Source organism: Scyliorhinus torazame, unplaced genomic scaffold (genome assembly GCF_047496885.1).
Source record: "Scyliorhinus torazame isolate Kashiwa2021f unplaced genomic scaffold, sScyTor2.1 scaffold_743, whole genome shotgun sequence".
Taxonomy (NCBI): Eukaryota; Metazoa; Chordata; class Chondrichthyes; order Carcharhiniformes; family Scyliorhinidae; genus Scyliorhinus; species Scyliorhinus torazame.
This window is the reverse complement of record NW_027308470.1, coordinates 27,087-99,175: the sequence shown is the minus strand read 5'-3', so window position 1 is coordinate 99,175 and position 72,089 is coordinate 27,087. Positions and strand designations below refer to the sequence as shown.

The 72,089-nt window shown below is 49.7% G+C and overlaps 1 long non-coding RNA gene across 1 annotated transcript; it reads left to right on the top strand.

Moving 5' to 3' along the window:
- Positions 1–14,904: 14,904 nt before the first annotated feature.
- On the top strand, positions 14,905–42,337 carry LOC140406640 (uncharacterized). Its single transcript, XR_011939213.1, has 3 exons — positions 14,905–15,020; positions 29,906–30,089; positions 42,284–42,337. It is a non-coding gene; the product is annotated as an uncharacterized lncRNA (long non-coding RNA).
- The last annotated feature ends 29,752 nt before the right edge of the window (positions 42,338–72,089 follow it).

The window sequence follows — 72,089 nt, the reverse complement described above, 5'->3', positions numbered from 1 at the left end:
GTATAGGCTAAACATGGGGAAGAGTGAATTATTTGTGATACATCCAGGGGACCAGAGTAGAGAGATAGAAGGCTTGCCTCTAAGGAAAGTGGAAAGAAACTTCCGATACCTGGGGATTCAGATCGCTAGGAGCTGGGGAACCTTGCACAGACTTAATCTGACACGGTTGGTAGAACAAATGGAGGAGGACTTCAAGAGGTGGGACATGCAGCCTCTATCGCTGGCGGGCAGGGTGCAAGCAATTAAGATGATGGTCCTCCCGAGGTTCTTATTTGTATTTCAATGTCTCCCTATACTAATCACTAAGACCTTTTTTAATAAAATAGACAGGAGCATCATGAGCTTTGTGTGGGCAGGGAAAGTTCCGAGAGTAAGGAGGGGGTTCCTTCAGCGTAGTAGGGACAGAGGAGGATTGGCACTACCGAACTTGGGCGATTACTATTGGGCCGCCAATGTGGCAATGATACGTAAATGGATGATGGAGGGTGAGGGAGCGGCGTGGAAAGACTGGAGAGAAAGTCCTGTAAAGGGACGAGTTTAGAGGCGCTGGTGACGGCGCCGCTACCGATCTCACCTAAAAAGTTTACCACGAACCCGGTGGTGGCGGGCAACATTGAATATCTGGGGACAGTGGAGGCGACAGAGAGGGGTGCGGGGAGCCCTGGTGGGGTCCCCAATCAGGAACAACCATAGGTTCGCCCCAGGAAGAATGGATGGAGGATTTCAGAGCTGGTTCCAGTTGGGAATTAGGAGGGTGGGAGATTTATTTATAGATGGGACTTTTGCGAGCTTGGGAGCATTGGAGGAAAAGTATAAGTTGCCCCGGGGAAATTTCTTGAGATATATGCAGGTGAGGGCATTTACTAGACAACAGGTGAGGGAATTTCCGTTGCTCCCGACACAGGGGATACAGGACAGGGTGCTTTCAGGGGTGTGGGTCGGAGAGGGCAAGGTGTCAGAGATTTACCGAGAGATGAGGGAAGAGGGGGAGGAGTCGGTGGGCGAACTAAAAGGAAAGTGGGAAGAAGAACTAGGGGAGGAGATAGAGGAGGGTATGTGGGCTGATGCCCTAAGCAGGGTAAATTCCTCTTCCTCATGCGCCAGGCTTAGCCTGATTCAATTTAAGGTGCTACATAGAGCACACATAACGGGAGCAAGATTGAGCAGGTTCTTTGGAGTGGAGGACAAATGTGGGAGGTGTGGCGGGAGCCCGGCAAACCACGCACACATGTTTTGGGCATGCCCGGCACTGGAAGGGTATTGGAAGGGAGTGACGGGAGTGATTTCGCGGGTGGTGAAGGGCCCGGGTCAAACCAGGCTGGGGGTTAGCTCTATTTGGAGTTGCGGAAGAGCCGGGAGTGCAGGAGGCGAAAGAGGCCGACGTTGTGGCCTTTGCGTCCCTAGTAGCCTGGCGCAGGATCCTACTCATGTGGAAGGAGGCGAAACCCCCCGGACTGGAGGCCTGGGTAAATGATATGGCGGGGTTCATTAAACTGGAGCAGATAAAGTTTGCCCTGAGAGGATCGGCTCAAGGGTTCACCAGGCGGTGGCAGCCATTTCTCGACTACCTAGGGGAACGTTAGAGGGAAGACAGATGACCAGCAGCAGCAACCCAGGGGGAGGGGGGGGGGGGGGGAGGGGGGGTGGTTTTAGTTTAGGTCAAAGATAAAGGGGTTTTGTTACTTGTGTATTGTTTAAAATTTCTGTATTGTTATTGTTGTGTTTGCTTTGTAAGAGGGGAAAAATTGTTGTTTGGGAAAAAATTTTCAATAAAACATTTATAAAAAAAAAAAGATAATGGCGGGAAGACAGGCGCAAGGCAGATGGGAGTTCCCCACACGGGGGGGGTCAAGGAGGGAGCAGGAGTAGCCGGGGTCAGTTGAAGTCAGCTGACTTGCGGAAGTAATATGGGGGGAGCAATCACGCTAGAAGGGAATCTAGCGGGGGGGAGGGGGGGATAATTGGGTTGCTGCTGCGGAAATCAAAGAGGAAATGGCTAAAGAGTGGGTGGACGGGGATGGAATGCGACGCCTGGGGAGCGAGTGGGAGCGCGGAGGCGAGATACGGGACTGGCCTAGAGAAGGTGATGGCTAGTCGACACGGGAAGGGGGCAGGTAGCCCCCTAGTGAGGCTGATCATGTGGAACGTGAGAGGCCTGAATGGACCGATTAAAAGGGCCCGAGTGCTCGCGCACTTGAAAGGACTAAGGGCAGACGTGGCTATGCTCCAGGAGACGCACCTGAAGGTGGCGGACCAAGTTAGGTTAAGGAAAGGATGGGTGGGACAGGTGTTCCACTCAGGACTAGTCAAAGAGATCTAGGAGTACAGGTCCACAGGTCATTGAAAGGGGCAACACAGGTGGAGAAGGTAGTCAAGAAGGCATACGGCATGCTTGCCTTCATTGGCCGGGGCATTGAGTATAAGAATTGGCAAGTCATGTTGCAGCTGTATAGAACCTTAGTTAGGCCACACTTGGAGTATAGTGTTCAATTCTGGTCGCCACACTACCAGAAGGATGTGGAGGCTTTAGAGAGGGTGCAGAAGAGATTTACCAGAATGTTGCCTGGTATGGAGGGCATAAGCTATGAGGAGCGATTGAATAAACTCGGTTTGTTCTCACTGGAACGAAGGAGGTTGAGGGGCGACCTGATAGAGGTATACAAAATTATGAGGGGCATAGACAGAGTGGATAGTCAGAGGCTTTTCCCCAGGGTAGAGGGGTCAATTACTAGGGGGCATAGGTTTAAGGTGAGAGGGGCAAGGTTTAGAGTAGATGTACGAGGCAAGTTTTTTACGCAGAGGGTAGTGGGTGCCTGGAACTCACTACCGGAGGAGGTAGTGGAAGCAGGGACGATAGGGACATTTAAGGGGCATCTTGACAAATATATGAATAGGATGGGAATAGAAGGATACGGACCCAGGAAGAGTAGAAGATTGTAGTTTAGTCGGGCAGTATGGTCGGCACGGGCTTGGAGGGCCGAAGGGCCTGTTCCTGTGCTGTACATTTCTTTGTTCTTTGTTCTTTGTTGACTAGATGCAAAGAATAGAGGGGTGGCCATATTGGTGGGGAAACGGGTAGCATTTGAAGCAAGGAGCATTGTAGCAGATAGCGGAGGTAGATATGTAATGGTGAGTGGCAGGCTGGAGGGAATGGAGGTCGTGCTGGTTAATGTATATGCCCCGAATTGGGACGATGCGGGATTTATGAGACGGATGTTGGGTCGTATACCGGACCTGGAGGTAGGAAACTTGATATTGGGAGGGGACTTCAACACCTTGCTGGACCCAGGGTTAGATAGATCCAGATCGAAGACCGGAAGAAGGCCGGCAGCGGCCAAGGTGCTCAAGGGGTTTATGGACCAAATGGGGGGAGTGGATCCATGGCGATTTCTTAGACCGAGGGCCAGGGAGTTCTCCTCCTTCTCCCATGTCCATAAAGTGTACTCCCGGATAGATTTTTTTGTTCTGGGAAGGTCGTTGATCTCAAGGGTGGAAGAAGCTGAGTATTCAGCCATAGCGGTTTCGGACCATGCCCCACACTGGGTGGACCTGGAACTAGGAGAGGAAAGGGAGCAGCGAGCACTCTGGCGATTGGATGTGGGATTGATGGCGGATGAGGGAGTGTGTGGAAGAGTGCGGGGATGTATTGAGAGGTACCTGGAGGCCAATGATGACGGGGAGGTCCGAGTGGGAGTGGTATGGGAAGCACTGAAAGCGGTGGTCAGAGGAGAACTGATCTCCATTGGGGCCCACAAAGGGAAAACAGAGGCCAAGGAAAAGGAAAGATTACTGGGGGAGATTTTAAGGGTGGACAGGGAATTTGCGGAGACCCCGGAGGAGGGACTGTACAGGGAGAGAAGACGACTCCAGACGGAGTTCGATCTTTTGACCACCAGAAGGGCGGAGGTGCTGTGGAGGAAGGCACAGGGGAGGAGATATGAATATGGGGAAAAGGCTAGTCGCCTGCAGGCCCATCAGCTGCGAAAGAGTACAGCGGCGAGGGAGATAGGGGGAATTAGAGACGAAAAGGGAGCTACGGTGCGGAGAGCAGGGAAGATAAACGAGGTGTTCAAGACCTTTTATGAAGGACTGTATAGGTCCCAACCCCCAGAGGGAGAGGAGGGGATGCGGCAGTTCCTGGATCAATTGAGGTTCCCGAGGGTGGAGGAGCAGGAGGTGGAAGGCCTGGGTGCACTGATTGGGGTGGACGAGGTTATTAAGGGGCTGGGGAATATGCAAGCAGGGAAGGCTCCGGGACCAGACGGGTTCCCGGTGGAATTTTATAGAAAATACGTGGACTTGTTGGCCCCCCTGTTGGTGAGGACGTTTAATGAGGCCAGGTGAGGTCGGAGGCGACGATATCGCTAATTCTGAAGCGGGATAAAGATCCGTTGCAGTGCGGGTCCTAGAGACCTATTTCATTATTGAATGTGGACGCCAAATTACTGGCAAAGGTACTGGCATCGAGGATAGAGGACTGTGTCCCGGGGGTGGTGCACGAAGACTAGACAGGGTTCGTAAAGGGGAGACAACTGAATGTCAACGTGCGACGACTATTAGGGGTGATAATGATGCCCCCAGGGGAAGGGGAGGCAGAGATAGTGGCGGCAATGGATGCAGAGAAGGCATTTGATAGGGTGGAGTGGGAGTATTTATGGGAGGTGCTAAGGAGGTTTGGGTTCGGGAATGGGTTTATTAGCTGGGTCAAACTCCTTTATGGGGCCCCAACGGCAAGTGTGGTCACGGGTAGGCAAAGATCGGAGTATTTCCGACTATATAGGGGAACAAGACAGGGATGCCCGCTATCTCCATTGTTGTTCGCGTTGGCAATTGAACCTCTGGCCATGGCGCTGAGAGACTCCAGGAAATGGAGAGGGGTGATTAGAGGGGGAGAAGAACACCGAGTCTCGCTATACGCGGATGACCTACTGTTGTATGTGTCGGACCCAGCGGGGGGGATGATAGAGGTCATGCAGATGTTGAGGGAGTTCGGAGATTTCTCGGGATATAGGCTTAACATGGGGAAGAGTGAACTATTCGTGATACACCCGGGGGACCAGAGTAGAGAGATAGAAGGCCTGCCTCTAAGGAAAGTGGAAAGAAACTTCCGATACCTGGGGATTCAGATTGCTAGGAGCTGGGCAACCTTACACAGACTTAATCTGACACGATTGGTAGAACAAATGGAGGAGGACTTCAAGAGGTGGGACATGTAGCCTCTGTCGTTGGCGGGCAGAGTGCAGGCAATTAAGATGATGGTCCTCCCGAGGTTCTTATTTGTATTTCAATGTCTCCCTATACTAATCACTAAGACCTTTTTAAAAAAAAATAGACAGGAGCATCACGAGCTTCGTGTGGGCAGGGAAAGTCCCGAGGGTAAGGAGGGGGTTCCTACAACGTAGCAGAGACAGAGGAGGATTGGCGCTACCGAATTTGGGCGACTACTATTAGGCCGCCATTGTGGCGATGATTCGTAAATGGATGATGGAGGGAGAGGGAGCGGCGTGGAAAAGACTGGAGAGAAAGTCCTGTAAAGGGACGAGCCTAGAGGCACTGGTGACGGCGCCGCTACCGCTCTCACCAAAAAAGTTTACCACGAACCCAGTGGTGGCGGCAACATTGAATATTTGGGGACAATGGAGGCGACAGAGAGGTGCGCGGGGAGCCCTGGTGGGGTCCCCAATCAGGAACAACCACAGGTTTGCCCCAGGAAGGATGGATGGAGGATTTCAGAGCTGGAGGGGTATTGGAAGGGAGTGACGGGAGTGATCTCGAAGGTGGTGAAGGTCCGGGTCAAACCAGGCTGGGGGCTAGCTCTATTTGGAGTTGCGGATGAGCCAGGAGTGCAGGAGGCGAAAGAGGCCGACGTCGTGGCCTTTGCGTCCCTAGTAGCCCGGCGTAGGATTTTACTCATGTGGAAGGAAGCGAAACCCCCCAGACTGGAGGCCTGGATAAACGATATGGCGGGGTTCATAAAACTGGAGCAGATGAAGTTTGCGCTGAGAGGATCGGCTCAAGGGTTCACCAGGCGGTGGTAGCCATTCCTCGACTACCTAGGGGAACGTTAGAGGGAAGACAGATGACCAGCAGCAGCAACCCAGAGGGGAGGGGGGTGGGGTGGAAAGTTTTAGTTTATGTTAAATGATTAGTTTACCATGTTGATTAGCTATTTGTTCACTGTTAAATTTTCTTTTTTGTTATGTTTGATGTGTAAGGGGAAAAAAATTGTGATCGAAAAATTTTCAATAAAATATATTTTAAAAAAAAGAAACCGTGCATCTGAGTTTAGGTGAGTGACTGAGTTCGGATGAGTGGCTGTGTTTTTGTTGATGTTCGGGTTTACCTTGAGGTTCTATAAAGAAAATTTAAAAAATAAATATTTAAATTAATTAACTAGTTGAATATGGCTGGACAGGTGATGTGGGGCTGTTGCTGTATGATGATGGAACATCCGCGGGAGAAGGCTCTCACTGTCCACCCTATCCAACCCCCTGATCATTTTGTATGCCTCTATTAAGTCTCCTCTTAACCTTCTTCTCTCCAACGAAAACAACCTCAAGTCCATCAGCCTTTCCTCATAAGATTTTCCCTCCATACCAGGCAACATCCTGGTAAATCTCCTCTGCACCCGCTCCAAAGCCTCCACGTCCTTCCTATAATGCGGTGACCAGAAATGTACGCAATACTCCAAATGCGGCCGTACCAGAGTTCTGTACAGCTGCAACATGACCTCCTGACTCCGGAACTCAATCCCTCTACCAATAAAGGCCAACACTCCATAGGCCTTCTTCACCACCCTATCAACCTGGGTGGCAACTTTCAGGGATCTATGTACATGGACACCTAGATCCCTCTGCTCATCCACACTTCCAAGAACTTTACCATTAGCCAAATATTCCGCATTCCTGTTATTCCTTCCAAAGTGAATCACCTCACACTTCTCTACATTAAACTCCGTTTGCCACCTCTCAGCCCAGCTCTGCAGCTTATCTATATCCCTCTGTAACCTGCTACTTCCTTCCACACTATCGACAACACCACCGACTTTAGTATCGTCTGCAAATTTACTCACCCACCCTTCTGCGCCTTCCTCTAGGTCATTGATAAAAATGACAAACAGCAACGGCCCCAGAACAGATCCTTGTGGTACTCCACTTGTGACTGAACTCCATTCTGAACATTTCCCATCAACCACCACCCTCTGCCTTCTTTCAGCTAGCCAATTTCTGATCCACATCTCTAAATCACCCTCAATCCCCAGCCTCCGTATTTTCTGCAATAGCCTACCGTGGGGAACCTTATCAAACGCTTTGCTGAAATCCATATACACCACATCAACTGCTCTACCCTCGTCTACCTGTTCAGTCACCTTCTCAAAGAACTCGATAAGGTTTGTGAGGCATGACCTACCCTTCACAAAGCCATGCTGACTATCCCTGATCATATTATTCCTATCTAGATGATTATAAATCTTGTCTCTTATAATCCCCTCCAAGACTTTACCCACTACAGACGTGAGGCTCACCGGTCTATAGTTGCCGGGGTTGTCTCTGCTCCCCTTTTTGAACAAAGGGACCACATTTGCTATCCTCCAGTCATCTGGCACTATTCCTGTAGCCAATGATGACATAAAAATCAAAGCCAAAAGTCCAGCAATCTCTTCCCTGGCCTCCCAGAGAATCCTAGGATAAATCCCATCAGGTCCCGGGGACTTATCTATTTTCAGCCTGTCCAGAATTGCCAACACCTCTTCCCTACGTACCTCAATGCCATCTAATCTATTTACCTGGAGCTCAGCATTCTCCTCCACAACATTATCTTTTTCCTGAGTGAATACTGACGAAAAATATTCATTTAGTATCTCGCCTATCTCTTCAGACTCTACACACAACTTCCCATCCCTGTCCTTGACTGGTCCTACTCTTTCCCTAGTCATTTGCTTATTCCTGACATACCTATAGAAAGCTTTTGGGTTTTCCTTGATCCTTCCTGCCAAATACTTCTCATGTCCCCTCCTTGCTCGTCTTAGCTCTCTCTTTAGATCCTTCCTCGCTACCTTGTAACTATCCATCGCCCCAACTGAAACTTCACACCTCATCTTCACATAGGCCTCCTTCTTCCTCTTAACAAGAGATTCCACTTCTTTGGTAAACCACGGTTCCCTCGCTCGGCACCTTCCTCCCAGCCTGACCGGTACATACTTATCAAGAACACGCAGTAGCTGATCCTTGAACAAGCTCCACATATTCAGTGTGTCCAACACTTGCAGCCTACTTCTCCACCTTATCCCCCCCCAAGTCACCTACCTCCAAATCCAACACCTGGCCTGGTTCATTACCCAAAACCAAATCCAATGTGGCCTCGCCTCTTGTTGGCCTGTCAACAAACTGTGTCAGGAAACCCTCCTGCACACACTGTACAAAAAACGACCCATCTAATGTACTCGAACTATATCTTTTCCAGTCAATATTTGGAAAGTTAAAGTCTCCCATAATAACTACCCTGTTACTTTCGCTCTTATCCAGGATCATCCTCGCCATCCTTTCCTCTACATCCCTAGAACTATTTGGAGGCCTATAGAAAACTCCCAACAGGGTGACCTCTCCTTTCCTGTTTCTAACCTCAGCCCATACTACCTCGGAAGAAGAATCCCCATCTAGCATCCTCTCCGCCACCGTAATACTGCTCTTGACTAGCAGCGCCACACCTTCCCCTCTTTTGCCTCCTTCTCTGAGCTTACTAAAACACCTGTTGCACCTGCACACCAACTCTCCCTTTCTGTCCCTTTCGTCGACGATTCCTCGCGCTGCAGCCGCCGCCGCCGAACTCATGCACTAGCACACCCAGGTCTCTCTGCACAGCAGCATGTTTTAATATTTTATCATTTAAATAATAATCCCTTTTGCTGTTATTCCTACTAAAATGGATAACCTCACATTTGTCAACATTGTATTCCATCTGCCAGACCCTAGCCTATCCAAATCCCTCTGCAGACTTCCAGTATCCTCTGCACTTTTTGCTTTACCACTCATCTTAGTGTCGTCTGCAAACTTGGACACATTGCCCTTGGTCCCCAACTCCAAATCATCTATGTAAATTGTGAACAATTGTTGGCCCAACACTGATCCCCGAGGGACACCACTAGCTACTGATTGCCAACCGGAGAAACACCCATTAATCCCCACTCTTTGTTTTCTATTAATTAACCAATCCTCTATCCATGCTACTACTTTACCCTCAATGCCATGCATCACACTGTGAGCCTGACTGATAATCTTAAAATGTTTCAAAAACTGACTCATTTTGCAAATGTTGTCCAGGAGGGGGGGAGGGTTTCAGATTTCTGGATAATTGGGGCTCATTCTGGGGTCGGTGAGACCTCTACAAACGGGATGGTCTGCACCTGGACCCGAAAGGCATATTCTTTGCGGGGGGGGGGGGGGGTGGAATTTGTTAATGCTCTTCGGGAGGGTTTAAACTAGTTCAGCAGGGGCTTGGGAACCTGAATTGTAGCTCCAGTGTACAGGAGGTTGAGAGTAGTGAGGTCATGAGTAGGGTTTCAAAGTTGCAGGAGTGTACCGGCAGGCAGGAAGGTGGTTTAAAGTGTGTCTTCTTCAATGCCAGGAGCATCCGGAATAAGGTGGGTGAACTTGCGGCATGGGTTGGTACCTGGGACTTCGATGTTGTGGCCATTTTGGAGACATGGATAGAGCAGGGACAGGAATGGTTGTTGCAGGTGCCAGGATTTAGATATTTCAGTAAGCTCAGGGAAGGTGGTAAAAGAGGGGGAGGGGTGGCATTGTTAGTCAAGGACAGTATTGCGGTGGCAGAAAGGACGTTTGATGAGGACTCGTCTACTGAGGGAGTATGGGCTGAGGTTAGAAATAGGAAAGGAGAGGTCACCCTGTTAGGGGTTTTCTATAGGTCTCCGAAAAGTTCCAGAGATGTAGAGGAGAGGATTGCAAAGATGATTCTGGATAGGAGCGAAAGCAACAGGGTAGTTGTTATGGGGGACTTTAACTTTCCAAATATTGACTGGAAACACTGTAGTTAGAGTACATTAGATCGGTCCGTTTTTGTCCAATGTGTGCAGGAGGGTTTCCTGACACAGTATGTAGATAGGCCAACGAGAGGCGAGGCCATATTGGATTTGGTACTGGGTAATGAACCAGGACAGGTGTTAGATTTGGAGGTAGGTGAGCACTTTGGTGATAGTGACCACAATTCGATTACGTTTACTTTAGTGATGGAAAGGGATAGGTATATGCCGCAGGGCAAGAGTTATATCTGGGGGAAAGGCAATTATGATGCGATGAGGCAAGACTTAGGATACATCAGATGGAGAGGAAAACTGCAGGGGATGGGCACAATGGAAATGTGGAGCTTGTTCAAGGAACAACTACTGCGTGTCCTTGATAAGTATGTACCTGTCAGGCAGGGAGGAAGTGGTCGAGTGAGGGAACCGTGATTTACTAAAGCAGTCGAAACACTTGTCAAGAGGAAGAAGGAGACTTATGTAAAGATGAGACATGAAGGTTCAATTAGGGTGCTCGAGAGTTACAAGTTAGCTAGGAAGGACCTAAAGAGAGAGCTAAGAAGAGCCAGGAGGGGACATGAGAAGTCTTTGGCAGGTAGGATCAAGGATAACCCTAAAGCTTTCTATAGATATGTCAGGAATAAAAGAATGACTAGGGTAAGAGTAGGGCCAGTCAAGGACAGTAGTGGGAAGTTGTGCTTGGAGTCCGAGGAGATAGGAGAGGTGCAAAATGAATATTTTTCATCAGTATTCACACAAGAAAAAGACAATGTTGTCGAGGAGAATACTGAGATTCAGGCTACTAGACTAGAGGGGCTTGAGGTTCATAAGGAGGAGGTGTTGACAATTCTGGAAAGTGTGAAAATAGATAAGTCACCTGGGCCGGATGGGATTTATCCTAGGATTCTTTGGGAAGCTAGGGAGGAGATTGCTGAGCCTTTGGCCTTGTTCTTTAAGTCATCTTTGTCTACAGGAATAGTGCCAGAAGACTTGAGGATAGCAAATGTTGTCCCCTTGTTCAAGAAGGGGAATAGAGACAACCCCGGTCACTATAGACCAGTGAGCCTTCTGTTGTTGGAAAAATCTTGGAAAGGTTTATAAGAGATAGGATGTATAATCATCTGGAAAGGAATAATTTGATTTGAGATAATCAACACGGTTTTGTGAAGGGTAGGTCGTGCCTCACAAACCTTATTGAGTTCTTTGAGAAGGTGACCAAACAGGTGGATGAGGGTAAAGCAGTTGATGTGGTGTATATGGATTTCAGTAAAGCGTTTGATAAGGTTCCCCATGGTAGGCTACTGCAGAAAATACGGAGGCATAGGATTCAGGGTGATTTAGCAGTTTGGATCAGAAATTGGCTAGCTGGAGGAAGACAAAGGGTGGTGGTTGATGGGAAATGTTCAGACTGGAGTCCAGTTACTAGTGGTGTACCACAAGGATCTGTTTTGGGGCCACTGCTGTTTGTCATTTTTATAAATGACCTGGAGGAGGGCGTAGAAGGATGGGTGAGTAAATATGCAGATGACACTAAAGTCGGTGGGGTTGTAGAGAGTGCGGAAGGATGTTACAAGTTACAGAGGGACATAGATAAGCTGCAGCGCTGGGCTGAGAGGTGGCAAATGGAGTTTAATGCAGAAACGTGTGAGGTGATTCATTTTGGAAGGAATAAGAGGAAGACTGAGTACTGGGCTAATGGTAAGATTCTTGGCAGTGTGGATGAGCAGAGAGATCTCGGTGTCCATGTACGTAGATCCCTGAAAGTGGCCACCCAGGTTGAGAGGGTTGTTAAGAAGGCGTACGGTGTGTTAGCTTTTATTGGTAGAGGGATTGAGTTTCGGAGCCATGAGGTCATGTTGCAGCCATACAACACTCTGGTGCGGCCGCATTTGGAGTATTGCATGCAATTCTGGTCGCCGCATTATAGGATGGATGTGGAAGCATTGGAAAGGGTGCAGAGGAGATTTACCAGAATGTTGCCTGGTATGGAGGGAAGATCTTATGAGGAAAGGCTGAGGGACTTGAGGCTGTTTTCGTTAGAGAGAAGAAGGTTAAGAGGTGACTTAATTGAGGCATACAAGATGATCACAGGATTGGATAGGGTGGACAGTGAGAGCCTTTTTCCTCGGGTGGTGATGTCTAGCATGAGGGGACATACCTTTAAATTGAGGGGAGATGGATATAAGACAGATGTCAGAGGTAGGTTCTTTACTCAGAGAGTAGAAAGGGCGTGGAATGCCCTGCCTGCAACAGTAGTGGACTCGCCAACAATAAGGACATTCAAATGGTCATTGGATAGACATATGGACGATAAGGGAATAGTGTAGATGGGCTTTAGAGTGGTTTCACAGGTCGGCGCAACATCGAGGGCCGAAGGGCCTGTACTGCGCTGTAATCTGTGTAATTGTAGAATCACATTTAATCAGCTGCATGCTTACTTTCAAAGAAGAACAAAGAACAATACAGCACAGGAACTGGCCCTTTGGCCCTCTAAGCTTGTCCCGGTAAATATCGCAACCTTGACCAAAACCCTCAGCACTTCCTTGTGCCATATCCCTCTATACCCATCCTATCCATGTATTTGTCAAGATGCCTTTTGAACGCTGTTAATGTATCTGCTTCCACAACCTCCCCTGGCAACGCGTTCCTGGCACTCACCATCCTCTGTATAAAAAGTTTGCCTCGCACATCTCCTCTAAACTTTGCCCCATGGGCCTTAAACCTATGCCCCCTGGTGACAGACCCCTCCACCCTGGGAAAAAGTGCCTGTCCATCCACACTATCCATGCCCCTCATAATTTTGTAGACCCCTTCAATCTCCGTTCTAATGAAAACAGTCCGAGTCTATTCAGCCTCTCCGCAGAGCTAACACCCTTCAGACCAGGCAACATCCTGGTAAACCTCCTCTGCACCCTCTCCAAAGCCTTCACATTCTTCTGGTAGTGTGGCGACCAGAATTGTGCGCAATATTCCAAGTACAGCCTCACCAAGGTTTTATACAACTGCAGTAAGAAGTCTTGCAACACCAGGCTAAAGTCCACCAGGTTTGTTTCAAATCACTAGCTTTCGGAGCACTGCTCCATCCTCAGATGAGAGGAAGGAGCAGTGCTCCGAAAGCTAGTGATTTGAAACAAACCTGTTGGATTTTAACCCAGTCCAACGCCGGCATCTCCACATCATGGCTGCCATTATACAACTTGCCAGTAGCATGACTTGCCAGTTTTTATACTCGATGCCCCGTCCAATGAAGGCAAGCATTCCGTATGCTTTCTTGACTACCTTGTCCACTTGTGCTGCCACTTTCAAAGATTTGTGGACCTGCACTTCCAGATCTCTCTGACTTTCTATATTCCTAAGAGTTTTGCCATTTACGATATATTTCCCCTCTATGTTAGACCTCCCAAGTGCATTACCTCACATTTGTCCGGATTAAACTCCATTTGCTGTTTCTCTGCCCAAGTCTTCAACCTATTTATGTCCTGCTGTGTTCTCTGACAATCCTCAACAATATCTGCCACTCCACCAACACTGGTGTCATTCGCGAACTTACTAATCAGACCAGCTACATTTTCCTCCAAATCATTCATGTATACTACAAACAACAGAGGCCCCAGCACAGAGCCCTGTGGAACACCACTAGTAACAATTTTTCATTGAGAAAAAGTTTCTACTGCTACCCTTTGCCTTCTGTGACTGAGCCAGTTCTGAATCTATCTTACCACATCACCTCTGATCCATGTGACCCCTTTTGTACCAGTCTGCCATGAGGCACCTTGTCAAAGTGACTGATGCACGAGGACATCAAGGTCTCGCTGGGTATCCACATCTCTCAATTTGCACCCATTCAAATAATAACCTGCATTCCTATTTTTGCTACTGAAGCAGATAACCTCACATTTATTCACATTATACTGGATATGCCATGCATGTGCCCACTCACTCAGCCTGTCCAAATCCAGTTGAAGCATCTCTGCATCCTCCTCACAGCTCACCCTTCCACCCAACTTTGTAGCATCTGCAAATTTGGAGATAATGCATTTTGTTCCCTCGGCTAAATCATTAAGGTGAACAGTTAAGGTTCTAGCACAGATCCCTGCAGTACCTCACTGGTCACTGCCAGCCAATCGGAAAAAGACCCATTTATTCCAACTTTTTGCTTTCTGTCTGCTAACCAACTTTCTATCCAGCTCACGACACTACCTGTAATCCCATTTGTTTTAACTATGCATATTAATCTGTGATGTGAGACCTTGTCGAAAGCCTTCTGAAAGTCTAAATAAATCACATTCACCAGTTCTCTCTGGTCAACTCTACGAGCTACATCTGGGGCAGCATGCAAGCACAATGGTTAGCACAGCTCCAGGGTCCCAGGTTCGATTCCGGCTTGGGTCACTGCCTGTGCGGAGTCTGCACATTCTACCCGTGTCTGCGTGGGTTTCCTCCGGGTGCTCCGGTTTCCTCCCACAGTCCAAAGATGTGCAGGTCAGGTGGATTGACCATGCTAAATTGCCCTTAGTGTCCAAAAAGGTTGGGTGGGGTTACTGGGTTCCGGGGATAGGGTGGGGATGTCGGCTTGGGTAGGGCGCTCTTTCCAAGGGTCTGTGCAGAAACGATGGGCCGCATGGCCTCCTTTTCACTGTAAATTCTATGATCCTCAGGGCTGAAAGTGATGGCCTTTGGCCCGCTCTTGAATAAGTGCGATATACATTGTGAGCCTCATGGCGAGCTGCGTCTGCGAATTAAGGGCTGTCCCTTTCTACCCTACCTTATTTCTGACTGATTTTGCGCAACATTGCTTGGCCAAATGGTTGGGCGATTTGTTTCAAGTTCTGACTCTCTGATGCTGTTTTTGCAATTGCTGTTCCTGCAGAGTGCCATTGTCCTGTGCTGGGATGTGGGATTTACAACAAGGAACTCGCCTCCGGGGGAGGAGACTCCATTTGACCAAGCTCAGAAAGTTGTGCTGATGTTTGTTCAACGTCAGGTAACAGGTTTTACTCTTTGTATAATATACTTTTAATATACTTTGTATATTAGTATATATAAGTATATAATATACTTTGTATAATATACTTTCCTCCGTGTGCAATTTTCCTACTTTTCCCGATAATGATGACGTACAGAGAGGTAAAATTACGAGGGCACTGGCTGTACTCGCATTAATTACCTGCTTCAAATGCCAGCAATAAGTTAGAAGTAATTTGTGGTTGTCACTCTGTCAGGAGTGACAGTTATAGAATGACACAGCACAGAAGGAAGCCATCAGAGCATTGGAAGAACTATCCTATTTTGGCTCTTCCCTGCTTTTTTCCCATCAATAGCTATAAATGTATGAAATAGGAACATAAGTAGGCATTCAGCCTCTTGAGCCTGCTCTGCTATTTGATAAGATCATGGATCGTCTGTTTGTGTTTTGAATTTCACATTCCACAATCTACCCTGGATAACTGATTCCCTTGCATAACAATAATCTATCGGTTTTATATTATAGTTGGTGTATGTTATGTTGGAGCAGTGTCCCTTTAAGAGGTGAGTCATGTGAGCACTGGTAACGTCATCAGTCTGGTGCATAGACTTTTGGCCTAGTCTTGTATTTAAGCCTGTGAGAGTGCACAGAAAATAAAAATAAAAACATGCCTGTTGCGTTACAATAATCCACCAGTTATATGTTCTTTGGTTCTGACTGCAGCCCAGTAAATAACCCAGTGCACACTAACTGGCGATGAGGAGGGGAATTTTGACAGCAAGGGTGAGAGAGAATTTGAAAAAATTTTACTCGCTGGTGCGCCCGCTGTCGGACCAACAGGAGAGGAATCGCACCTGGCTTCAGGACCCAGTGAGAAAGAGCGAGAGGGAAGGACGGGAGATTCCTTTGTTCCCGAACAACATGGAAAAAAACGATGGCGGATCAATTTCACGCCATCAAGACATTTTGAAGAAGAAACAGAAGGCTGAAAGACCTACACTGAAAGACTCAGCTATTATATTGCAGCAAATAAAATTGCAGATGAATTGATAGCAATCCATGGCACGATAGGTGGTAAAGCCTTTAATTTGCTCAGAATTCTGGTCCAACTGGACAAACCTGCAGATAAAATATTCCAGGAATTAGTTGCCATTTTGGAGGACCCTAAAACCCTTACTAATTGCAGAGAAATTCAGATACCACAAGAGGAAACAACTCAAATGGAATCTGGCTCAATTCATCGTGATCCTTAAGCACCTCACAGAAGGTGGGGTTATTGAGTTTTGGGGATAGGGGAGGAAGTGAGGGCTTAAGTGGGTCGGTGCAGACTCGATGGGCCGAATGGCCTCCTTCTGCACTGGATGTTCTATGTTCTAATACTGCAAGTTTGGAAATGTTTTAGATATTCGGTGCATGAAATGAGACCATTCAACGAAGGCTACTGACTGAGAGAAATATAAATTTTAAAACCTCATTGGACATTGCCAGGTCTATGGAAGTAGCAGCCAAAGAAGCTCCACAGCGAGGGGCTGGCACCCAAGTACATAAAATGGAGGTCACAGAAAAGAAACCCACAGAGCAGCAAGAGTGTCACCGGTGTGGCAGTTCTGGACTTTCTGAAACTGACTGCTTGTACAGGGGGGCCCAGTGCAAGAACTGTAAGTGAGTAGGCCACATTTCTGGGACTTATCGGAGGAAACGGAGCAGTGCAGAAAAGTCTCTGCCAAAAACACACAATTAAGCCCAGGGAAGAAAGGGCATGCTGTGGACACAACCGGGTATCAAAGATGTCTGATGGGCGATTTAAACTGAACATCCTGGCAGTCCAGGGTGAAGGACATAGCCTTTGGACTGTGCTTAAATTGGAGGTTAAAATGAAGGTGGACTTTCATTTATTCCTGAAACAATTTACGCCCAGAAGCTGAGACGGAAGATGAGAAACACACCGCCACTACTGGGAGGCAAGATTATGAGACAGCTGAGGGGTTTTGGCTCCTTCTCAGCCTATAAGTTAATCCTGGAGAAAAGTGAGTACTTTCCGATTGACCACCCAGGGAGGGGAGCCAATCTGCGGGGTATTAATTACCCTTCCCCCCCCGGCCAGAGGTAGCTTCTGGTAATTTGGCATCCAAGTCACATATTGGCATAGGCTTCATAAGTTAAACTTTCTAATTTTGTTAGATAATGATGGATGTCAGAGCCACTGGACGATAGTCATTAAGGCATGCTGCCTGGCTTTTCTTTGGTACAGGGATGCTGGTCGTCTTCTTGAAGCAGATAGGGACCTCAGATTGTTGTAAAGAGAGGTTGAAGATGTCTGCGAAAACCCCAGCCAGCTGATCCGCGCAAGACCTGATTGCTCACCCGGGTACCCCATTCGGGCCAGTAGCTTTCCGTGGGTTGACCTTCGAGAAGGCTGCTCTGACGTCTGCAATGGTGATCTCAGATACAAGTTCATCCGCGGCTTCTGGGGTGGAGGGCGTGCTCTCGCTGATCTCTTGTTCAAAGCAGGCATAGAATGCGTTGAGCTCATCAGGGAGGGGTGCATTGGAGCCAGCGATTTTACATGCCTTCATCTTGTAGCCCATTATGTCTGTCAGACCTTGCCATAGTCGGCGGGGGCCCGTGTGGCTAGCCTGGGACTCGAGCTTGGTCCGGGACTGTCTTTTGGCATCTTTGATGGACTTCCTTAGATCATATCTGGCTTTCTTGTATAGGTCAGGGTCACCTGAATTAAACCAATCCAAGCCCCTAATGCTATGGCTGTCCCAGTCAATGTTGGGAAAGTTTTTTTTTAATCAACAGTTTATCGAGGTATTTTTGGTTTTACAACAACGACAAAATAAACAATGTACATGAGTCTATAAGTGCAAAAAGTCTGCTTCCTCCCTTACAGGTCCCACCTTTATTAACCCCTTACTCTAAGCTAAACTAACCCCCCCTTCTGCTGACGATTAAATTTCTGCAAAGAAGTCGACGAACGGTTGCCACCTCCGGGCAAACCCTAACAGTGACCCACTCAAAGCAAACTTGATTTTCTCCAAACAGAGAAAGCTAGCCATGTCAGGTCTCCAACTACGGAGGCTTTGAGTCCCTCCAAGCTAATAATATCCGTCTCCGGGCTACCAGGGAAGCAAAGGCCAGAATGTCTGCCTCTTTCTCCTGGATTCCCGGATCTTCCAACACCTCGAAAATCGCCACCTCCGGACTCGGTGCCACCCTTGTTTTCAACACCTTGGACATGACATCCGCAAACCCCTGCCAGAATCTCCTGAGCTTTGGGCATGTCCAAAACATGTGGCATGGTTCGCTGGTCCTCCCGCACAATGTGTGCACCTATCTTCCACCCCAAAGGACATGCTCAACCCAGCCACTATCATGTGAGCCCAATGAACGACCTTAAACTGTATCAGGCTGAGCCTGGCGCATGTTGTGGACGCGTTGATTCTGCTCAATGCATCCGCCCAGAGACCGTCCTCTATCATCCTCCTAACGCCTCTTCCCATTTACGCTTCAGCTCCTCAGTCTGCATGTCCTCTGACCCCATGAGTTCCTGATAGATGATGTGGAGATGCCGGCGTTGGACTGGGGTGAGCACAGTAAGACAGAGAACAAACAAAGAACAAAGAAATGTACAGCACAGGAACAGGCCCTTCGGCCCTCCAAGCCCGTGCCGACCATGCTGCCCGACTAAACTACAATCTTCTACACTTCCTGGGTCCGTATCCCTCTATTCCCATCCTATTCATGTACGAAAACAAGACGTCTTACAACACCAGGTTAAAGAGGTGTGAATTGTGTCAAGCCAGGACAGTTGGTAGGATTTCGCAGGCCAGATGGTGGGGGATGAATGTAATGCGACATGAATCCCAGGTCCCGGTTGAGGCCGCACTCGTGTGCGGAACTTGGCTACAAGTTTCTGCTCGGCGATTCTGCGTTGTCGCGCGTCCTGAAGGCTGCCTTGGAGAACGCTTACCCGGAGATCAGAGGCTGAATGCCTTTGACTGCTGAAGTGCTCCCCGACTGGAAGGGAACATTCCTGCCTGGTGATTGTCACGCAATGTCCGTTTTAAATTTTTTTTTTAACAGAATTTACAGTGCAGAAGGAGGCCATTCGGCCCATCGAGTCTGCACCGGCTCTTGGAAAGAGCACCCTACCCAAGGTCAACACCACCACCCTATTCCCATAACCCAGTAACCCCACCCAACACTAAGGGCAATTTTGGACACTAAGGGCAATTTATCATGGCCAATCCACCTAACCTGCACATCTTTGGACTGTGGGAGGAAACCGGAGCACCCGGAGGAAACCCACGCACACACGGGAGGATGTGCAGACTCCGCACAGACAGTGACCCAAGCCGGAATCGAACCTGGGACCCTGGAGCTGTGAAGGAATTGTGCTATCCACAAGGCTACCGTGCTGCCCTTATTTTCATTTTTATAGATGTCAGAGACCTTCCCTTCTCCCACCCCCACTCTGGAAACGACCCTATTCTGTATCCCCCTTGGTGGTAGGATCGGGAAGGTTGCCTACGTTGGAAGTCCCGCACCTGCAGGTACCTGAATTCATTTCCCCATGCCAATCCAAATTTCTCCTCCAGCTCCCTCAAGCTAGGAAAGCTTCCTTCTATAAACCTATCCCCCATCCTCTCAATTCCTGCCCTCTGCCATCTCCGAAACCCCCGTCCATCCTTCCCGGGGCAAACCGGTGATTATTACAAATTGGAGACCAGACCGATGCTCTCTCCACTCCCACAGGCTTCCTCCATTGCTGCCAGACTCTCAGGGCCTGCCACCACCACGGGGCTGGTGGAGTACCGTGCCGGCGGGAATGGCAGAGACGCCGTTATCAACGCCCCCAAACTGGTGCCCTTGCATGAAGCCGCCTCCATACGCTCCCATGCCGACCCTCCCCCCACCACCCACTGCCTGATCATGGCTATATTCGCCGCCCAATAATAGTTTCTGAAGTTTGGCAGCGCCAGCCCGCCCTCTCCCCGGCTCTGCTCAAGCACCCCCTTTTTTACTCGTGGGGTCTTGCCCACCCATACAAAGCCCGTGATGACTTGTTAACCCGTTTAAATAAGAACAGCGGAATAAAGATGTGTAGACACTGGAACACAAACAGGAATCTCGGGAGGACCGTCATCTTCATCGTCTGGACCCTCCCGGATAGTGACAATGGGAGTTTGTCCCACCTTCGGAAAACATCCTTCATTTGGTCTACTAGTTGGGCCAGATTAAGTGTGTGCAACCGTTCCCATTCCCGCGCCACTTGGATGCCTAGATATCTAAAGCTTCCCCCTACCACTCTAAACGGCAGTTCCCCTAGTCGCCTCTCCTGTCCCCTTGCCTGGATCGCAAACATCTTGCTTTTCCACATATTTAGTTTGTACCCCGAAAACTGGCCAAATTCCCCCAGAATCCTCATGATTTCTTCCATCCCCTCTGCTGGGTCCGATACATACAGGAGCAGGTCGTCCGCGTAAAGAGAGACTCTGTGTTTCACCCCCCCCACCCACCCACCCACCCTGGACCAGCCCCTTCCAGCCCCTTGAGGCCTTTAGTGCAATTGCCAATGGCTCTATAGCTAACGCGAACAACAGTGGGGCCATCCCAGTCTCGTTCCCCGATGTAGCCTAAAATAGTCCGATGTTGTCCTTTTCGTCCGTACGCTCGCCACAGGAGCCTGATACAGCAACCTGACCCAGTCAATAAAGCCCTGCCAAATCCGAACCGTCCCAGTACCTCTCTCAGATTTTCCCATTCTATTCGATCAAAAGCCTTCTCTGCGTCCATTGCGACCACTACCTGCACCTCCCTGCCTTCTGGGTCAATCATGATCGCATTTAGCAACCTTCTTACATTGGCCACCAACTGCCTTCCCTTAACGAACCCCGTCTGGACCTCCCCAATCGCGTCCAGAATGCAGTCTTCAATCCTAGAGGACAAAATTTTGGCCAACAGTTTGGCGTCCACATTCAACAGGGATATTGGCTTGTACGACCCACACAACTCCGGATCCTTGTCCTGCTTCAGGATCAGTGGGATCGTGGCCTGTGACATCGTCGGGGGAAGCACCCCTCTCTCCCTAGCTTCATTGAACATCCTCATCAACACCAGCCCCAATATCCCAGAGAACCTTTTATCGAACTCCACTGGGTACCCATCCGACACCGGGACTTTACCCGACTGCATGGCCTTCAGCCCCTCTGCTATCTCTTCGATCCTGATCGGGGCCCCCAGCCCTATCACCAGCCCCCCATCCACCTTTGGTAAATTTAGCCCCCCTAGTAAGTGCCTCATTCCCTCTGGCCCAGGTGGGGGTTCCGACCCGTACAGCTTACTATAAAACTCCTTAAATGCCTTATTCACCCCTGCTGAGTCTCCCACCAGGTTCCCGTCTCCATCCTTTACTTTTCCTATCTCCCTGGCTGCGTCCCTCTTTCTAAGCTGCTGTGCAAGCATTCTACTGGCCTTCTCTCCATGCTCATAAATCACCCCCTTTCCTTTCTCAGCTGCTCTACCGCCCTTCCTATGGTTAACAAGCTAAACTCCGCCTCTAGCCTCCACCGTTCCCTTAAAAGCCTTGCCTTTGGGGTCTCCGCATACCTCCTGTCGATCTGTAGTATCTCCTTTACCAGTCGGTCTGTCTCTGCCCTGTCTACCTTCTCTCTGTGGGCCCGTATCGAGATCAGCTCCCCTCTAACCACCACCTTCAATGCCTCCCAGACCACCGCTGCCGAAATTTCCCCTGTGCCATCGACCTCCAGGTAATTCTGAACACATTTCCTCACCTGCCCGCACAACTCTTCGTCCGCTACAAGTCCCACGTCTAACCTCCAGTGCGGGCGCTGGTTGCTGTCTTTACTAACCTGTAGGTCAACCCAGTGCATGGTCTGAGATTGTGATCGCCGAGTACCCCGTGTCCACCACCCCCGTCAGTAGAGCCCTGCTCAGAATAAAGAAATCAATCCGGGAGTACACTTTATGCACGTGTGAGTAGTGTTGCTCTTTTTAGCCTTAGTTTTATTAGCTCTGATTATGTCACCTTTGCTCACGAGTCACCAGGTATCTTTCTGATACCGCCACGTGGTTCAAGCTCGAGTTATGATTAATAAGTCAGCACACCGCTTAGTAAGATTGAAATCAACGGTCATTTATTATGTACAGCAATAGATACTTACACAATAATCCTACTATCTATATCAAAACCTACCACTACTGGCCAATACTTAGCTTTAGGAGATGGCCCACCAGGTCAGGGAAACTAATAGTTTATCGAATTGGATCTGGCCTGCGGGATTCAAAAGGCTGATACGGGTCGATGGCTAGGAGTCTCTATCGGGTAGCGATCGCTGGAGTCAGACTTACAGTTCTTTGTTGAAGGTAACACGTACATAAAAAGCAAGAGGGTAGCCAGGGAAAGGGTTGGCCCACTGAAGGATAGGCAAGGGAATCTATGTGTGGAGCCAGAGGAAATGGGCGAGGTACTAAATGAATCTGGAGAAGGGGGTGTAGATAGCCTGGGTCACATTGTGATCCAAAAAGACGAGGTGTTGGGTGTCTTAAAAAATATTAAGGTAGATAAGTCCCCAGGGCCTGATGGGATCTACCCCAGAATACTGAAGGAGGCTGGAGAGGAAATTGCTGAGGCCTTGACAGAAATCTTTGGATCCTCGCTGTCTTCAGGGGATGTCCCGGAGGACTGGAGAATAGCCAATGTTGTTCCTCTGTTTAAGAAGGGTAGCAAGGATAATCCCGGGAACTACAGGCCGGTGAGCCTTACGTCAGTGGTAGGGAAATTACTGGAGAGAATTCTTAGAGACAGGATCTACTCCCATTTGGAAGCAAATGGACGTATTAGTGAGAGGCAGCACGGTTTTGTGAAGGGGAGGTCGTGTCTCACTAACTTGATAGAGTTTTTCGAGGAGGTCACTAAGATGATTGATGCAGGTAGGGCAGTAGATGTTGTCTATATGGACTTCAGTAAGGCCTTTGACAAGGTCCCTCATGGTAGACTAGTACAAAAGGTGAAGTCACACGGGATCAGGGGTGAACTGGCAAGGTGGATACAGAACTGGCTAGGCCATAGAAGGCAGAGGGTAGCAATGGAGGGATGCTTTTCTAATTGGAGGGCTGTGACCAGTGGTGTTCCACAGGGATCAGTGCTGGGACCTTTGCTCTTTGTAGTATATATAAATGATTTGGAGGAAAATGTAACTGGTCTGATTAGTAAGTTTGCAGACGACACAAAGGTTGGTGGAATTGCGGATAGCGATGAGGACTGTCAGAGGATACAGCAGGATTTAGATTGTCTGGAGACTTGGGCGGAGAGATGGCAGATGGAGTTTAATCCGGACAAATGTGAGGTAATGCATTTTGGAAGGTCTAATGCAGGTAGGGAATATACAGTGAATGGTAGAACCCTCAAGAGTATTGAAAGTCAAAGAGATCTAGGAGTACAGGTCCACAGGTCATTGAAAGGGGCAACACAGGTGGAGAAGGTAGTCAAGAAGGCATACGGCATGCTGGCCTTCATTGGCCGGGGCATTGAGTATAAGAATTGGCAAGTCATGTTGCAGCTGTATAGAACCTTAGTTAGGCCACACTTGGAGTATAGTGTTCAATTCTGGTCGCCACACTACCAGAAGGATGTGGAGGCTTTAGAGAGGGTGCAGAAGAGATTTACCAGAATGTTGCCTGGTATGGAGGGCATAAGCTATGAGGAGCGGTTGAATAAACTCGGTTTGTTCTCACTGGAACGAAGGAGGTTGAGGGGCGACCTGATAGAGGTATACAAAATTATGAGGGGCATAGACAGAGTGGATAGTCAGAGGCTTTTCCCCAGGGTAGAGGGGTCAATTACTAGGGGGCATAGGTTTAAGGTGAGAGGGGCAAAGTTTAGAGTAGATGTACGAGGCAAGTTTTTTATGCAGAGGGTAGTGGGTACCTGGAACTCACTACCGGAGGAGGTAGTGGAAGCAGGGACGATAGGGACATTTAAGGGGCATCTTGACAAAGATATGAATAGGATGGGAATAGAAGGATACGGACCCAGGAAGTGTAGAAGATTGTAGTTTAGTCGGGCAGTATGGTCGGCACGGGCTTGGAGGGCCGAAGGGCCTGTTCCTGTGCTGTACATTTCTTTGTTCTTTGTTCTTGCGAAGGTTGCGAGCAGGTGAAGAAGGGAGAGAGAGAGCGATCTGAACTTGGCCCCTCACTTTATAGGGCCCAGGGGCTTCCCGCCTCTCGGGGCGGCCCTTGACCCTGAGTCCCAAGTGATTGGGTTCGATATGCTCCAATCATGGGGCGATTCCTCGATTGGGGGGTGGTCGTTCACCTGTCTTTGTTTCGGCCATTGCAGGCGCCGACAGGTCTGGCCCGGCATTCAATTGCTAATATGTTGCAATTGTTTCCGGGGATAGCCGATTAAACTGCAGATGTCTGGGTTGATAAGACCATAAGACATAGGAGTGGAAGTAAGGCAATTCGGCCCATCGAGTCCACTCCACCATTCAATCATGGCTGATTTCAATTCCATTTACCCGCTCTCTCTCCAAAGCCCTTAATTCCTCGAGAAATCAAGAATTTATCAACTTCTGTCTTAAAGACACTCAACGTCCCGGCCTCCACCGCCCTCTGTGGCAATGAATTCCACAGACCCACCACTCTCTGGCTGAAGAAATTTCTCCTCACCTCTGTTCTAAAGTGACTCCCTTTTATTCTAAGGCTGTGCCCCCGGGTCCTAGTCTCCCCTGCTAATGGAAACAACTTCCCTACATCCACCCTATCTAAGCCATTCATTATCTTGTAAGTTTCTATTAGATCTCCCCTCAACCTCCTAAACTCCAATGAATATAATCCCAGGATCCTCAGACGTTCATCGTATGTTAGGCCTACCATTCCTGGGATCATCCGTGTGAATCTCCGCTGGACCCGCTCCAGTGCCAGTATGTCCTTCCTGAAGTGTGGGGCCCAAAACTGCTCACCGTATTCTAAATGGGGCCTAACTAATGCTTTATAAAGCTTCAGAAGTACATCCCTGCTTTTATATTCCAAGCCTCTTGAGATGAATGTCAACATTGCATTTGCTTTCTTAATTACGGACTCCACCTGCAAGTTTACCTTTAGAGAATCCTGGACTAGGACTCCCAAGTCCCTTTGCACTTCAGCATTCTGAATTTTGTCACCGTTTAGAAAATAGTCCATGCCTCTATTTTTTCCAAAGTGCAAGACCTCACACTTGCCCACGTTGAATTTCATCAGCCATTTCTTGGACCACTCTCCTAAACTGTCTAAATCTTTCTGCAGCCTCCCCACCTCCTCCATACTACCTGCCCCTCCACCTATCTTTGTATCATCGACAAACTTAGCCAGAATGCCCCCAGTCCCGTCATCTAGATCGTTAATATATAAAGAGAACAGCTGTGGCCCCAACACTGAACCCTGCGGGACACCACTCGTCACCGGTTGCCATTCCGAAAAAGAACCTTTTATCCCAACTCTCTGCCTTCTGCCTGACAGCCAATCGTCAATCCATGTTAGTACCTTGCCTCGAATACCATGGGCCCTTATTTTACTCAGCAGTCTCCCGTGAGGCACCTTATCAAAGGCCTTTTGGATGTCAAGATAGATAACATCCATTGGCTCTCCTTGGTCTAACCTATTTGTTATCTCTTCAAAGAACTCTAACAGGTTTGTCAGGCACGAGCTCCCCTTACTAAATCCATGCTGACTTGTCCTAATCCGACCCTGCACTTCCAAGAATTTAGAAATCTCATCCTTAACAATGGATTCTAGAATCTTGCCAACAACCGAGGTTAGGCTAATTGGCCTATAATTTTCCATCATTTTCCTTGTTCCCTTCTTGAACAGGGGGGTTACAACAGCGATGTGCTGCTAATAGTCTTGAGTATCGATCTGGGCCGACTTCCCCAGAGCCGAATACGCTATCCTGTCTGCAGCTGTCCGTTTGTGTCCTGTTGGCTGCTTTTCCCATCAGCCTTTTCGGTTAGCCATTTTAAATCGTGTTTTGGCCAAATTAATAGGGAATCAGCCATTTTAGGTGGCTACAGTCCCTCCTTGTGATCCTAATGCGAAGCGTGAAGGATCACATAAATTTTGTCCTTTCCGTTCCCTGACCGGGGGGACACCTCCTACATGGCCACTATTCTGACCCTAGCTATGCACAATAATTTACATAAACAATTCTTGAGGGCGCTATGTCAGGCCTATGTCATATCTAAAAAAAATAAAAACTTTGAACCTCTAATTTTACCTAAATACACTCATCAAGCATTGCATCATCCTATCTCTCTAAAACATACAACAACAATCATAACATTCCATATATTCTTTCCTGGCTTGGCAGTCAAGCTCAGGATCATACATTTTTTTTCTTGTTACAGGTAGTTTTGTACATCTTTTATTTACAGGAAAACGCAAGTGCTTGTTCTTTACTTTTGTATTAACGCGGGGGTCTGGGGTCGGGTCATACCCGAACATAGGGGATTGGATCCGGTATACCGGGGTTCGAGCGCGGTACGCTCTCCTTCTCCACTTGCGGAGGCGCATAGTCTGCACTGCACAGCAGAGTATTGCCAACGCTAATAGTGCTTCAATAACGTACGACAGGGAGTACTTGGGCTGAAGCAGGAGACAGCATGGCGGAGGACCGGACCTCTGGCCTGTGGCCCCAGCAGTCAACGGAGCAGCTAATGCAAGTTATCCAGGAGGGCTTCGCCAAGTAGAAGCAGGACTGCTTGGAACCGATTAAAGAATCAATTGGGCGGCTGGAGCTTAGATTGGATGCCCAAGATCGGGCGATCCAGAAAGTAGAGAAGGTGCTGGCTGGCCAGGAGGAACATCAAACAGCGGTGGAGATGGAGGCGGGGATGCGGAGAGACCAGCAGAAAAGGCTCCTGGAGAAGGTGGAGGGCCTAGAGAACAGGTCCCGCCAGCAGAACTTGAGAATCGTTGGGCTCCCTGAGGGATCCGAAGAAGCGGACGCTGGGGCATACATAGCGGCCATGTTCGAGAAGCTGCTGGGGGATGGGGCATTCCCCCGACCCTTGGAGGTGGACAGGGCTCACAGAGCGCTCGCGAGGAAACCGCGAATGGGAGACCCCCTGAGGGCAATGGTGGTGAGATTCCACAGTAGCTGGATAAGGAGCGTGCTTTACAGTGGACCAAGCAGACATGGAGCTGCAAATGGGACAACAGTATCCTGCAGATCTATCAGGACCTGAGTGCGGAGGTGGCCAGGAGAAGAGCGGGGTTTAACCAGATCAGGTCGACCCTTTTCAAGAAATAGGTGAAGTTTGGGCTGTTGTATCCAGCCCGCCTCTGGGTCACATACGAGGAGCAACATTTCTATTTTGAGTCGCCCGAGGAAGCGCTGGACTTCGCAAAAAGGACTAGTGTCGGACTGAGAACTTTGAACTCTGCTGCAACGTTTATGTTTTTAAAAATAAAGTTTCTTGTTTTTTGTTTTATGGACGTTCAGCCCAAGCCTGCTCTGTCCTGTTTCTGCCTTTCCGAACACTTCTAATCCTCCTCTACATGCACCGATGTGGGAATCCAGTACACAATTCCCTCTGTCATCGATTTTACAAATCAAGTCCGGTAAAAAAATCGGGGGAAAAGGTTCAAAAGTCAGACCCGAGCGGGAGCCACCAAATGTGCGATTTACTCCTTCATAGACGCCACCGGAAGTCCCCAATGTTGGGAAAGTTAAAGTACTCAACTATTACCACCCTATTTTTCCGGCAGCTATCTGTAATCTCTTTACATGTTTGCTCCTCAATATCCCGCTGACTATTTGGGGGCCTATGGTATTATCCTATCAAAGTGATCTCTTCCTTCTTATTTTTCAGTTCTACCTATATAGACTCAGTGGGTGAACCCTCGGATATATCCTCTCTCTGCACTGCCGTGATACTGTCCCTAATCAAAAACGCAACTCCCCCTCCTCTCCTATCTCCTGGTCTATCTTTCCTGGAGCATCTGTACCCCGGAACATTGAGCTGCCAGTCCTGCCCCTCCTTTAGCCATGTTTCAGTAACAGCTATAATATCCCAGTCCCATGTACCCATCCATGCCCGGAGTTAATTTGCCTTGCCTGTCAGACCCCTTGCATTGAAATAAATGCAGTTTAATCCAGACTTCCCTTGCTCTCTGCCCTGCTTTTTCAGACCATCTGTCCGGTATGTTCTGTACACTCTCCCTGTGTTTCATTTCTCTTAGCATTACTGGGCCCATTCACAGAGCTAGCCATGGTGCCATGAACCTGGCTGCTGCTGCTTTCCCCTGCTGAGCCACCTCCCTCAACAGTATCCAAAACTATATCTGTTTTGGAGGGAGATGACTCATTGGTTTAGGGACTGGTTTAGCACGGTGGGCTAAACAGCTGGCGTGTAATGCAGAACAAGGCCAGCAGCGCGGGTTCAATTCCTGTACCGGCCTCCCCGGACAGGCGCCGGAATGTGGCGACTTGGGGCTTTTCACAGTAACATCATTGAAGCCTACTTGTGACAATAATTGATTATTATTACTACCTTCCTACTCTTCCTCTTTCTGGTGGTCACCCATTTCCTATCTCCTTCAGTAATTTTTAACTGCGGTGTGACCAACTCAATAAACATGCTATCCACGACGTCCTGAGCATCGCGGCTGCTCCAACGTGAGTCCATCCGCAGCTCCAGAGCCGACAAGTGGTCTAACAGGAGCTGCAGCTGGACACACTTCTTGCGCATGAAGGAGCCAGGGACAGTGGACGTGTCCCTGAACTCCCACATCGCACATGAGGAGCATGCTATGGGTCTGGGATCTCCTGCCATGATTTAACCCTTAAGTTACCTTACAACAACAACAACGCCAAGAGAAAAAAGAAAAACTACTTACTAGTCACCAGTCAATCACTTACCTGCTGGTTGAGGTGACTGAGTTGACTTCTCCCAGAATGCTCTTCTGCCGCCTCTACCATATTTGAATAGTGTCATAGTTGTGTTGTAGTTTAGATTGTGTTGTTAAATATCAAGCCGATAAATTTTACAGCACAGCAAGAGGCCCTTCGGCCCATCAAGCACCTATCCTAATCCTGTTTTCCAGCAATTGGTCCGTAGCCTTGTATGCTACGGTATTTGAAGTGGTCATGTAAATGTTTCTTAAATGTTGTGAGGGTTATGGGGAGAGAATGGGAGCATCGCATTGAAAGAGAGGATCAGCCACAATCATATTGAATGGCAGAGCAGACTCCAAAGGTCTAATGACCCACTTCTGCTCCCATTTTCCATCTTTCTATGATGATATTTATATTCTGTGCCTCCAGGTAAACAAAACAATGATTTTTTGTTTTTAAAAATGTGTTTGCAGTGCCACTTTTAACGACAAATCTACACCTAAAAGGTCTCAGTTTAATTATTTGTTTCCTCTATTTTTGTCCCATGGTTTACTACCTGACATTTTACAGCTGCTACTTACAGGCCTATCTTCCTCGCCTACCTTTTTCCTCCTATAGGGCGGCACTGTAGCACAGCGGTTAGCACAGTTGCTTCACAGCGCCAGGGTCCCGGGTTCGATTTCCAGCTTGGGTCACGGTGCGGAGTCTGCACGTTCTCCCCGTGTCTGCGTGGGTTTCCTCTGGGTTCTCCGGTTTCCTCCCACAGTCCCGAAAGACGTGCTGTTAGGTAATTTGGACACTGAATTCGCCCTCTCTGTGTACCCGAACAGGCGCCGGAATGTGGTGACGAGGGGATTTTCACAGTAACTTCATTGCAGTGTTAATGTAAGCCTACTTGTGACAATGAAGATTATCATTATTATCATCAATTTGTTTTGCTTCAACATTGTACGATGTATAGTCTTGACCAGTTTTTTGTGTGGTTTTTTTGATGTAGGTATTTGCTGAGACTAAAGACGAGACAGCCTTAGTCCTATTTGGCACGGATGGAACTTCTAACCCCCTTGCAACAGCAGATCAATACCAAAACATTACTGTGCACAGAAACCTGATGATTCCTGACTTTGATTTCCTGGAAGATGTTCAGGGCGGCATCAGGGCAAGTGACCATCAAGCTGATAGTATCCTTTTAATAACAGCTGTCTGAAGGAGATAAGTGATAGCACAAAGATAGCCAGATAATAATTGTTATTGAGAAACCCGAGAAATAGTGAATGGGAAGGGGAGGGATGTGTGTTTTACACCGTCTGTTCATGTGCTTAGAACATAGAACATGGAACATTACAGCGCAGGACAGGCTCTTCGGCCCTCGATGTTGCGCCGACCTGTGAAACCACTCTAAAGCCCATCTACACTATTCCCTTCTCGTCCATATGTCTATCCAATGACCATTTGAATGCCCTTAATGTTGGCGAGTCCACTACTGTTGCAGGCAGGGCATTCCACGCCCTTACTCTCTGAGTAAAGAACCTACCCCTGACATCTGTCTTATATCTATCTCCCCTCAATTTAAAGCTATGTCCCCTCGTGCTAGACATCACCATCCGAAAAAGGCTCTCACTGTCCACCCTATCCAATCCTCTGATCATCTTCTATGCCTCAATTAAGTCACCCCTTAACCTTCTTCTCTCTAACGAAAACAGCCTCAAGTCCCTCAGCCTTTCCTCATAAGATCTTCCCTCCATACCAGGCAACATTCTGGCAAATCTCCTCTGCACCCTTTCCAATGCTTCCATATCCTTCCTATAATGCGGCGACCAGAATTGCACGCAATACTCCAAATGCGGCTGCACCAGAGTTTTGTACAGCTGCAACATGACCTGATGGCTCCGAAACTCAATCCCTCTACCAATAAAAGCTAAGAATGTGCTGCCAAGGTTCCTGTTTGTTTTCCAGACCCTCCCGATCTTTCTCACTAAGGCCTTCTGGAAAATGGAGACATTGATTTCGGAGTTTATATGGATGGGGAAGATGCCGAGGGTAAACAGGGCCCTGCTACAGAGGCAGAAAGGAGGGTTAGCACTCCTGAACCTGCTGCACTATTACTGGGCGGTGAATGTGGAGAATGTGAGACAGTGAGGCAATGGTGTGGGGGTGGGAGGAGGGGAGGGGGGTTGGGAGTGGGTCAAGATGGAGGAGGAGTCCTGAAGGGATTCCAGTCTGAGGGTTATGGTGACAGCCCCTCTGCCACTAAATGCAGGGAAGTATCAGGGGAGCCCGGTGGTACAGTCAACGGTCAGGATGTGGAATCAGCTGCGGAGGCATTTTAAGTTGGCAGGGATGTCGTTGTTGCCATCGGGAACCATAGGGTTAAGCTAGGGGCGATGGATGGGATCTATGGGAAGTGAAGGAGGCAGGTCTGGAGAGGGTGAGGGACTTGTATCTGGAAGGGAAGTTTGCCAGTCTGGATGAGTTGCTGGAGAGGTTTGCTGCGGGAGAGTGAATTTACATATATGCAGCTGAGGGATTTTGCGTGAAAGGAGAGGAGGATGTTTCCCCGGTTGTCGGAGTATATTTTATTGGAGCAACTGCTGCTCCCAGATGTGAGAGGGTAGGATTGAGGATATGTACGGGTGGTTGGGGGAGCACGGCGGTGGCGCTGGAGGTGAGGATTAAGAACAAATGCGAGGAGGAGCTGTGGAGGGGAACAAGCTGGGGACTGTGGTGTGAGGCGATGCGTGGAGTAAATTCAACCACTTGCGTAAGGATGAGCTTTATTAAGTTCAAGGTAGTCCACAGGGTGCATGTGACCTGGGCAAAGATGAGTGGGTCCTTCCAGGGATGGCCGATGAGTGAGAGAAGTGTGGGCGAGGGCCGGCCGATCACGCGCACATGTTTTGGGATTGCGAGAAGCTATAGAGATGCTGGGAAGCGGTGTTTGGGATGTTTAATAATAATCTTTATTAGTGTCAAAAGTAGGCTTACATTGACACTGCAATGAAGTTACTGTGAAAAGCCCCTAGTCGCCACATTCCGGCACCTGTTCGTGTACACTGAGGGAGAATTCAGAATGTCCAATTCACCTAACAGCACGTCTTTTAGGACTTATGGGAGGAAACCGGAGCACCCGGAGTAAACCATCGCAGACACTGGGAGAACGTGCAGACTCCACAAGCCGGGAATCGACCCTGGAGCAGTGAAACAACAGTGCTAACCACTGTGCTACTGATGTTATCTGCGATTGTGGGGGTGGAGGTCAGGCCTAATGGTGGCGATCTTCGGGGTATTGAAAGTGCCGGAACTGTTCGGAAGGTGGACAAAATTGTGGCCTTTGCCTCTCTAATTGCCTGGCGATGGATCTTGCTAAATTGGAGGTCGGATATGCGGCCAGGGGTGGCGGCCTGGCTGGGGGTCTTGTACAATTTTCTCCAGTTGAGTTGAGGGTGTCAGCGGAGGTTTTCGTCACACGGTGGGGTTATTCATGACCAAGTTTGAGGAACTGTTCGTCACAGGGGAGGGGGTAAAAAGGGGAAAAATAGTACAAACTGTGGACTGTGAGTTTGTAGAATGTTTTTTGTCTATGTTGCTGTTTTTATATACGTTTGGAATAAAACACATTTAAAAAAAAAAAAACACGGGACTTAGCTGCAGAGGACAGGCCCGAGGACAATTGGGAACAATAGAGATAACAAACACACTGGGCAATACACGCTCGACAACATTGGGAGCCCAACAAAGGCAGCATGGCCAAATAGGGTCCACGGGGGCGGGGGGGGAATGTAAATATTTAAAATGCCCCTTTTGGGCATTTTGGGGCTGGTTTAACACAGTGGGCTAAACAGCTGGCTTGCAATGCAGAACAAGGTCAGCAGCGTGGGTTCAATTCCCGTACCAGCCTCCCCGAACACGCGCCGGAATGTGGCGACTAGTGGCTTTTCACAGTAACTTCAGTGAAGCCTACTTGTGACAATAAGCGTTTATTATTATTATTGTTTGACTTTGTGCCGTGTTTTTTTTTCTCTTTCTGTTTTGTCTGTTTATTCCTGTTTTTTTCTTGGCCTAATGAACACTTGTAAATATTAATTTCTCTTTGGCTCAATATGTAGTCTGATGAAACCTGTAAAAATTAAAGTACGAATGGAAAATGTAACACAATTGTGACAACCAATAAAAACACTTTAAAAAATTCACGATTCAGGTATACATTTTTGGTGGTTTTTTTTGTTCTGTTTGATTTCCAGCATCTGTTCTTTATTTTGTCATTATCCAACTCGGTCAGGTCAGGACAAGTAAAATCTTTTTTGTTCCCTGAAGTAGAAGAAAGGATGCAAGCCCTTTTCGAGCTCACATCCCTCGCACGCGCACCCCCCCCCTCGCACGCGCATTCACCCCCTTGCACGCACATTCACCCCCTTGCACGCGCATTCACCCCCTTGCACGCGCATTCACCCCCTTGCACGCGCATTCACCCCCTTGCGCGCGCACTCACCCCCTCGCGTGCGCACTCACCCCCTCGCGCGCGCACTCACCCCCTCGCGCGCGCACTCACCCCCTCGCGCGCGCACTCACCCCCTCGCGCGCGCACTCACCCCCTCGCGCGCGCACTCACCCCCTCGCGCGCGCACTCACCCCCCTCGCGCGCGCACTCACCCCCTCGCGCGCGCACTCACCCCCTCGCGCGCGCACTCACCCCCTCGCGCGCGCACTCACCCCCTCGCGCGCGCACTCACCCCCTCGCGCGCGCACTCACCCCCTCGCGCGCGCACTCACCCCCTCGCGCGCGCACTCACCCCTCGCGCGCGCACTCACCCCCTCGCGCGCGCACTCACCCCCTCGCACGCGCACTCACCCCCTCGCGCGCGCACTCACCCCCTCGCGCGCGCACTCACCCCCTCGCGGGCGCACTCACCCCCTCGCGGGCGCACTCACCCCCCTCGCGCGCGCACTCACCCCCTCGCGCGCGCACTCACCCCCTCGCGCGCGCACTCACCCCCTCGCGCGCGCACTCACCCCCTCGCGCGCGCACTCACCCCCTCGCGCGCGCACTCACCCCCTCGCGCGCGCACTCACCCCCTCGCGCGCGCACTCACCCCCTCGCGCGCGCACTCACCCCCTCGCGCGCGCACTCCCCCTCTCACACACTCACACCCTCTCACAGACTTACCCCCTCTCACACACTCCCTCTCACACACTCCCTCTCACACACACTCACCCCCTCACACACACTCACCCCCTCTCGCACACACTCAACCCCTCTCGCACACACTCACCCCCCTCACACACACACTCAACTCCTCTCACACACACTCACCCCCTCTCACAGACTCACCCCCTCTCACACACTCACCCCCTCTCACACACTCACCCCCTCTCACACACTCACCCCCTCTCACACACTCACCCCTCTCACACACACTCACCCCCTCTCACACACACACACCCTCCTCTCTCACACACTCACCCCCTCTCACACACACTCACCCCCTCTCACACACACTCACCCCCTCTCTCAAACACTCCCCCTCTCACACACACTCAACCCCTCTCACACACTCAACCCCTCTCACACACACTCACCCCCCTCTCACACACACTCACCCCCCTCTCACACACACTCACCCCCTCTCACACACACTCACCCCCTCTCACACACACTCACCCCCTCTCACAAACACTCACCCCCTCTCACACACACTCACCCCCTCTCTCAAACACTCCCCCTCTCATACACACTCAACCCCTCTCACACACACTCACCCCCCTCTCACACACACTCACCCCCTCTCACACACACTCACCCCCTCGCGTGCGCACTCACCCCCTCTCTCAAACACTCCCCCTCTCACACACTCACACCCTCTCACAGACTTACCCCCTCTCACACACTCCCTCTCACACACTCCCTCTCACACACACTCACCCCCTCTCGCACACACTCACCCCCCTCTCACACACACTCAACTCCTCTCACACACACTCACCCCCTCTCACAGACTCACCCCCTCTCACACACTCACCCCCTCTCACACACTCACCCCCTCTCACACACTCACCCCCTCTCACACACTCACCCCCTCTCACACACACTCACCCCCTCTCACACACACACACCCTCCTCTCTCACACACTCACCCCCTCTCACACACACTCACCCCCTCTCACACACACTCATCCCCTCTCTCAAACACTCCCCCTCTCACACACACTCAACCCCTCTCACACACACTCACCCCCCTCTCACACACACTCACCCCCTCTCACACACACTCACCCCCTCTCACACACACTCACCCCCTCTCACACACACTCACCCCCTCACACACTCACCCCCTCTCACACACTCACCCCCTCTCACACACTCCCTCTCACACACACTCACCCCCTCACACACACTCACCCCCTCTCACACACACTCAACCCCTCTCACACACACTCACCCCCCTCTCACACACACTCAACCCCTCTCACACACACTCACCCCCTCTCACACACTCACCCCCTCACACACTCATCCCCTCTCACACACTCATCCCCTCTCACACACTCACCCCCTCTCACACACTCACCCCCTCTCACACACTCACCCCCTCTCACACACTCACCCCCTCTCACACACTCACCCCCTCTCACACACTCACCCCCTCTCACACACTCACCCCCTCTCACACACACACACACTCACCCCTCTCACACACACTCACCCCCTCTCACACACACACACCCTCCTCTCTCACACACTCACCCTCTCTCACACACACTCACCCCCTCTCACACACACTCACCCCCTCTCACACACACTCACCCCCTCTCTCAAACACTCCCCCTCTCACACACACTCACCCCCTCCCACACACACTCACCCCCTCTCACACACACTCACCCCCTCTCACACACTCACCCCCTCTCACACACTCACCCCCTCTCACACACTCAGCCCCTCTCACACACACCCCCTCTCACACACACCCAGCCCCTCACACACACCCACCCCCTCACACGCACTCACCCCCTCTCACACACACTCGCCCCCTCTAACACACTCCCCCCCTCTCTAAAACACTCCCCCTCTCACAAACTCACACCCTCTCACAGATTACCCCCTCACACACTCCCTCTCACACACACTCACCCCCTCTCACACATACCCCCTCTCACACACACACACACCCTCACACACACTCACACCTCTCTCACACACACTCACCCCCTCTCACACACACACTCACCCCCCTCTCACACACACACTCCCCCCTCACACACTCATTCCCTCACACACAAACCTCTCACACACACTCACCCCCTCTCTCATACACTCACCCCCTCACACACTCCACCCCCTCTCACACACACTCCACCCCCTCTCACACACACTCACCCCCTCACGCACACTCACCCCCTCACACACACTCACCCCCTCACACACACTCACCCCCTCACACACACATCCCCTCACACACACTCACCCCCTCACACACATTCACCCCCTCACACACATTCACCCCCTCTCATGCACAAACTCACCCCCTCTCTCACACTCAAACTCACCCCCTCTCTCACACTCACCCCCTCTCACACAAACTCAGTCCCTCTCTCACACTCCACCCCCTCTCACACATACCCCCTCACACACACAGCCCCTCACACACACTCACCCCTCTCTCATACACTCACCCCCTCACACACTCCACCCCCTCTCACACACACTCCACCTCCTCTCACACACACTCACCCCCTCACACACACTCACCCCCTCACACACACTCACCCCCTCACACACATTCACCCCCTCTCATGCACAAACTCACCCCCTCTCTCACACTCAAACTCACCCCCTCTCTCACACTCACCCCCTCTCACACAAACTCACTCCCTCTCACACACTCCACCCCCTCTCACACACTCACCCCTCACCCCCTTCGAAAAGGTAACACAGATGATTGATGCAGGTAGGGCAGTGAATGTTGTCTATATGGACTTCAGTAAGGCCTTTGACAAGGTCCCTCATGGCAGACTAGTACAAAAGGTGAAGTCACATGGGATCAGGGGTGAGCTGGCAAGGTGGATACAGAACTGGCTAGGTCATAGAAGGCAGAGAGTAGCAATAGAAGGGTGCTTTTCTGATTGGAGGGCTGTGACCAGTGGTGTTTCGCAGGGATCAGTGCTGGGACCGTTGCTGTTCATGGTACATATAAATGATTTGGAGGAAAATGTAATTGGTCTGATTCGTAAGTTTGCAGACGACGCAAAGGTTGGTGGGATTGCGGAAAGCGATGATTGGATTGGATTTGTTTATTGTCACGTGTACCGAGGTACAGTGAAAAGTATTTTTCTGCGAGCAGCTCAACAGATCATTAAATGCATGGGAAGAAAAGGGAATAAAAGAAAATACATAATAGGGCAACACAACATATACAATGTAACTACATAAGCACTGGCATCGGATGAAGCATACAGGGTGTAGTGTTAATGAGGTCAGTCCATAAGAGGGTCATTTAGGAGTCTGGTGACAGTGGGGAAGAAGCTGTTTTTGAGTCTGTTCGTGCGTGTTCTCAGACTTCTGTATCTCCTGCCCGATGAAAGAAGTTGGAAGAGTGAGTAAGCCGGGTGGGAGGGATCTTTGATTATGCTGCCTGCTTTCACCAGGCAGCGGGAGGTGTAGATGGAGTCAATGGATGGGACGCAGGTTCGTGTGATGGACTGGGCGGTGTTCACGACTCTCTGAAGTTTCTTGCGGTCCTGGGCCGAGCAGTTGCCATACCAGGCTGTGATGCAGCCCGATAGAATGCTTTCTATGGTGCATCTGTAAAAGTTGGTAAGGGTTAATGTGGACATGCAGAATTTCCTTAGTTTCCTGAGGAAGTATAGGCGCTGTTGTGCTTTCTTAGTGGTAGCGTCGACGTGGGTGGACCAGGACAGATTTTTGGAGATGTGCACCCCTAGGAATTTGAAGCTGCTAACCATCTCCACCTCGGCCCCGTTGATGCTGACAGGGGTGTGTACAGTACTTTGCTTCCTGAAGTCAATGACCAGCTCTTTTGTTTTGCTGGCATTGAGGGAGAGATTGTTGTCGCTACACCACTCCACTAGGTTCTCTATCTCCCTCCTGTATTCTGACTCGGCGTTATTCGAGATCCGGCCCACTATGGTCGTATCGTCAGCAAACTTGTAGATGGAGTTGGAACCAGGTTTTGCCACGCAGTCGTGTGTGTACAGGGAGTAGAGTAGGGGGCTACGTACGCAGCCTTGCGGTGCCCCGGTGTTGAGGACTATTGTGGAGGAGGTGTTGTTGTTCATTCTATCTGATTGTGGTCTGTTGGTCAGAAAATCGAGGATCCAGTTGCAGAGTGGGGAGCCAAGTCCTAGATTTTGGAGCTTTGATATGAAGGACTGTCAGGATACAGCAGGATTTAGATTGTTTGGAGACTTGGGCGGAAAGATGGCAGATGGAGTTTAATCCGCACAAATGTGAGGTAATGCATTTTGGAAGGTCTAATGCAGGTAGGGAATATACAGTGAATGGTAGAACCCTCGAGTATTGATAGTCAGAGAGATCGAGGTGTACAGGTCCACAGGTCACTGAAAGAGGCAACACAGGTGGAGAAGGTAGTCAAGAAGGCATACGGCATGCTTGCCTTCATTGACCGGGGCATTGAGTATAAGAATTGGCAAGTCATGTTGCAGCTGTATAGAACCTTAGTTAGGTCCCCTGCTTTGAGGCCCACTCTGTGGCCCACTCTGTTCACTTCCCTGCTCCAGTGGAAGTTCCGTTTTGAGTCCCTCTCCGCTGATCACGCTTGCCCAAGCAGACAGAAAGATAACCTTTGAGTGGACAAGCAGTTATGCAGCATTTTTCAAATGTGCCCATCTTGCCATAGACCCCCTGAGAGTCTCCCAGGGACCCCGAGTTCCCCGGACACCCGTTTGGGAAACCGTGTATTAGATATTATGGTGACCTGGGTTCATTATTGTTAGGAATGAGTCATAGAACATAGAACATTACAGCGCAGTACAGGCCCTTCGGCCCTCGATGTTGCGCCGACCTGTGAAACCACTCTAAAGCCCATCTACACTATTCCCTTCTCGGCCATATGACTATCCAATGATCATTTGAATGTCCTTATTGTTGGCGAGTCCACTACTGTTGCAGGCAGGGCATTCCACGCCCTTACTACTCTCTGAGTAAAGAACCTACCCCTGACATCTGTCTTATATCTATCTCCCCTCAATTTAAAGCTATGTCCCCTCGTGCTAGACATCACCATCCGAGGAAAAAGGCTCTCACTGTCCACCCTATCCAATCCTCTGATCATCTTCTATGCCTCAATTAAGTCACCCCTTAACCTTCTTCTCTCTAATGAAAACAGCCTCAAGTCCCTCAGCCTTTCCTCATAAGATCTTCCCTCCATACCAGGCAACATTCTGGTAAATCTCCTCTGCACCCTTTCCAATGCTTCCACATCCTTCCTATAATGCGGCAACCAGAATTGCACGCAATACTCCAAATGCGGCCGCACCAGAGTTTTGTACAGCTGCAACATGACCTCATGGCTCCGAAACTCAATCCCTCTACCAATAAAAGCTAACACACCGTACGCCTTCTTAACAACCCTCTCAACCCGAGTGGCAACTTTCAGGGATCTTTGTCCATGGACACCGAGATCTCTCTGCTCATCCACACTGCCAAGAATCTTACCATTAGTTCAGTACTCAGTCTTCCTGTTATTCCTTCCAAAATGAATCATCTCACACTTTTCTGCATTAAACTCCATTTGCCACCTCTCAGCCCAGCGCTGCAGCTTATCTATGTCCCTCTGTAACTTGTAACATCCTTCCGCACTGTCCACAACTCCACCGACTTTAGTGTCACCTGCAAATTTACTCACACATCCTCCATACGCCCTCCTCCAGGTCATTTATAAAAATGACAAACAGCAGTGGCCCCAAAACAGATCCTTGTGGTACACCACTAGTAACTGGACTCCAGTCTGAACACATCCCATCAACCACCACCCCTTGTCTTCTTCCAGCTAGCCAATTTCTGATCCAAACTGCTAAATCTCCCTGAATCCCATGCTTCCGTATTTTCTGCAGTAGCCTACCGTGGGGAACCTTATCAAACGCTTTACTGAAATCCATATACACCACATCAACTGCTATACCCTCATCCACCTGTTTGGTCACCTTCTCAAAGAACTCAATAAGGTTTGTGAGGCACAACCTACCCTTCACAAAACCGTGTTGACTATGTCTAATCAAATTAATCCTTTCAAGATGATTTTGCACCCTATCTCTTATAAACCTTTCCAAGATTTTGCCCACAACAGAAGTAAGGCTCACTGGTCTATAGTTACTGGGGTTGTCTCTACTCCCCTTCTTGAACAAGAGGACAACATTTGCTATCCTCCAGTCTTCTGGCACTATTCCTATAGACAAAGATGACTTAAAGATCAAAGCCAAAGGCTCAGCAATCTCCTCCCTAGCTTCCCAGAGAATCCAAGGATAAATCCCATCCGGCCCAGGGGACTTATCTATTTTCACACTTTCCAGAATTGTCAACACCTCCTCCTTATGAACCTCAAGCCCCTCTAGTAGCCTGAATCTCAGTATTCTCCTCGACAACATTGTCTTTTTCCTGTGTGAATACGGATGAAAAATATTCATTTTGCACCTCTCCTATCTCCTCGGACTCCAAGCACAACTTCCCACTACTGTCCTTGACTGGCCCTACTCTTACCCTTGTCATTCTTTTATTCCTGACATATCTATAGAAAGCTTTAGGGTTATCCTTGATCCTACCTGCCAAAGAATTCTCATGTCCCCTCCTGGCTCTTCTTAGCTCTCTCTTTAGGTTCTTCCTAGCTAACTTGTAACTCTCGAGCGCCCTAACTGAACCTTCATGTCTCATCTTTACAGAAGCCTCCTTCTTCCTCTTGACAAGTGTTTCGACTGCCGTAGTAAACCACGGTTCCCTCGCTCGACCACTTCCTGCCTGACAGGTACATACTTATCAAGGACACGCAGTAGCTGTTCCTTGAAAAAGCTCCACATTTCCATTGTGCCCATCCCCTGCAGTTTTCCTCTCCATCCGACGCATCCTAAGTCTTGCCTCATCGCATCATAATTGCCTTTCCCCCAGATATAACTCTTGCCTTGCGGTATATACCTATCCCTTTCCATCACTAAAGTAAACGTAATCGAATTGTGGTCACTCTCACCAAAGTGCTCACCTACCTCCAAATCTAACACCTGTCCTGGTTCATTACCCAGTACCAAATCCAATACGGCCTCTTCTCTCATTGGCCTATCTACATACTGTGTCAGGAAACCTTCCTGCACACATTGGACAAAAACGGACCCACCTCAAGTACTCTAACTATAGCGTTTCCAGTCAATATTTGGAAAGTTAAAGTCCCTCATAACAACTAGCATGTTGCTTTCGCTCCTATCGAGAATCATCTTTGCAATCCTTTCCTCTACATCTCTGGAACTTTTCGGAGGCCTAAAGAAAACTCCTGGGTGACCTCTCCTTTCCTGTTTCTAACCTCAGCCCATACTACCTCAGTCGACGAGCCCTCATCAAACGTCCTTTCTGCCACCGTAATACTGTCCTTGACTAACAATGCTACCCCTCCCCCTCTTTTACCACCTTCCCTGAGCTTACTGAAATATCTAAACCCCGGCACCTGCAACAACCATTCCTGTCCCTGCTCTATCCATGTCTCCGAAATGGCCACAGCATCGAAGTCCCAGGTACCAACCCATGCCGCAAGTTCACCCACTTTATTCCGGATGCTCCTGGCATTGAAGAAGACACACTTTAAACCACCTTCCTGCCTGCCGGTACACTCCTGCAACTTTAAAACCTTACTCATGACCTCACTACTCTCAACCTCCTGTATACTGGAGCTACATTTCAGGTTCCCAAGCCCGTGCTGAACTAGTTTAAACGCTCCCGAAGAGCATTAGCAAATTTCCCCCCCAGGATATTGGTACCCCTCTGGTCCAGGTGTAGACCATCCCATTTGTAGAGTTCCCACCGACCCCAGAATGAGCCCCAATTATCCAGAAATCTGAAACCATCCCTGTTGCCACACGTTCAACTCCTCTCTTTCCCTATTCCTCGTCTCGCTATCACGTGGCACGGGTAACAACCCAGAGATAATTACTCTGTTTATCCTAGATCTAATTTTCCACCCTAGCTCCCTGAATTCCTGCCTTACATCCCTATTCCTTTTCCTACCTATGTCGTTGGTACCTATGTTGGTACCTAATTAAGCATGAATTACAATTGCTGAGCAGATTATAAAACAAACGGGCTGAATTAATGTATATCATGTTTTATTCCTGTTTTGTTTGAACCTTGACTTCCCCCAAGTTCTGGATGCCTTGATCGTTTGCATGGACTTGCTTCAGAAACAAACTATGTGAGTACCGGAACCAATTTGTGACGATGCTGTATATAAATTGTTATGGGTTGGAGTTTCCTTAATAGCGTGGCTGAGATCTGCACTGGAAACCTGGACATAAAGTGATCCCAGTTTGTCTGGCAGTGAAAGCTTCACATCTTTGATGGGATTCCAGCCCTCACCGGCAGTCCAGCCTCTGTTCCTTCGTCTGCCAATTTTTGTTATTTCTTTGTAGGATACCTGGAATGCTGTCGAAATGTTTGTTCAGAATGAGCTGAACTGAACTTGTGACCCTTACTTGCTCCATCACAAAGACAACCTATATTCCACCTGTGTGACATTTATGGTCTCTGCACCTATCATAACTCATCTGCTGAAACCCTCATTCATACCATCGATACCTCTAAACTTGATTATTTCAATTATCTCTTGGCTGGTTTTTACATCCTCCATAAACATGGTGGAATAGGTATACTAATCAGTGGCAACATAATGACAGTCGAAGAAAGATACATAACTAACATAAAAGATTGGAATAAAATTCAAATTGATTGAAACTTGTCCACTTGGATAAACCTGGATTAATAAAGGGAGAGCTAACATAGATTTATTAAACACAGACTTGAATTGAGTATTTTTGATGATAGTAGTGCAGTCAATTTGCATCTGGACTTCCAAAAGCATTTGATAAAGTACCACATAATTCGGCTTATTCGCAAATTTGAAAATCCATGGGATAAAGGGGGCAATAGTAGCATGGATATAAAATTTACTAAAAGCTAGAAAAGATTTTTGGCATATGGCCGTCTTTTCAGAATGTTGAGAGCTATACTGTGGTGAAATGAAAATCGCTTATTGTCACAAGTAGGCTTCAAATTAAGTTACTGTGAAAAGCCCCTAGTCACCACATTCCGGCGCCTGTTCGGGGAGGCTGGTACGGGAATTGAACCGTGCTGCTGGCCTGCCTTGGTCTGCTTTCTAAACCAGCCCCCTAGGTCCCCAGATGCTGGGTCAGTACCAGGATTTAATAAAATAATTCGTGGACTTGGGGGATTCTCCGGTCCACCAGCTGCGTTTTCCGGCATGGCACACCCCTGCTGGCAATGGGCTAATGGGGTTCCCCATTGTGACCACCCCACGCCGTCAGGAAACCTGCGGGCATGGGTGGGCAGCTGGCGGACCGGAGGATCCGCCGATGGAGAATTCTGCTGGATATGTTTGTCATATGAGGGGAGATTGAACAGTTTAGGCGTACATTCTCTACAGTTTAGAAGAATGAGGGGAAATCAAATTGAGGTATCCAAGATAATAAAAGGTATGAATAAAGTAGACGTGAAGCTGATGCTTCCTGTTATGGCGCAATCTAGAATGAGAGGTCATAATCTTAGAATACGAAGTAGCAAATTTAAAACGGTGTTGAGGAAAAACTTCTCCCAAAGGGCTGTGAATCTGTGGAATTCGCTGCCCCAGAGTGCGGTGGATGCTGGGACAGTGAGTAAATTTAAGGAGGAGTGAGACAGATTTTTAATTGGGAAAGGGTTGAAGAGCTATGGAGAACGGGCAGGACGATGGAGTTGAGGCCAGGATGAGATCAGCCAGGATCGAATGATAGACTCGATGGGTCAAATGGCCCAATTCTGCTCTGAACCTTTTGACATTCGAGAATGAGATGCAATTTGGAAGTGTAGTGAGTCGTGAGGTAGATGGGAATGGACTTCAGGAAGATTAAATTTAAAAAAAATATATATTTTATTCAAATTTTTTTCCGGCCAAACAAAACAGTACAAATTTTTTTTCCCTTTTACAACAATAAAACAATATAAATAATAGTGACCGTTTATAACAAATAAATAAATAATATATAAACTAAATGGCAACTGCCTTAACAAAATATTAACTCTCCCAAATAATAAAGTCAAACAAGCCAATATACATATCCAAGTAAAAATATCCATACAAAAACACCCCTGAGGACCCACCCGAGCCCCCCCCCCCCCCCCCCCCCCCCCCCGGGTTGCTGCTGCTACTTTCCCAGTTCCTTTATCGTTCTGCGAGATAGTCAATGAACGGTTGCCACCGCCTGGTGAACCATTGAGCCGAACCTCTTAGTGCAAACTTTATCCGTCCCAGTTTTATAAACCCTGCCATGTCGTTTATCCAGGCCTCCACGCCCGGGGGTTTAGCTTCCTTCCACATTAACAATATCCTTCGCCGGGCTACTAGGGACGCAAAGGCCAAAACATCAACCCCTCTCGCCTCCTGCACTCCCGGCTCTTCTGCAACCCCGAATATAGCCAACCCCCAGCTTGGCTCGACCCGGACCCCCACCACCTTCAAAAGCACATTTGCCACCCCCACCCAGAACCCATGCAGTGCCGAGCATGACCAAAACATGTGGGTGTGGTTCGCTGGGCTTCTCGCGCATCTCCCGCACCTATCCTCTACCCCGAAAAATTTACTGAGCCTTGCTCCAGTCATATGCGCCCTGTGCAAGACCTTGAATTGTATCAGGCTAAGCCTGGCACACGAGGACGAAGAGTTTACCCTGCGTAGGGCATCTGCCCACAGCCCCTCTTCGATCTCTTCCCCCAGCTCTTCTTCCCATTTTCCCTTCAGCTCATCTACCATGATCTCCCCATCGTCTCTCATTTCCCTGTATATATCTGACACCCTACCATCCCCCACCCATGTCCCCGAAATCACTCTATCCTGAATCTCCTGCGTCGGGAGCTGCGGAAATTCCCTCACCTGTTGCCTCACAAAAGCCCTCAATTGCATGTACCGAAATGCATTCCTTTGGGGCAACCCGTATTCTTCCGTCAGCGCTCCCAGACTCGCAAACGTCCCGTCTAGGAACAGATCCCTCAGTTGCACAATCCCTGCTCTCTGCCATGTTCTAAATCCCCCATCTATTCTCCCCGGGACAAACCTATGATTATTCCTTATCGGGGACCGCACCGAGGCACCCGTCATTCCCTTATGCCGTCTCCACTGCCCCCAAATTTTCAGCGTTGCCACCACCACTGGACTTGTGGTGTATTTCTTCCGGGAGAACGGCAACGGCGTCGTCACCAGTGCTTGTAGGCTGGTTCCTTTACAGGACGCCATTTCCAGTCTCTTCCACGCCGCTCCCTCCCCTTCTCCCATCCACTTACTCACCATTGAGATATTGGCGGCCCAATAATAATCACTTAAGCTCGGCAGTGCCAATCCCCCCCTATCCCTGCTACGCTGCAAAAACCCCCTCCTCACTCTCGGGGTCTTCCCAGCCCACACAAAGCTCATAACACTCTTCTCAATTTTTTTGAAAAAAGCCCTCTTAACCATCACCGGGAGGCACTGGAACACAAAAAGAAATTCGGGAGGACTACCGTTTTGACCGCCTGCACCCTGCCCACCAGTGACAGGGACACCATGTCCCATCTCTTAAAATCCTTCTCCATCTGTTCCACCAATCGTGTTAAATTAAGCCTATGTAGGGTTCCCCAGTTCCTGGCTATCTGGATCCCTAAGTACCGGAAATCTCTTGTTACCCTCCTCAGCGGTAAATCATCTATTCCCCTGCTCTGCTCCCCCGGATGCACCACAAACAACTCACTCTTCCCCATATTCAATTTGTACCCCGAAAATTCCCCAAACTCCCTGAGTGTCCACATTATCTCAGGCATCCCCTCCACTGGGTCTGCAACATACAACAATAGATCATCTGCATACAATGATACCCGGTGTTCTTCTCCTCCCCTGAGTACTCCCCTCCACTTCCTAGAGCCCCTCAGTGCTATGGCCAGCGGCTCAATTGCCAATGCAAACAGTAACGGAGACAGGGGACACCCCTGTCTTGTCCCTCTATAAAGACGGAAGTAGTCGGACCTCTGCCTGTTCGTAATCACACTTGCCACCGGGGCCCTATATAGCAGCTGTACCCATCCAATAAACCCCTCTCCAAAACCAAATCTCTTCCAACACTTCCCATAGGTAGTCCCACTCCACCCTGTCAAATGCTTTCTCAGCGTCCATCGCCACCTCATCTCTGCCTCCCCCTCCGGCGGGGGCATCATCATCACCCCTAGCAGCCTCCGTATATTCGTGTTCAGCTGTCTCCCCTTAACGAACCCAGTTTGATCCTCGTGGACCACCCCCGGGACACAATCCTCTATCCTTGTCGCCATCACCTTGGCCAGGAGCTTAGCATCCACGTTCAGGAGGGAAATAGGCCTGTAAGACCCGCACTGCAGCGGGTCTTTTTCCTTCTTTAAGAGTAACGATATCGTCGCCTCCGACATAGTCGGGGGCAACTTCCCCCTTTCCCTGGCCTCATTAAAGGTTCTCGTCAAAAGCGGGGCCAGTAGGTCCATGTATTTCCTATAAAATTCCACCGGGAACCCATCCGGTCCCGGGGCCTTCCCCGCCTGCATGCTCCCAATTCCCTTTACCACCACCTCCACCTCAATCCGTGCTCCCAATCCCGCCCTCTCCTGCTCCTCCACCTTCGGGAATTCCAGCCGATCTAGGAAATGCATCATTCCCTCCTTCCCTTCCGGGGCTGAGCCTTATATAGCCTCTCGTAGAATGCCTTAAACACCCCGTTCACCCTCTCCGCTCCCCGTTCCATCTCACCTTCCTCATCCCTCACCCCACCTATCTCCCTCGCCGCTCCCCTCTTCCTCAGTTGTTGGGCCAGTAACCGGCTCGCCTTCTCTCCATACTCATACTGTACTCCCTGTGCCCTCCTCCACTGTGCTTCTGCCTTGCCCGTGGTCAGCAGGTCAAATTCCATATGTAGCCTTTGTCTTTCCCTGTACAGTCCCTCCTCCGGAGCCTCTGCATATTGCCTGTCTACCCTCAGAAGTTCTCTCAACAGTCGCTCCCTTTCTTTGCTCTCTTGCTTCCCTTTATGGGCCCTTATGGATATCAGTTCCCCTCTGACCACCGCCTTCAGCGCCTCCCAGACCACTCCCACCTGGACCTCTCCGTTATCATTAAGCTCCAGGTACCTTTTGATACACCCCCTCACTCTTAGACTTACCCCCTCATCCGCCAACAACCCCATATCCAATCTCCAGAGTGGGTGCTGCTCCTTTTCCTCTCCTACCTCCAGATCTACCCAATGTGGAGCGTGGTCCGAAATGGCTATGGCCATGTACTCCGTCCCTGTCACCTTCGGAATCAGTGCCCTTCCCAGGACAAAAAAGTCTATCCGTGAATACACCTTGTGAACATGGGAGAAAAATGAAAACTCCTCACTCCTAGGCCTAATAAATCTCCAGGGGTCTACTCCTCCCATCTGCTCCATGAAGTCCTTAAGCACCTTGGCCGCTGCCGGCCTCCTCCCGGTCTTAGACTTAGACCGGTCCAGCCCTGGATCAAGCACCGTATTGAAGTCTTCCCCCATTACCAGCTTTCCCGCCTCCAGGTCTGGGATACGCCCCAGCATACGCTTCATGAAGTTTACATCATCCCAGTTCGGGGCGTATACGTTCACCAGATCCACCGCCTCCCCTTGCAATCTGCCACTCACCATCACGTATCTACCCCCACTGTCCGCCACTATGGTCTTTGCCTCAAACAGTACCCGTTTCCCCACTAAAATAGCCACCCCCCTATGCTTCGTATCTAGACCTCAATCAAACACCTGCCCCACCCATCCTTTACGTAGTCTAACCTGATCTGCCAGTTTCTGGTGCGTCTCCTGCAACATGACCACATCTGCCTTTAGGTTCTTTAGGTGTGCGAGTACCCGTGCCCTTTTAATCGGCCCATTCAGCCTTCTCACGTTCCACGTTATCAACCGGGTTGGGGGGCTCTTTGCCCCCCCCATGTCGACTAGCCATCCCTTTTTCTAACCCAGCTCCTCACCCGGTTCCCACGTACCCGTATATCCCACCGACGGTGCTCTCCCGTCCCGACCACCCCGCCCCATAACAGCTCCCCCTTCCCCTTAGCAGCAGCAACCCAGTTAACTCTTTCCCCCCCCCCCCCTCCGCTAGATCCCTTTCTAGCGTAGTTGCACCCCCCCATGTTGCTCCCAGAAGTCAGCAAACTCTGGCTGACCTCAGCTTCCCCCGTTTGTCCTCGGCCCCTCATTGTGCGAGGCCCCTTCCCTGCGTCCCCGTTCCCACCACAATTACCATAGCGCGGGTGCAAAGCCCGCGTTTCCCACTCGGCCCCGCCCCTGATGGCGCAGTTCCCTTCTCCTTCCCCTTTCCTTCCCACCGGCGCCCACAGTTCCCCATACTCTTCCCCCCCCCCCCCCCCCCCCCCCCAACGAGGGGAAAAGAGAAAAGTTACAAAATTGAAAAAATTCCCCCCCCCCCCCTTCCCCTTCCTCGTCCCACATAATCACCCCATCACTTTATTACAGAAGCTTTTTCTCTCGCCAGACTATTCCAGCTTCTCGTCCACAATGAATGTCCACGCCTCTTCTGCCGTCTCAAAGTAGTGGTGCTTCCCTTGGTGTGTGACCCACAGTCTCGCCGGCTGCAACATTCCAAATTTAACCTTTTTGTGGAGCACCGCCTTGGCCCGGTTGAAATTTGCCCTCCTTCTCGCCACCTCCGCACTCCAATCCTGGTACACGCAGATCACCGCGTTCTCCCATCTGCAGCTCCGAGTTTTCTTCGCCCATCTTAGAACCATCTCTCTGTCATTGTAGCGGTGAAACCTCACCACTATGGCTCGAGGTATTTCTCCTGCCTTAGGTCTTCGCGCCAGAACTCGATAAGCTCCCTCCACCTCCAAAGGGCCCGTAGGGGCCTCCGATCCCATTAGTGAATGAAGCATCGTGCTCACATATGCCCCGACGTCCGCCCCCTCTGTGCCTTCGGGAAGACCCAAGACTCTTAAATTCTTCCTCCTCGAGTTATTCTCCAGGGCTTCCAACCTCTCCACACACCTTTTGTACTGTGCCTCGTGCGTCTCTGTCCTTACCACCAGGCCCTGTATTTCATCCTCATTCTCCGCAGCCTTTGCCTTCACGACCCGAAGCTCCAACTCCTGGGTCCTCTGCGCCTCCTTTAGCCCTTCAATCGCCTGTAGTATCGGGGCCAACACCTCCTTCTTCAGCTCTTCCACACAGCGCCGCAGGAACTCTTGTTGCTCTGGGCCCCATACCAAACAGCCACCTTCCAACGCCATCTTGCTTCGAGCTTCCCCTCCTTGCCGCTGCTCCAGTGGATCCACTGCAATCCGGCCGCTATCCTCTCCTTTATCCATATTTATCCGGGGGGGATTCCCTCCTATTTCACCGCACAATGATTTTGGCCGTTAAAAATTGCCGTTGGGGCTCCTAATAAGAGCCCAAAAGTCCGTTTCAACGGGAGGTGCCGAAACGTGCGACTTAGCTGGTCATCGCCGCACCCGGAAGCCCTTCAGGAAGATTAATGACAGACAAGTGGAATGGGTGGAGAAATGACAGATGAAATTCAGTGAAGGAAATCTTTGAGGTGAAACATTTTAGAAGGAAGAATGGGGCAAGACCGTTGTAGTTTTTACCTCACCACTATTCTTAGAATTCCCCCTATACCAAAAAGGGCCAATTTATTCTCAATGGTGAGCAGGGATTCTCATTCCCGACTCCTACGCAGACTTAGTGCTATTCGGGTCAAACTAGTGTTTCAAGTTATCCCCCGGTATAACTCGTATCTTCGTAAAATAATTTTATCTACTTACCACTTAGTAACTTACACACGGGTCCAGCTTGCTAAGTGAAGTAAAGTAAACTTTTTAAAGAAAAGGATAGTAACCACTCTTTCAGGTTATCAATTTGAACTTAACTTTATTTTCAAGTTAAAAGAGAATAACTACTTTTACAGAAAGATAGAAAGATCTTTTCTTGTTCGGACCAGTTGCAGACTTTCAAGTCTCTCTTGACAATCAGTCTTCTTTAACTTTTGGTCTTCTGCTGAGTTCTCTGGGCTGCTCGGTCTGTCGATGCTGCTCGGCCCATCACCGAGGAAGATGCTCTTCTGATTATCTGCTCATTATCCCCAGTTTTTATAGCCATTTGGGGCCCCTTAACCTTTGAACCTGGCACCCTTCAGTCTGTCTGCATGACATTTGGTAGGCTAAATTTTAGCAGTTTAGAAGCGTGGTTCTGCTTGTACAGCAATAGTGCAGTTTCATCCTCCCTAGCTCGCCATCCTTGACTGCATTTTTCTCGCTTTGCTTGACATGTCATAAATGTGTGTGCCTTAGTTCGCACTCTTTTGGTTTCATGTCTTTTCTGATGTACTTTTTCTCTGATTCGACTCGGATCATCTTCAGGTTAAGCTAATGTCATGTTAGTGTTATCCCCCTGATTCTAACTTTGTCTGCTTTGGCCAGCTTCAAAAGGTTCAATATGATGTAGTAATAATGTTACCTTGTCACCTTTTAGTTTCCTCAATTTATTAATCAGTTGTTTCATTTTATTACTTTTCACACTTTAACATTTGTTCCTTATCTTATACTTTCGATTCTGCCTGCTTTTCCTAATTGTTCAATTAAGTAACTCCTTTCTAAAGATTTGTGAGATACTGTTCCTTTTCATATAACTTTAAGAGTTTTTAAGTCAATCAAATGTCTTTACTAACTTTGTGAATTAAAATGAAGCTCCTTTCTGTTTTCATCCTTGTCTGTGAAGTTGTCTGCTTTCAAAACAGGCTGCTGCTGTTAACCCCTTGTGGGACTTCTCCTTTTCATTTAAAAGCCTCAGGTATTTTTTAGTGTTATTTTCATGTTTCAAATGTCATATTCTTCTGAGTTTTCACAACACCGTACAATTTTAAAAGGAGTTGCAAGACCAGAGACCTGGGAGGGTGTTTGTGCGCAATTGTTGAAGGTGGCAGGGAATTTAATAACTGAAGGGTTTTGCCGTCGGTCCGCCCGGAGGATACTTTGTTTCTCTCTTCACAGATGCTTCCGGACCTGCTGACTATTTCCAGCACTTTCTGTTTTTATTGCAGATTTCCAGCATCTGCAGTATTTTGCTTTTATTATAGGTTAGGAGGGGGTTCAAATGGAACATACCATCAACCAGTTAGGATAAATGCTTTAGTGCTGTACTTTTCATGTAATTTTATGTATGTATATTGGTTCTACGTCCACCGACCCTTCATTTAAAATGATCAATTTATAAGTAACTGGGATTTCTATGATCCTATGAATCTGGCCATTTGTGCATCTCTTTGCCCCAGCAATGACAGATGCGCCTTCAGTTATATAGCTCATAAGCTTGGATTTCCCGTCCTAAACCTCTGAACAAACTATAATAACCCTCACAAGACCCCTGGGGGACACATTTATCGATCTCCCTGTGACACCCGTAGAATACGAGCATCCCTACTGTGGGCAGACGCTCGCCCAGCTGAGGCTCATAAACCCGCCCATTAAAAGCCGGCCTGGACTGGGACCAGCACTTACAGTAGTCCCGACTGGGACCTTTCTGTTGTGAGCTGTGTTGTGGCCTTTACGTTCCGTTAAATAAAGAAATGTTATCAACTTACCTTCTCGGGCCTCTTGAGCTTTTATACTGCCAACGAGGAAAGAAAAAGCATCTGTGATTCTGGAGGTCCTGGCCCACCGGAATACACCAGCACGGGACAAGGGATTGGATTGATTAATTGTCACGTGTACCGAGGTACAGTGAAAAGTATTTTTCTGCGAGCAGCTCAACAGATCATTAAGTACATGAGAAGAAAAGGGAATAAAAGAAAATACATAATAGGGCAACACAACATATACAATGTGACTACATAAGCACTGGCATCGGATGAAGCATACAGGGTGTAGTGTTAATGAAGTCAGTCCACAAGAGGGTAATTTAGGAGTCGTGACAGTGGGGAAGAAGCTGTTTTTGAGTCTGTTCGTGCGTGTTCTCAGACTTCTGTATCTCCTGCCCGATGAAAGAAGTTGGAATAGTGAGTAAGCCGGGTGGGAGGGATTTTTGATTATGCTGCCCGCTTTCCCCAGGCAGCGGGAGGTGTAGATGGAGTCAATGGATGGGAGGCAGGTTCGTGTGATGGACTGCGGTGTTCACGACTCTCTGAAGTTTCTTGCGGTCCTGGGACGAGCAGTTGCCATACCAGGCTGTGATGCAGCCCGATAGGATGCTTTCTATGGTGCATCTGTAAAAGTTGGTAAGAGTCAATGTGGACATGCCGAATTTCCTTAGTTTCCTGAGGAAGTATAGGCGCTGTTGTGCTTTCTTGGTGGTAGCGTCGACGTGGGTGGACCAGGACAGATTTTTGGAGATGTGCACCCCTAGGAATTTGAAACTGCTAACCATCTCCACCTCGGCCCCGTTGATGCTGACAGGGGTGTGTACAGTACTTTGCTTCCTGAAGTCAATTACCAGCTCTTTAGTTTTGCTGGCATTGAGGGAGAAATTGTTGTCGCTACACCACTGCACTCGGTTCTCTATCTCCCTCCTGTATTCGGACTCATCGTTATTCGAGATCCGGCCCACTATGGTCGTATCGTCAGCAAACTTGTAGATGGAGTTGGAACCAAGTTTTGCCACGCAGTCGTCTGTGTACAGGGAGTAGAGTAGGGGGCTAAGTACGCAGCCTTGCGGGGCGCCGGTGTTGAGGACTATTGTGGAGGAGGTGTTGTTGTTCATTCTTACTGATTGTGGTCTGTTGGTCAGAAAATAGAGGATCCAGTTGCAGAGTGGGGTGCCAAGTCCTAGGTTTTGGAGCTTTGATATGAGCTTGGCTGGGATTATGGTGCTGAAGACGGAGCTGTAGTCAATAAATAGGAGTCTAATGTAGGAGTCCTTGTTTTCGAGATGCTATAGTGATGAGTGTAGGGCCAGGGAAATGGTGTCTGATGTGGACCGGTTGTAGCGGTATGCGAATTGCAGTGGATCAAGGCGTTCTGGGAGTATGGAGGCGATGCGCTTCATGATCAACCTCTCGAAGCACTTCATTACGACTGACGTCAGGGCCACTGGTCGGTAGTCATTGAGGCACGTTGCCTGGTTCTTCTTTGGTACCGGTATGATGGTGGTCTTCTTGAAGCAGGTGGGGACCTTGGAGTGGAGTAGGGACAGGTTAAAGATGTCCGTGAATACCTCTGCCAGCTGGTCCGCGCAGGCTCTGAGTGCACGACCAGGGATCCCGTCTGGGCCTGTCGCCTTCCAAGGGTTCACTTGCAGGAAGGCCAATCTGACTTTGGAAGCTGTGATGGTGGGTATGGGCGAATTATGGGCTGCTGGGGCACTCGCCAGCGGATTGTTGGTTACCTGCTCGAACCGAGCATAGAATGCATTGAGTTCATCGGGGAGGGGTGCGCTGCTGCCGGAGATACTGTTCGGCTTCGCTTTGTAGCCCGCTATGTTGTTTAGTCCTTGCCACAACCGCTGAGAGTCTGTCTGTGACTCTAGCTTGGTTTGATCTTCTCTCTTGGCATTCCGGATGTCTTTGCGGAGGTCGTACCTGGATTTCTTGTACAGGTCAGGGTCGTCTGCCTTGAACGCCTCAGATCTGTCCTTCAGTAGGGAGTCAATCTCGCGATTGAGCCATGGTTTCCGGTTGGGGAACGCACGTACTGCTTTCTTTGGCACGCAGTCGTCCACACATTTGTTGATGAAGTCTGTGACGGTGGTGGCATACTCATTTAAGTTGGTCGCTGAGTTCTTGAATATGGACCAGTCCACTGTCTCTAAGCAGTCACGTAAGAGCTCTTCCGTCTCCTTGGATCAGCACTGCACAACCTTCTTAACTGGATTCTCCCGCTTGTGTTTCTGCTTGTATGCTGGGAGAAGGAGCACCGTCTTATGGTCTAATTTCCCAAAGTGCGGTCGGGGGATGGAACGGTAGGCGCCCTTGATTTTTGAGTAGCAGTGGTCAAGAGTGTTGTCACCCCTGGTGGGACAGGAGATGTGCTGGTGGAATTTTGGCAGTACATTCTTGAGGTTGGCCTTGTTGAGGTCTCGGCCACGATGAACAAGGCGTCCGGGTGTTCTGTTTCGTAGTTGTTTATTACTGTGTATAGTTCGTCCAGCGCCTTCCTCACTACTGCCTGGGGTGGGATGTAGACCGCTGTGATAATGGCTGAAGTGAACTCACGTGGAAGATAAGATGGGCGGCACTTCACGGTCAGGTATTCCAGGTCTGGGAGCAGTAGGTCGCCAGAGTCGCCACATCCAAGCACCAGGAGGTGTTGATGAGGAGGCAAATCCCTCCACCCTTTGCTTTGCCTGATGATGCCGTGCGGTCCGCCCGGTGAATTGAGAAGCCTTCAGGTTGTATGGCACAGTCCGGTGAGGTAGGGGTGAGCCATGTCTCTGTGAAACAGAGCACACAGCAGTCTCTTACTTCCCTCTGAGAGGTAAGTCTGGCATTAAGTTCATCCAGCTTGTTTTCGATCGCTTGGACGTTTGCCAGGAGTATGCTGGGGAGAGGGGTCTTTAAACCGCGTTGCTTCAGTCTAACCTGCAGACCGCCACGTTTCCCTCGCCTCCTCGGTCGGCGGCTGCTGCTGGATGATCCTGGGATCCGATGGCAGATGTCAGCTCTTGTGGAAGGTAGGTGGTCGCATCTGGCGGGGTCCAGGGTGCTGGCGGGGAACAGGGCGCTGTTTACGTACCTGGGGTCGCATCTGGCAGGGTTCCGGGCACTGGTTGAGATAGAGGGGTTGCTAGGGGGGCATGTTTGCAATCCGGATGGGTCCCGGCGTTCTGCGGACGCGGGAATACCTTGCAGCGCGTTCGGGTCCTCGGGCACAAAGGTACACATTGTATTCTTCTCTTTGAAGTTTAAGTAGTGCGAGTCATCCTAAAGTCTGTATAAAAGACAGACAGAAAGCACACTTAGTAAGCGTTGCGTTGGTCAAGAAGACACAGCCTGAGTGAGTGAGACACAGACAGAGTGAGAATTTGAAACTTGGTAATTTGGTGCAGTGAGGTAACCAGGAAAGGTAAGTGATAAATCTAATTCTGTTGTTTTTCAGTTAAAAGTGCAGTGTAGATTAGTGTCTGATTGGCTGAAGCTGCCCCCACCCTAATTGCTGAGAGGCAGTTATCTGGCAGTCACCTGAGGCCTGTTTAGGGGCACAAAGGTACACATTGTATTCTTCTCTTTAAAGTTTAAGTAGTGTGAGTCATCCTAAAGTCTGTATAAAAGACAGACAGAAAGCGCACTTAGTAAGCGTTGCGCTGGTCAAGGAGACGCAGCCTGAGTGAGTGAGACACAGCCAGAGTGAGAATTTGAACCTTGGTAATTTGGTGAGTGAGGTAATTAGGTGAAGAGTGGGAGAAGGTGCTTTTTCCCTACTGTTTTGTTCTCTCTCTTTCTTCTGGCCTGTAACTTTTAATCAGCAGGGAGAGAACCTGAGAACATCTGAGACCCTCAGAAGGTAAGTAAGTGATTTTTACTCATTTTTACTTTTATTCCTTTTCAAATTGTGTGTGTGTGGGGGGGGGGGAGGAAACTGAAGTGACATCACAGAAAAGCTGTGACCTGAGTGGCTGGGTGGGAATCTACACTTACATTTTAAAAATTAAGCATTGGTAACTAATTAAACATAATTACTTAATTATAATTTAGAGGGGTATCTAAGCCAGAGATCGGAGAGTACTATATTTAGCTTTCACATTTACAGTAGAAATCTAGTGCTAGGAAACAGATAGTTAACAGTAACTTTTTAAAATTTTAAATTTTAAAAAAACTTTTAACTTTAATTTACAAATTAATTGACGCAATGTCAGTTAGAGGGGTGCAGTGCTCTGACTGTGAGATGTGGCAGGTCCGGGAGGCTTCATCTGCAGAAAGTGCACCCAACTGGAGCTCCTCACAGACCGCATGGTTCGGTTGGAGCAGCAATTGGATGCACTTAGGAGCATGCAGGTGGCGGAAAGCGTCATAGATCGCAGTTATATAAATGTGGCCACACCCAAGGGTCAGGCAGAGAAATGGGTGACCACCAGAAAGGGCAGGCAGCCAGTGCAGGAATCCCCTGTGGTTGTCCCCCTCTCGAACAGGTATACCCCTTTGGATACTGTCGGGGGGGATAGCCTATCAGGGGAAAACAGCAGCAGCCAGAGCAGTGGCACCACGGCTGGCTCTGATGTTCAGAAGGGAGGGTGAAAGCGCAGAGGAGCAATAGTAATAGGGGACTCTATAGTCAGGGACACAGATAGGCGCTTCTGTGGACGTGAAAGAGACTCCAGGATGGTATGTTGCCTCCCTGGTGCCAGGATGTCTCCGAACGGGTAGAGGGCATCCTGAAGGGGGAGGGCAAACAGGCAGAGGTCGTTGTACATATTGGTACTAACGACATAGGCAGGAAGGGGCATGAGGTCCTGCAGCAGGAGTTCAGGGAGCTAGGCAGAAAGTTAAAAGACAGGACCTCTAGGGTTGTAATCTCGGGATTACTCCCCGTGCCACGTGCCAGTGAGGCTAGAAATAGGAAGATAGAGCAACTAAACACGTGGCTAAACAGCTGGTGTATGAGGGAGGGTTTCCGTTATCTGGACCACTGGGAGCTCTTCCGGGGCAGGTGTGACCTATATAAGAAGGACGGGTTGCATCTAAACTGGAGAGGCATAAATATCCTGGCCGCGAGGTTTGCTAGTGTCAGACGGGAGGGTTTAAACTAGTATGGCAGGGGGGTGGGCACGGGAGCAATAGGTCAGAAGGTGAGAGCATTGAGGGAGAACTAGGGAATAGGGACAGTGGGGCTCTGAGGCAGAGCAGACATGGAGAAGTTGCTGAACACAGCGGGTCTGGTGGCCTGAAGTGCATATGTTTCAATGCAAGAAGCATTACGGGTAAGGCAGATGAACTTAGAGCTTGGATTAGTACTTGGAAGTATGATGTTGTTGCCATTACAGATACCTGGTTGAGGGAAGGGCAGGATTAGCAGCTAAACGTTCCAGGATTTAGATGTTTCAGGCGGGATAGAGGGGGATGTAAAAGGGGTGGCGGAGTTGCGCTACTGGTTAGGGAGGATATCACAGCTGTACAACGGGAGGACACCTCAGAGGGCAGTGAGGCTGTATGGGTAGAGATCAGGAATAAGAAGGGGCTGGTTTAGCACACTGGGCTAAATCGCTGACTTTTAAAGCAGACCAAGCAGGCCAGCAGCACGGTTCAATTCCCTTACCAGCCTCCCCGGACAGGCGCCGGAATGTGGCGACTAGGGGCTTTTCACACTAACTTCATTGAAGCCTACTTGTGACAATAAGCGATTTTCATTTCATTTTTTCATTTTCAGTCACAATGTTGGGGATTTACTACAGGCCTCCCAACAGCCAGCGGGAGATAGAGGAGCAGATAGGTAGACAGATTTTGGAAAAGAGTAAAAACAACAGGGTTGTCGTGATGGGAGACTTCAACTTCCCCAATATTGACTGGGACTCACTTAGTACCAGGGGCTTAGACGGGGCGGAGTTTGTAAGGAGCATCCAGGAGGGCTTCTTAAAACAATATGCAGACAGTCCAACTAGGGAAGGGGCGGTACTGGACCTGGTATTGGGGAATGAGCCCGGAAGTTTCAGTAGGGGAGCATTTCGGGAACAGTGACCACAATTCAGTAAGTTTTAAAGTGCTGGTGGACAAGGATAAGAGTGGTCCTAGGGTGAATGTGCTAAATTGGGGGAAGGCTAATTATAACAATATTAGGCGGGAACTGAAGAACCTAGATTGGGGGCGGATGTTTGAGGGCAAATCAACATCTGACATGTGGGAGGCTTTCAAGTGTCAGTTAAAAGGAATTCAGGACCGGCATGTTCCTGTGAGGAAAGTAGGAAGGAACTTAATCAAGGAGTCAGGAGGGCTAGAAGGGGTCACGAAAAGTCATTGGCAAATAGGGTTAAGGAAAATCCCAAGGCTTTTTACACGTATATAAAAAGCAAGAGGGTAGCCAGGGAAAGGGTTGGCCCACTGAAGGATAGGCAAGGGAATCTATGTGTGGAGCCAGAGGAAATGGGCGAGGTACTAAATGAATACTTTGCATCAGTATTCACCAAAGAGAAGGAATTGGTAGATGTTGAGTCTGGAGAAGGGTGTGTAGATAGCCTGGGTCACATTGAGATCCAAAAAGACGAGGTGATGGGCGTCTTAAAAAATATTAAGACTTCCGAGTGCGGCTATGCAGAGCTAGGTCGCATATTCGGTAGCTCCCGCTTGGAACGGACTTTTGGGCTCTTTTACAGGGCCCCCACGGCATTTGTTTGACATTTCCCGGTGTGGGAAGAAGACTGCAGCATCCCCCTGACAGTGTCCCCCAGGAATGTTATGTCTTTTGGCTACCAGACCCGGCAGAAACAGTAAAAGATTTGGCGGCAACAGAATAAACAGGGCCTCTTCCAGAATGCAGGCGGGGGAAGGGCAAGCTTAAAGCTGCAATCTGACTTGACTCTATCAAAGGTGAATTCTAGCAGCAGAGGGAACAACTGTGAAAAGATCTACCAAGGCCATTGAAGAAGCAGGGACGAGGCTTCCGGTGGCGGCCATGGAGGAGTAGGTCGCGCATTTGGCAGCTCCCGTCTGGAACGGACTCCCAGACCTTTTTCAGGAGTTTCCATAGACTTTTTGGGGCAGACTGGTGAAGCGAACATTGCCAAAAGGATTCCCTCTCGACTTCCGGTTGCAGCTACGCGGAGCTAAGCCGCATGATTCGGCAGCTCCCGCTACCACGGACTTTCGGGCTCGTTAGAGGAGCCCCAATGGAACTTTTTTTTTTTTCTTGACGCAGCCCGTGGGGAAGGGAAGAGAGAGGTCCCCCTCCAACTTCTATGAAACGGACCAGAAGTGTAACGGCCAAAGGAGCGGCACTGGAGCAACGGGAGAAGCGAGGTGAAGAAAACAAAATGGCGGCGGCCAGGGACAAAGGGGAGCTGCAGGAGTTCATCAAGCGCTGCTTCGAGGAGCAGCGCGAGGAGATGCGCAAGGAGATGTTGGCGCCTATGCTTTCGGCAATTGAAGGACTCGGGATCACCCAGAAGGCCCACGAAGCTAAGATCCAGGAGGTACAGAAAAGAGTCAGTCAGAACGAGGACGAGCTCGTGGGCCTGGCGGTGAGAGTGGAGCAGAACGAGGCGCTACACAAGAGGTGGGCGGGAAGACTCGAAGACCTGGAGAACAGGTCGAGGAGAAAGAATCTGCGAATCCTGGGTCTCCCTGAGGGAGTGGAGGGGGCTGATGCCGGGGCATACGCGAGCACGATGCATTGAGTATAAGAATTGGCAAGTCATGTTGCAGCTGTATAGAACCTTAGTTAGGCCACACTTGGAGTATCGTGTTCAATTCTGGTCGCCACACTACCAGAAGGATGTGGAGGCTTTAGAGAGGGTGCAGAAGAGATTTACCAGAATGTTGCCTGGTATGGAGGGCATAAGCTATGAGGAGCGATTGAATAAACTCGGTTTGTTCTCACTGGAACGAAGGAGGTTGAGGGGCGACCTGATAGAGGTATACAAAATTATCAGGGGCATAGACAGAATGGATAGTCAGAGGCTTTTCCCCAGGGTAGAGGGGTCAATTACTAGGGGGCATAGGTTTAAGGTGAGAGGGGCAAGGTTTAGAGTAGATGTACGAGGCAAGTTTTTTACGCAGAGGGTAGTGGGTGCCTGGAACTCACTACCGGAGGAGGTAGTGGAAGCAGGGACGATAGGGACATTTAAGGGGCATCTTGACAAATATATGAATAGGATGGGAATAGAAGGATACGGACCCAGGAAGTGTAGAAGATTGTAGTTTAGTCGGGCAGTATGGTCGGCACGGGCTTGGAGGGCCGAAGGGCCTGTTCCTGTGCTGTACATTTCTTTGTTCTTTGTTCTTTGATGCTCGAGGCGATGATGGGCACGAAGGCCCCTTCGAGGCCGCTGGAGTTGGACGGGGCACATCGGGTGCTGGCGAAGAAGCCCCAGGCAAATGAGCCGCCAAGGGCGATGGTGGTGAGGTTCCACCGGTTCACGGACAGAGAGTGGGTCCTGAGATGGGCCAAGAAGGAGCGGACCAGTAAGTGGGACAATGCAGAGATCCGAATATACCCGGACTGGAGCACGGAGGTTGCAAAGCGGAGAGCGGGTTTCAACCGGGCCAAAGCGACGTTGTACCGGAAAGAAGTGAAATTCGGAATGCTGCAGCCAGCGCGACTGTGGGTCACATACAAGGGCCAACACTACTACTTCGAAACGCCTGAAGAGGCGTGGACCTTTGTACAAGCCGAAAAGTTGGATTCTAACTGAGGGTTTGTGAGGGTGGGGGGGATGTTTTGGGGTTTGATGTGTGATGGGTGTTGTATATAGGGGGTCAATCACGCGCAGGAAATGTTACATGGGCTGGGGGAGAGAGACAAGGCCGTGACAGGAGCTGCGCCAGAGGGGGCGGAGCGGGCTTTGGAAAGGCGGGAAGGGGAACAAAGGAATGCATATGGATTGGGAGACTCCCACGCGGGGAGGTCAATGGGACGGCGGGGAAGCCGGGGTCAGCAGGCGTCAGCTGACTTACGGGAGTGACATGGGTCTAGCGGGGAGGGGGGGGGGGGAAGGGCGGGGGTGGGGAAGGGTTGCTGCTGCACTGGCCGAAAGGGAATGGGACACAGAAGAGGTGGTCGGGACGGAGGTCCCCCCTCTGGGGGACTGGAGGGTGAGGGAGGCGTGGACACGGGACTGGCCCAGAAAAGGAGATGGCTAGTCAGCGGGGCGTGGGTGGGGATGAGAGCCCCTCCAATCCGGCTGATAACGTGGAATGTGAGGGGCCTGAATGGGCCGGTGAAGAGGGCTCGAGTGTTCGCGCACTTAAAGGGACTGAAGGCGGACGTGGCCATGCTCCAAGAGACACACCTGAAGGTGGCGGACCAGGTCAGGCTAAGAAAGGGATGGGTAGGACAGGTATTCCACTCGGGACTGGACGTGAAGAATAGAGGGGTGGCAATATGGCAATATTGGTGGGAAAGCGGGTGTCATTTGAGGCCAAGACTATTGTAGCGGACAGTGGAGGGCGATATGTAATGGTGAGCGGTAGGCTGCAAGGGACGTGGGTGGTGTTGGTAAACGTATACGCCCCGAACTGGGATGATGCAGGATTCATGAAGCGTATGTTGGGGCGCATTCCGGACCTGGAGATAGGAGGCCTGATAATGGGAGGGGACTTCAATACAGTGTTGGATGCAGCACTGGACCGCTCCAAGTCAAGGACTGGAAAGAGGCCGGCGGCGGCCAAGGTACTTAGGGGGTTTATGGATCAGATGGGGGGAGTGGACCCATGGCGGTTTGCCAGGCCGCAGGCCAGGGAATTTTCTTTCTTCTCCCATGTACACAAAGCCTACTCCTGGATAGATTTCTTTGTTCTGGGTAGGGCGCTCATCCCGAGGATGGAGGGGACGGGGTATTCGGCTATAGCCGTTTCGGACCATGCCCCGCACTGGGTGGAACTGGAGCTGGGAGAGGAGAGGGACCAACGCCCGTTGTGGCAGCTGGATGTGGGACTGCTGGCGGACGAGGTGGTGTGTGGGAAGGTGAGGGGGTGTATCGAAAGGTACTTGGAGGCCAACGCCAACGGGGAGGTGCGGGTGGGGGTGGTATGGGAGGCGGTGATCAGGGGAGAGCTAATTTCCATTAGGGCTCATAGGGAGAAGACAGAGGGTATGGAAAGGGAGAGGTTAGTGGGGGAGATTTTGAGAGTGGACAGGAGATACGCAGAGGCCCCGGAGGAAAGATTACTTGGGGAAAGACGACGACTCCAGACGGAGTTTGACCTGTTGACCACAGGGAAGGCGGAGGCACAGTGGAGGAAAGTGCAGGGGGCGACCTACGAGTATGGGGAAAAGTCGGATGCTGGCACACCAGCTCCGTAAGAGGATGGCAGCGAGGGAAATAGGGGGAGTCAAAGATGGAAGGCGAGCCACGGTTCGGAGTGCGACGAAAATAAACAAGGTATTCAAGGCCTTTTATGAAGAGCTGTACAGATCCCAGCCCCCAGTGGGCCCCCAGGGGATGAGACTATTCCTAGATCATCTGAGATTCCCGAGGGTGGAGGAGCAAGAGGTGGCTGGTTTGCGGGCACCAATTGGGTTGGAGGAGTTGAGTAAGGGTTTGGGGAGCATGCAGGCGGGGAAGGCCCCGGGACCGGATGGATTCCCGGTGGAGTTCTGCAGGAAGTACGCAGACCTGTTGGCCCCGCTACTGGTGAGGACCTTTAATGAGGCAAGAGAGGTGGGGACCCTGCCCCCGACAATGTCGGAAGCGACAATTTCTTTGATCCTAAAGCGGGACAAGGACCCACTGCAATGTGGATCGTACAGGCCGATCTCGCTCCTCAATGTGGATGCAAAGTTGCTGGCAAAAGTGCTGGCCACGAGGATCGAGGACTGTGTCCCAGGGGTAATCCACGAGGACCAGACGGGATTTGTAAAGGGCAGGCAACTAAACACCAATGTGCGGCGGCTCTTAAACGTGATAATGATGCCATCGGAGGAGGGAGAGGCGGAGATAGTGGCAGCTATGGACGCGGAGAAGGCCTTTGACCGAGTAGAGTGGGAGTACCTCTGGGAGGTGCTGCGTAGGTTTGGGTTCGGGGTAGGGTTTATCAATTGGGTTAAAATCCTTTACAGAGCCCCGATGGCGAGTGTGGTGACGAACCGGCGGAGGTCGGAGTACTTTCGACTGTACCGAGGGACGAGGCAGGGGTGCCCCCTGTGCCCCCCTGTTGTTCGCATTGGCGATCGAACCATTGGCCATGTCATTGAGGGAGTCTAATCAATGGAGGGGGGTGGTCCGAGGGGGAGAAGAGCATAGGGTGTCGCTATATGCGGATGACCTGTTGCTGTACGTGGCGGATCCAATGGAGGGGATGGTGGAGGTCATGCAAACTCTAAGGGAGTTTGGGGAGTTTTCGGGCTATAAGATCAATGTAGGGAAGAGTGAGCTCTTTGTATTACAGGCGGGGGACCAAGAAAGAGGGATAGAGGACCTACCGCTGAGGAGGGCGGAGGGGAGCTTTAGGTATCTGGGGATCCAGATAGCCAGGAGTTGGGGGACCCTACATAAACTGAATCTGACGAGGTTGGTGGAGCAAATGGAGGAGGATTTCAAAAGATGGGGCATGTTACCGCTCTCGCTGGCGGGTAGAGTGCAGTCGGTCAAAATGGTGGTCCTTCCGAGGTTTCTGTTTGTGTTTCAGTGCCTTCCCATCGTGGTCACTAAGGCCTTTTTTAAGAGAGTAGGCAGGAGTATTATGGGGTTTGTGTGGGCGAATAAGACCCCGAGAGTAAGGAGAGGGTTCCTGGAACGCAGTAGGGACCGAGGAGGGTTGGCGCTGCCAAACCTGGGGAGCTACTACTGGGCAGCAAATGTGGCGATGATCCGCAAGTGGGTTATGGAGGGAGAGGGGGCGGCATGGAAGAGGATGGAGATGGCGCAGGGATTCCACAGGCGGTGGCAACCGTTCCTAGACTATCTCGCGGAGCGTTAGAGGAAGGTCGGTCAGCAGCAGCAGCAACCTTGGGGGGTAGGGGGGTGGAGGGGACGTCCTGGGAGGGGGGGGGAAAGGGGGGACTGCCTGGGAGGGTGGATGAGCAAGAGATAACATGAAGGGTTGGGGAAACTGGCACGTACGGGTGAGGGCCAGTGTACAAAGCTGTGTAAATATATCATTTTGTATATGTCTTGCTCTGCGCGATTTCTCGTTTTTTTTTGTTACGAGGGGGGGGGCTTATTGTTTGTAAGGGAGAAAAATTGTGTTAAAAAACTATAATAAATATATTTTTTAAAAAAATAAATATTAAGGTAGATAAGTCCCCAGGGCCTGATGGGATCTACCCCAGAATACTGAAGGAGGCTGGAGAGGAAATTGCAGAAGCCTTGACAGAAATGTTTGGATCCTCACTGTCTTCAGGTGATGTCCCGGAGGACTGGAGAATAGCCAATGTTGTTCCTCTGTTTAAGAAGGGTAGCAAGGATAATCCAGGGAACTACAGGCCGGTGAGCCTTACTTCAGTGGTAGGGAAATTACTGGAGAGAATTCTTCGAGACAGGATCTACTCCCATTTGGAAGCAAATGGACATATTAGTGAGAGGCAGCATGGTTTTGTGAAGGGGAGGTCGTGTCTCACTAACTTGATAGAGTTTTTCGAGGAGGTCACTAAGATGATTAATGCAGGTAGGGCAGTGGATGTTGTCTATATGGACTTCAGTAAGGCCTTTGACAAGGTCCCTCATGGTAGACTAGTACAAAAGGTGAAGTCACACGGGATCAGGGGTGAACTGGCAAGGTGGATACAGAACTGGCTAGGTCATAGAAGGCAGAGAGTAGCAATGGAAGGATGCTTTTCTAATTGGTGGGCTGTGGCCAGTGGTGTTCCGCAGGGATCAGTGCTGGGACCTTTGCTGTTTGTAGTATATATAAATAATTTGGAGGAAAATGTAACTGGTCTGAGTAGGAAGTTTGCAGACGACACAAGGTTTGTGGAATTGCGGATAGCGATGAGGACTGTCAGAGGATACAGCAGGATTTAGATTGTTTGGAGACTTGGGCGGAGAGATGGCAGGTGGAGTTTAATCTGGACAAATGTGAGGTAATGCATTTTGGAAGGTCTAATGCAGGTAGGGAATATACAGTGAATGGTAGAACCCTCAAGAGTATTGAAAGTCAGAGAGATCTAGGAGTATAGGTCCACAGGTCACTGAAAGGGGCAACACAGGTGGAGAAGGTAGTCAAGAAGGCATACAGCATGCTTACCTTCATTGGCAGGGGCATTGAGTATAAGAATTGGCAAGTCATGTTGCAGCTGTATAGAACCTTAGTTAGGCCACACTTGGAGTATAGTGTTCAATTCTGGTCGCCACACTACCAGAAGGATGTGGAAGCTTTAGAGAGGGTGCAGAAGAGATTTACCAGAATGTTGCCTGGTATGGAGGGCATTAGCTATGAGGAGCAGACCAAGCAGGCCAGCAGCACGGTTCAATTCCCGTACCAGCCTCCCCGAACAGGCGCCGGAATGTGGCGACTAGGGGCTTTTCACAGTAACTTCATTGAAGCCTCCTTGTGACAATAAGCGATTTTCATTTTCATTTCATTTTACCTGATGCAGCTGAATTGCATCATGGTCACAAAATATCCCCCAAAATAAGCCGGTTTAGCTCAGTGGGCTAGACAGCTGGTTTGTGATGCAGAACAAGGCCAGCAGTGCGGGTTCAATTCCTGTACCAGCTGAGAATTCTGAATTCTCCCTCAGTGTACCCGAACAGGCTCCGGAATGTGGCGACTAGGGGCTTTTCACAGTAACTTCATACTTGTGAAAATAAAAGATTATTATTATTATTACCAAGGCCTGACTGGCAGGTTGTACCAGGGAGCCATTGGCCATCGTGGGTAACACGGCAACCCTGGTCACACATGGAGAACAGACAGTTAAGCTACCACTGGTACTAATACAAGGACCAGGATACAATTTTCTGGGCTGCGATTGGTTTCAGAGACTATGCCTGGATTAGCAACAAATCACCCGGCTGTCTTGACAAAGTCTTTGGAAAGTAGCCGGAGGTTTTCCAGGAGGGCCTGGGAAAAATAAAGTGATGCAGGGCAAAAACCTATATTTACCCGGAGGCCCAACCTAAATACTACAGTCCCATACTCCCTGCTTACAAAGGTTGATGGTGAATAGCTAAAGAGCTTGGGCATCATACACCCAGTCCAGATGGTGGAGTGGGCAGCGCCACTGGTCCTGGTGTTGAAACCAGACAAATCAGTCCGTCTGTGTGGCGATTATAAGGTTACGGCGAACAGGGCCTCCCTCTTGAACTGGTACTCTAAACCAGTAGGGAAGGAGCTGTTCTTGAGTCGGTCGGTACGCGACCTCAAACTTTAGTACCTTTTTCCTAACGGAAGAAGGTGGAAGAGAGCATGTCCTGAGTGCGTGGAGTCCTTAATTATGCTGGCTGCCTTTCCGAGGCAGCGGGAATTGTAGACAGAGTCGATGGATGGGAGGCTGGTTTGCGTGATGGATTGGGCTACATTCACGACCTTTTGTAGTTTCCTGCAGACTTGGCGGAGCAGGATCCACACCAAGCTATGATACAGCCAGAAAGAATGCTTTCAATGGTGCATCTGTAAAAGTTGGTGAGAGTCGTAGCTGACATGCCAAATTGCCTTAGTCTTCTGAGAAAGTAGAGTCGTTGGTGGGCTTTCTTAACTATAGTGTCGGCATGGGGGGACCAGGACAAATTGTTGGTGATCTGGACACCCGGAGTTAGATGTGGCATCATGGAAGTATGTTACCATCAACACCCACAGAGGGTGTCCATGAGACCATAAGAGCAGAATTAGGCCATTCAGCCCATCGAGTCTGCTCCGCCATTCAATCATGGCTGATATTTTTCTCAAGCCCATTCTCCTGTCTTCTCCCCATAACCCCTGATCCCCTTATTGATCAAAAACCTATCTATCTCTGTCTTAAAGACACTCAGTGATTTGGCCTCCACAGCCTTCTGCGGCAAAGAGTTCCACAGATTCACCACCCTCTGGCTGAAGAAATTCCTCCTCGCTACTGTTTTTTTTTGATAAACAATTTTATTAAGACATAAGAACATAAGAACTAGGAGCAGGAGTAGGCCATCTGGCCCCTCGAGCCTGCTCCATCATTCAATGAGACCATGGCTGATCTTTTGTGGACTCAGCTCCACTTTCCGGCCCGAACACCATAAGCCTTAATCCCTTTATTCTTCAAAAAACTATCTATCTTTATCTTAAAAACATTTCATGAAGGAGCCTCTACTGCTTCACTGGGCAAGGAATCCCATAGATTCACAACCCTTTGGGTGAAGAAGCTCCTCCTAAACTCAGTCCTAAATCTACTTCCCCTTATTTTGAGGCTATGCCCCCTAGTTCTGCTTTCACCCGCCAGTGGAAACAACCTGCCCGCATCTATCCTATCTATTCCCTTCATAATCTTATATGTTTCGAGAAGATCCCCCCTCATCCTTCTAAATTCCAATGAGTACAGTCCCAGTCTACTCAACCTCTGCTCGTAATCCAACCCCTTCAACTCTGGGATTAACCTAGTGAATCTCCTCTACACACCCTCCAGTGCCAGTACGTCCTTTCTCAAGTAAGGAGACCAAAACTGAACACAATACTCCAGGTGTGACCTCACTAACACCCTATACAATTGCAGCATAACCTCCCTAGTCTTAAACTCCATCCCTCTAGTAATGAAGGACAAAATTCCATTTGCCTTCTTAATCACCTGTTGCACCTGAAAACCAACTTTTTGCGACTCATGCACTAGCACACCCAGGTCTCTCTGCACAGCAGCATGTTTTAATATTTTATCATTTAAATAATAATCCCTTTTGCTGTTATTCCTACCAAAATGGATAACCTCACATTTGTCAACATTGTATTCCATCTGCCAGACCCTAGCCCATTCACTTAGCCTATCAAAATCCCTCTGCAGACTTCCAGTATCCTCTGCACTTTTTGCTTTCCCACTTTTCTTAGTGTCGTCTGCAAACTTGGACACATTGCCCTTGGTCCCCAACTCCAAATCATCTATGTAAATTGTGAACAGTTGTGGGCCCAACACTGATCCCTGAGGGACACCACTAGCTACTGATTGCCAACCAGAGAAACACCCATTAATCCCCACTCTTTGCTTTCTATTAATTAACCAATCCTCTATCCATGCTACTACTTTCCCCTTAATGCCATGCATCTTTATCTTATGCAACAACCTTTTGTGTGGCACCTTGTCAAAGGCTTTCTGGAAATCCAGATATACCACATCCATTGGCTCCCCGTTATCTACCGCACTGTTAATGTTCTCAAAAAATTCCACTAAATTAGTTAGGTACGACCTGCCCTTTATGAACCCATGCTGCGTCTGTCCAATGGGACAATTTCTATCCAGATGCCTCGCTATTTCTTCCTTGATGATAGATTCCAGCATCTTCCCTACTACCGAAGTTAAGATCATTGGCCTATAATTACCCGCTTTCTGCCTACCTCCTTTTTTAAACAGTGGTGTCACGTTTGCTAATTTCCAATCCGCCAGGACCACCCCAGAGTCTAGTGAATTTTGGTAAATTATCACTAGTGCATTTGCAATTTCCCTAGCCATCTCTTTTAGCACTCTGGGATGCATTCCATCAGGTCCAGGAGACTTGTCTACCTTTAGCCCCATTAGCTTGCCCATCACTACCTCCTTGGTGATAACAATCCTCTCAAGGTCCTCACCTGTCATAGCCTCATTTCCATCAGTCACTGGCATGTTATTTGTGTCTTCCACTGTGAAGACCGACCCAAAAAACCTGTTCAGTTCCTCAGCCATTTCCTCATCTCCCTTTTGGCATAATGAACAACAACAATATAAAACAGTGTGCAAAGAACAATCAACATAGTGCAAGAAAACCAGCTCCCCTCCTACAAGACCAGCCTAACTACCCCCCTAATCCACGTTATCCTAACCCCCCTCCCCCTGCTGACAATTAATTTTCCGCGAAGAAGTCGATAAATGGTTGCCACCTCCGGGCGAACCCTGACAGTGACCCTCTCAAAGTGAAATTAATTTTCTCCAGACTGAGAAAGCTCATCATATCCGATAGCCAGGCCTCCGACTTCGGGGGTTTTGAGTCCCTCCATGCCAGCAGAATTCGTCGCCGGGCTACCAGGGAAGCAAAGGCCAAAATGTGAGCCTCTCTCTCCTCCTGGACTCCAGGGTCCTCTGAAACCCCCAAAATTGCCACCTCTGGACTCATCACCACCCTTGTTTTCAGTGCCCGGGACATAATGTCCGCGAATCCCTGCCAGTACCCCCTGAGTTTTGGACGTGCCCAGAACATGTGAACATGGTTCGCTGGTCCTCCTGAACATCTGCGCACCTGTCCTCCAATCCAAAATATTTACTCATCCGGGCCACTGTCATGTAGGCCCAGTGGACGACTTTGAATTGAATCAGGCTGAGCCTGGCGCATGTTGCGGTCGCGTTTACCCTGCTCAACACCTCCGCCTATAAGCCCTCTTTCATCTCACCCCCGAGCTCCTCTTCCCACTTAAGCTTCAGCCCCTCGATCTGCATCTCCTCTGCTCCCATAAGTTATTTATATATATATATCCGAGACCCTCCCCTCCCATCCACTGGTCACTACCCTGTCCTAGATCCCCCTAAGTGGCAGGCGTGGGAAGGATGGAATCTGTCTGCATAGAAAGTCCCGCACCTGCAAGTACCTGAACTCATTCCCTCTCGCCAGCCCAAATTTCTTCTCTAGTGCCCTCATGCTCGGGAAGCTCCCTTCCAAGAACAGATCCCCCATCCTCTCAATCCCAGCTCTCCGCCATGCTCGGAACCCACCGTCCATATTCCCTGGGGCAAACTGGTGATTGTCGCAGATTGGGGATCAAACCAATGCTCTCACTTCCCCCACGTGCCTTCTCCATTGGCCCCAGGTCCGCAAGGTCGCCACCACTATAGGGCTGGTGGAGTACCGTGCCGGCGGGAGCGGCAGGGGCACCGTAACCAGGGCTGCCAAGCTGGTGCCCCTGCACGAAGCGGCCTCCATTCGCCCCCAAACCGACCCCGCATCCACCATCCACTTCCTTATCATAGCTATGTTGGCCGCCCAGTAGTAGTTACTAAAGTTTGGCAGCGCCAGCCCCCCTTCCCCTTGATTCCTCTCGAGCATCAATCTCCTCACCCGCAGGGACTTTCCCGCCCACATAAATCCCACAATCATTTTATTGACCTTCTTGAAAAACGACCGCGGAATGAAAATGGGGAGACACTGGAAGACGAACAGGAATCTTGGGAGGATTGTAATTTTAACCGTCTGCACTCTCCCCGCTAGAGTCAGTGGGGAGCGCATCCCACCTCCGGAACTCAGCCCTCATTTGCTCCACAAACCGGGATAAGTTCAACTTGTGCAGACGGCCCCCGTCCCACGCCACCTGTATCTCTAAGTATCTAAAACTGTCCCCTATTACCTCCCCTCTGTTTTAAAGGATCGTCTGAAATAGTGTTCTCTGGTTCTAGTTTTTTCTACAAGTGGAAACTTCCTCTCCACGTCCACTCTATCCAGGCCTCGCAGTATCCTGTAAGTTTCAATCAGATCCCACCTCATCCTTCTAAAGTCTTAGTCAATCTCTCCTCATATGACAGTCCCGCCATCCCTGGAATCAGTCTGGTAAACCTTCGCTGCACTCCCTCGAGAGCAAGAACATCCTTCCTCAGAGAAGGAGACCAAAACTGCACACACTACTCCAGGCGTGGCCTCACCAAGCCCTGTACAATTGCAGTAACACATCCCTGCTTCTGTACTCGATACACCATACAAAGTTGCAGGAGTGTACCGGCAGGCAGGAAGGTGGTTTAAAGTGTGTCTTGTTCAATGCCAGGAGCATCCGGAATAAGGTGGGTGAACTTGCGGCATGGGTTGGTACCTGGGACTTCGATGTTGAGGCCATTTCGGAGACATGGATAAAGCAGGGACAGGAATGGTTGTTGCAGGTGCCAGGGTTTAAATATTTCAGTACGCTCAGGGAAGGTGGTAAAAGAGGGGGAGGGGTGGCATTGTTAGTCAAGGACAGTATTACGGTGGCAGAAAGGACGTTTGATGAGGACTCGTCGATTGAGGTCGTATGGGCTGAAGTTAGAAACAGGAAAGGAGAGGTCACCCTGTTAGGGGTTTTCTATAGGCCTCCGAAAAGTTCCAGAGATGTAGAGGAAAGGATTGCAAAGATGATTCTGGATAGGAGTGAAAGCAACAGGGTAGTTGTTATGGGGGAATATAACTTTCCAAATATTGACTGGAAACGCTATAGTTAGAGTACTTTAGATGGGTCCGTTTTTGTCCAATGTGTGCAGGAGGGTTTCCTGACACGGTATGTAGATAGGCCAACGAGAGACGAGGCCGTATTGGATTTGGTAGTGGGTAATGAACCAAGACAGGTGTTAGATTTGGAGGTAGGTGAGCACTTTGGTGATAGTGACCACAATTCGATTACGTTTACTTTAGTGATGGAAAGAGATAAGGTATATACCGCAGGCCAAGAGTTATATCTGGGGGAAAGGCAATTATGATGCGATGAGGCAAGACTTAGGATGCATCAGACGGAGAGGAAAACTGCAGGGGATGGGCACAATGGAAATGTGGAGCTTGTTCAAGGAACAGCTACTGCGTGCCCTTGATAAGTATGTACCTGTCAGGCAGGGAGGAAGTGGTCGAGCAGGGGAACCGTGGTTTGCTAATGCAGTCAAAACACTTGTCAAGAGGAAGAAGGAGGCTTATGTAAAGATGAGACATGAAGGTTCAGTAAGGGTGCTCGAGAGTTACAAGTTAGCTAGGAAGGACCTAAAGAGAGAGCTAAGAAGAGCCAAGAGGGGACATGAGAAGTCTTTGGCAGGTAGGATCAAGGATAACCCTAAAGCTTTCTATAGATATGTCAGGAATAAAAGAATGACTAGGGTAAGAGTAGGGCCAGTCAAGGACAGTAGTGGGAAGTTGTGCTTGGAGTCCGAGGAGATAGCAGAGGTGCTAAATGAATATTTTTCGTCAGTATTCACACAGGAAAAAGACAATTGGCCACGTGCCAATTGGCATAGGGTTGAGAAAATTAGGGAAGTTAACACGTGGCTAAAGGAGTGGTGCGGGAAAGAGGGATTCCATTTCATGGGGCATTGGCATCAGTACTGGGGCAGGAGGGACCTGTACCGTTGAGACGGTCTTCACCTGAACCATTCTGGGACCAGTGTTCTAGCGAATAGGATAAATAGGTTGGTCACAAGGACTTTAAACTAGCAAGTTGGGGGAAGGGAAGTGTAAAGCTATGGACAGTATAATGGTTAATGGAGTAAAGG